Genomic DNA, 72,089 nt, shown 5'->3' on the forward strand with positions numbered 1-72,089 from the left:
TTCCCCAAACAGAGAGCCTGTTCAAAGGCTATGTATCTCTTAACTTAGTTTCCACTCTAAATGAACATTTAGTTCCAATTATGAAAATCTTGTGGAAAATAGCATGTTTTGGGTCAGGATCTGGACCCGGGGGGTTCCCCTCCCATAAAAGTTGCAGGGGTGCTCGTCGGAAAATTCGAGAACACCAAACTAAAAGGTACCAGAATCTTGTTTTATGGGCGTGTCCCAAATTCATTGCCACCCTCAAGAGGTACCACTTCAACAATAGGGACCTTTAGCATCAGGTTTTTCGTGGGAAACGGCAAACCGCAAACCGCAAAATGTCACGTGACCACGGCCTTGCGGTCACGTTTGCAGTTTGCAGTTCACGTTTGAACCGCAGGAAGGTCTTCCAACGGTAAGTGATTTACGGCAAGGTTTTTTGCCACAAAAAATTGTATAGCCTCGCGTTTAAAGGTATGAACTAGCTTTTTCTATCCGTTTGCGATGTGTTTGTTGGGTTTTGATCTTGAATCAATGAATTATTGCTGATTTTTGGGCGATTAAAGTGATGCACTTCGACTTGATGAAAACAACATGGCGGCCATAAACAATGAACGCGTAGTTCAAACCAATTTTATATTCCTTTCTGCCGTACTAACAATGGAAAGCATTCTGTTCCAATCCAGAGTTAAATTTTTTTTTTTATCTTGTTACTAAATTCATAACTTAACTCAGGCTCTGTCTGGTTCCCTTTTTTAACGTATCACTCCGCGAATATCATTTTATTTTGCTTATTTCTTTTAGACTGGGGAGCTCAGGCTTCATAAAGCCTCCTGGTTTCTTCTGGGCTCCCTTGAAACCTTACGATTCCTATATGTATTCTTGTATTGTATTTTGGCTAAATAAAAGTGAACTGAACTGAACTGAACAAATCGAACTGAACGCCTTGCTAAAGTTTGAAATCTCGGCAACGTGAAACTACAAACGCGTAACTGCGGTTTGCGGTTTGAGGTTTGCGGTTTACCTGATGCTAAAGGTCTCTAATAACAAATTTATAACTGACGCTGCAAATTTTAATCACGGTAGAAAAGATAACTTTTGAATAATTTCTTCTCAAGGACTTTTAGAAATTATTGTCATAAATCTTTATCCTAATAAAGCGTATCATCTCTGGTAGCAGTCATTTTAGGTTTTAGGACCCTAAGCGGTACCAATCCACAAATTTGTAAACCCTAAAAGGTGCGACGAGCACCCCGTCATTTAAAGGGGGAGTACCCCCCTCCTCCGGGACCTGGACAACCGGCCCACGAGCCAGGCGGCACATCCCCAAACAAGACGCTCTGTGAGCGTATATTTGCGCGTGGTCGTACTACGGGTATGATACTTTGAACATGCCTTATTGCAGCTAAAGAACTGTCATCATATCTTACCAGAGAAGACTAATCCTTTACTCCACTTGTTTGCTGAACCACACAGCTTATACAATATGTCCCAATCCACAACAAAAATAGTGTCACTTCACGACAATGTTTGAAAATATGCACATCTTCAATGCAGACATGCTTGGAGCCAAATTACAACATAGGACATAAGTGGTTACAGCCCAGAGAGTAAGGTTTATCTCAGCTCCACTGATACTGACAGATGTGTTTTCACACCCATCACTTTGTACAGTGTATTCCGGCTACTAACAAGGGCAAATAAAGTTCCTTAAGTCCAGTATCCACAAGGATTAATAAGAGAGTAACACATTGCATAAACTGCTATAGGGCAGCACTGTTTACAGGAACATTGGTAACTATTAACATTTGATATACTACAATTTTCAACATTGCTTGAGAAAAGATGAGGTTCAAAGGTGGCAATATGTACATCTTTAAGTTCATATATATCCTCATTCCTATGTAGAGTCTGAAAATATTGTACTAATTTATGCATGGATGGTATTTCCAACAATACACATGTCCCTTTCCTATGACTGTTATGATACATATCTCTAGCATGAGAATCAAATGCATTATATCCCCCAGCCTCAGTGCGGTGGATACCAATTAAGACCAATAATTGCCACCATTAAAATGAATGAGTTGTAGTTCAGTGCCAAGAGTGTTTCAAATGCTGTAACCTGTGAGTGGCATATACAGTAGTGATGGATGTTACAAGTATAACTGTCACTGTATTCAAGGTGGAAAAATTGCTCAAACACTGTAACCATTCCTGACAATTCTGTTAACATTGACATAGATTGTCTTGCAAGCAGTGACAGACAAGAATATAATTGAATACCAACAATCATTATTTGAGTCATATCATCAACTGAAGTAATCTTTGTTATCTTACTGTAAATTAAAGCGCACAGACTCATTGCGACACATTGTTGTCCACGATTTTCCCCAAATTCTGTAACATTTCCTTGACAGTATGGAGCATTAATTTTTTTTGCAGCATCTACATAAACTGAAGGTCCTGGATTCTTCTCTATATCAGTACAAAGCTTAAATTGGCAAAAAATTAACCCGGTGATTCAAACTGTTTTAAGTAGTATAAAATGGATAATTACATGTACAGAGGGGCAAATTCTTACTTAGAAGCCTATTTGGATATCTCATTCCACCTAAATCGCCTGTGCTCTGATGCTTGGACGACAGATACACCTTCCCTCGTTTACGAACTAGTTTCGGAGTTGCCCCTTAAGTAAAAACCCCACTCTGTTACAGTTACTTCTGTACCTGTTTAAGTGTAAACCTTTTGTACTTTTAACGTAACAATGAATTTCAGACGACAATGGTGTATTTTTCCGAATACTCTTCCATACAAAAAGTGTCACTTTCCGTGTTTTCTGTAACAAAGATTTTAATTTGTTCATTGGTAGTCTGCTAGGGGCATGACGGTAACCGGTCATTTCGTTCCATGGTGAGATCGTTGACATCGTTCTAGGTCAGATCGTTCCAATCGATAGTCAGTTCGTTCTACAGAAAAAGTCAGTTCGTTCCACATATAAAAAGTCAAGTAAATCTTTCTAACTTTGTTGAGTGAACTTTATCGAGAAGAAAAACGTTTCGTTCATACCAGAAGCTGATAAAATAATAATCGATCCAAAGTCGATTCGATCCATCCTAAATCGTTTAAAAACAAACAAGACTGAAGAGACGATTTCAACCAGCCACGGGCTTTAACATTTAAACCGCTGCTTTGAGAGTTTTGAGCTAGAATCGATCGATAGTTTTGAAAGATATAGCACAACAAGTAGAAGCTATGCCGTTCTGAAGGTACAGTATTTCGAAGCGCTTGTAACCTAAATATTTCTTTGCAGCGCCCGATTTATGCAAATTTTGAAAACAACGCGAGTTTCGAATTACAATTTCGAATTTATGGTAATTTGTCATGCCGAAAATATAATGGACTAACCTGATTTAAACCAATGAAATCGTAAGTTTTGTTATAAATCAATTTCCCACGACGAGAACTCAATTCAACTTCTTTTATTTCCTCCACAACACAATTTTCCTTCTGTACAACTAGCTCATTACCTTCTCTTGTCGTCACCTCGCTGCCATCAAAACACTCTAACACAAAACTTGCTGATAATGCAAAATCCCGACGCACAGCATCGTATGAAAAAACACAACACGCAATACAAAAACAAGTACATTAACCGTCACCCTGCTAAACAAAATTGAAGAAGACTTGTTGCAGTTATCACAGTAGTTCCAAAAGAAGCCTCAGTCCCTTTTAGTTTCAATTGTTGACAATCGTCTCTTCCTTCATCGGAACAGATTTTTATCACAGGCAACTGGCTGTGTTCCGCAATGCAAAATCAAAATCACTATTGTCACACTGATAACCAGCTACACAAATCTTGCGACTCTCAAACTTGTTCAACATTCCTCTATTCAAACTCTTATCCATTTTACACGTACACGCCTGATATTCCGATTTGTTATTATACGTCTATGGGGTCCATGAGTCTTTGATGTCATTGAATGTCTCGATAATTTCCTTTGTTTTTCCTTGAGTTCGCGGACCAGCCCATTCCGAAAATACTCAGTGTTATTTTTTAGTGCGGGCCTACCGCGAACAGTGTGTGCGTTTGTAAGTTTAACCCGGAATAACATGATTGAACAACGTATTAACACGTTCCTCGAAACGCCGCGGCCAAATGTTATCTAAACTGCTTCTCACTGCTGCTTCGAAAAATTTCAGATCAAACGATATCCAAATCGTCCCTCATTGGATTATCCACTTGACCTAATAAAATCGACCAATCACAAAAAATGGACATAAAATAAAGAAAAGAGCAAATTCAGATGACCTCTTAGGAAACATGCAATTAAAACCGTCTTTCGATGATTGGTGCATTTCGATCCTCTCGTCAAAAAAATGTCAGACGTCAATCATCTTGGCCGACCTCTTAGGAAACGAAGGTTTTCTTCAACGGGTTCAAAAGGTCATTGTTTATGGTTTGTGATTGGTGGATTTCGATCCTTTTTTTTGAGTTTCTGTGTTTCAAGGTTCGTTGCTTGTGATCTTATTGTGACCAAAACCCGACGTTAATGTTCCAAATATTTTTGATAGAATTCATCCCTGGACTTCAGACTTCCAAATTTCGATGAGGCAAAAATACTGAAGATTCAGATTAAATTTTGAGATCGTAAAAGGGCGATTAAGTGCTGTGTGCAAGCAGAGCTTTCTTTCGCACATGCCTCTTATCTTGTACAAGACGTTCGCATGACAGACATTCGCCTCACTTCGCTTGTTTACTTACCTTGTTTACGTTAGCACGTATTGCGTGCCTATTGCACATTTGCGACAAAACAAGCCGTTTCCATTACTCTATTTGGGCCACGCCCAAATAACAACAACGACGACGAGCTTCATCTTGACCATACAAGTTCATACAGTATCCGGAAGAAAAGAATTGTACTCTCTTGGGGGCGCCCACGAGTAAGTCACGTGGATATGTAAACAACTAAAGATCCGACTGTGGTATTACAAAAACGAATAATTTTCTTGAACCCTTTGCTTCTCTAGAATCAAATTCTTCGTTTTGCTTTCGAGCTGGTTTTATGACCTTCGCCCCTTCTGGAAAAAACAAAGTTTCCTGAGAATCTCGTGACCCGTGTTTCGTCATAAGATATGGCATATTCGCCATGGTCTGACAGCAATCTACCAATCAGAAATCAGCTTTAATGGACTGACTCATCAATGCATTAGCATATATAGAGGGCTCACAACTCGTGATCTTCTTTCCTCTTACCGGATTTGACCGTGGTCTAGTGTTGTATTTTACAAGGATTTGCCGCTAACAGATAAGAAGAGAGGGCTATTCGAAAAAAAATTCTAAGCAGTTACCGTTAAAGTCTACGTTGTCGGAAAGAAAATAAGAAGTATGGCTCTATCAATGTTGATTCTTCGCTCGATCGTGGCTGTGTTTATGATCACCGTACTCGCGATTCAGGTGGGTCTCTTCACAGGCAGCCCAAGCTCACGTCACGTGAAAGGATTAGATTAATTATATGCTGTGTGGTTATTTTCCCGATCCGGTGCGATTTTAGCGATTTTTTTCATTTCTGAGATCGCTAAAATCGCACCGGATCGGGAAAATAACCACACAGCAAGCAAGAACACACCATGTAAATAAGGTAAGACGTTTTTTATTGAGAATTTCTACGAGTATTTATCTTCCTAAATCTATAACGTGGATTCCCATACAAATCCTTTATAAATTCACGGCCGCCATGTAACCCAATACCGCTTTCGTTGAACAGTCACGTCCCGGCTCGCACACCGCTAATAATTAATCTAATCCTTTCACGTGACGTGAGCTTGGGCTGCCTGTGGTCTCTTCATTGCATAACTGTCATGTTTCCGAGAAATATTGGGTAAGAACAGCAATTTTTTCTGGAGCAACAATGATGATAACAAATAGAATTCCCCCTCCTAATATTAAAGGTCTTTACGTTTAGTTTACAGCAGTGTAAATTCAGTTTTCAACAGGATGTGTGCAGTGACATTATGGTCGTGGGTTCTATGTTAGGTGTGTTTCCATCGTCTGGGGCTTGTACTCGGAAGCGGCAGGTACAAAACGCAGGTCACAGGTCACAGGTCACAGGGCACAGGGCACAGGTCACAGGGCACAGGGCACAGGGCACAGGTTACAGGGCACAGGGCACAGGGCACAGGTCATAGGGCACAGAAAACGCAGTAAAAACAGTTAAGACACTCCATTAGGCTTTTTTGTTTTATTTCCGGTTACGCCACAATCAGGCATATGCTTGCCATCGACCATGCAAAGCCGTTTATTTTCGATAGCAAGCTTAAAAAGCTAAATGAAAACCTACCAAAGTATATCCCAGCAAAGATGAGGGAAATCTCCAAGAAGATCCTTGTGAGGCGAGCTCGGCTTCTTTGTAATCTGTTTCCTGTAGAATTAAAAAAAAGTAATGAAAACAGAAATGATCAAAGCCACATTGCATATCCTATACATCTTCTTTCATTCGCGTAATAAAATGGAACAAAGCTCGGTCCTGATGCATGGACTGCTAACAGCGATACCGAACAAGTACGTTAGGTTTTGAAGATTATAGTTATATAAAAAACTTTCAAATTATGCAAACGGTCTTGGTCTAAAAGGTGTCACTATTCGTAACTACGGCTAGAATCATACCATGTTTCCATTGCTCAACTTAATGACAACTTAAGTCTTAAACATCAATGTACGCAGCAACAAACCGAAATCGGCAATTCACGATTGCAGCACAGTCGATAGTTAGCGAAGTAGACGTGTGTTGATAATTCACTAAGTTATTTTTCAGTTCTTCAGTGGTACTGAGGCCAAAATAACTTGTCAGCAAGTGCTGTTTTCTTACCTCGAAACTCTGGTCTTCCGCCATGTTGCTTTCTGCACAGACGAGGCTATTTTCCGTTCCATTCTCCTCTCAGAGCCTCGTTCCAAGTCCGCTCGCGTGGAGCGAAGAAAAAGCCTCGTTTCGAGATCTCCAGAGAAGGAACTCCTCAAGTTCCAATACAATATGTAACTTTAGCCATTTACTTGTTCAACCCTCAGTACAAAACCGGAAAGCATGGTCGATGGCAAGCATATGCCTGATTGTGGCGTAACCGGAAATAAAACAAAAAAGCCTAATGGAGTGTCTTAACTGTTTTTACTGCGTTTTCTGTGCCCTATGACCTGTGCCCTGTGCCCTGTGCCCTGTAACCTGTGCCCTGTGCCCTGTGCCCTGTGCCCTGTGCCCTGTGCCCTGACCTGTGACCTGTGCCCTGTGACCTGTGCCCTGACCTGTGACCTGTGACCTGCGTTTTGTACCTGCCGACTCGGAAGTAGCGCTGTTAGATTGGACACATTTTTTTTTTTAATTCTTGTGTTTGTAAACAAAAAATGCACTTTTTGGTGCAAACTTTTTCATCGTTAGAGGTATAACTTGAGGAGAGCTACGCAATTTTCGATGACAAGTAATCACGCACGAAAGTTTAGCTATACAAGCTGCATGCATGTAGTTGATGCACGTTGTCCTTCTTAGGCAACAAAATAACCTGCAAGCTGAGAGGATTTTTTTTTGTAAGACATGCATCATTCTTATAGAGAGATCTAAAAAAACGTTGAGTTCTTTGTTTCTGATAAATGACACTTGACGTAAGTTTAATTAAAACGTGTACAAGTCGGTGAACTCTAGCTACTTTTGAAATAGTCTTTGGATGAGAGTTCCATAACCAGGGCCAAGTTCACATCTTAACTAAGCAAAAAATCTGGGCACATGCTATAATATAACTTTTTGAAGTGTTATTAATTTGAAGTGTTGCTACAGCTCTAAAATAATAGCACCCTTGCAAAAAGTAGACAGTCAGTGGAGGGTTCAAGAGGGTATAGGCCCTCTCCCCCTTCATGTGGTCAAAAAGAACCTGGTTGCTGACTACTCTTACACAAGCAACCTGTAGCAGGGCTCGACATTGCAACTGTATCGGTCACATTTGGGACTAAGTTTTTTCCCTTTGCAACTAAAACTTCTTCAGCAGTCGCAACTTTGCGATCAGTTTTCACCTAAATTAATAAAGAAATAAAACTTTGAAAATTTTATGCCCTACTTGTTGTGGAGATTTGAAAATGGAAAAGTAAAATCCTGCTCAAGTTCCAAACAATACAACATATGAACAATGTTTCGAGACCTCATTACAGCAGTTCTGTTATAAACTGGTAGTATGTCATGTATGGGAACCAATTTCTACAACACAAAAATACTTTTTTGGGGAAAGAATTATAGCTATAGTACTGTGCAACAAAATTGTGAGCCCAGAAACTAGATAGATAACAATTATAAAGAGTGTCAGAAATTTAAGATGTTTGGCAGGAACTGTGCACGAACACCACGTTTGATCACTGTGAATCGCTAAAACAAACATGGCGGCTTTTTGTTGGCACGTGTGTTCGTTCCAAAGACTTTATGAGGATTCTGATAATAATTATCTTTCTGTTTTGGCCTGATTCAGACTTCTTTAAAGATATAACTCACAGTCAAACATAGACTTTGCAGTGTTGAGGTACAAGTGGAACAGAAGGGTAAATGTGCTGAAAATGTCAATGTATACACAAGCTTCGCACTATTTCTGTAAGCATGTGTGATAATTAAGAGCTTGGTGTATTTAGGAAGGGGAAACATTACAGAGATTTCACATTATTAAGAGACGATAAGATTAATGATTGTTTCATTTATTGAATTTTAACTTGAGTACAAATTATCATTTAACAGGATTATTTATATGGATTATATGTTTTTGAGATCGATCGAATGTTGTAATTTACAATCTTGATTGTGCTGTCAAAGTAATTCAGAAACTGTTTTTCAGACATCATTAGAAATGAATAAAAGCTGCTGAAATCAAGTGGTTATTAATTTATTAGTCAAAGGACTTATTAAAAATAATAGCTTGTGCTTTGCGACTTGATTTTGAGAATTTGCAACTAACTTTTCTTAACTGGTCACAAAAATGAGACTTAACTTTTTTTAAATTTCGAGCCCTGTGTATTATGAAATTGTATGTTCACTTGATGCAGTCTAGGCCTTTGCTTTGGTATCTAAGCAAGTTCACTATTGCATCTTGTTTTCAACAGTTTGCTCTAGTGATTTCTATTTTCGGTTAATTAAGTATAGTGGTGCAATGCGCTGGAATAATCTTTCTTATGAGGCAAAAACAGCACAATTGCTTTCCAAATTTAAAGCAAACTTGCCTCTTTGTCTTCTGCTGGATCACTCTGATTCATTAATTTGTTTCTGTGTATGTTTTAAACTTATATTAATTATTACTCTTCAAAACTCGCGCTAACATAGTTATATTGAAAAACTAGTTATATTGTATACATTTTTACATAATTAATTTTTCTCTGAAATTTTGTAACTTTTGTGATCACCATACTGCTTAGAAGTTGTTTGTAATGCGTGTTTGCTTACACCGAACCTCGAAATCAGCTTTTGTTGTGTGTGGTTAACGTAGTGAAATAAACAAGTTGATTGATTGATTGATTGATTTAATTAATGCAAAGATCTTCCCTTTAGGTTATACTGACTGACTAATCTTGATGGAATAAGAAGTGGAAAGATAAATGTTTGGTTGCCTTCCATGTAATCCATTACCACGCAAAAAGATCACTCTCCCTCCTTCCCCCCCACACACAAACGCACACACACACACACACATTTTCTAAGTTGTTTGTTGGAAGACTATTTTAGTGGTAACATTTTTACGATAAAACGTGATCTGTTCATTGCACAAGTGTTTTTTACTGATTATACAACAAGAAAAGCTAATGAGATGGCATCCGAGTGGAGTTGCAAGAACCAGAATTCAGGTTTTCGGGGTAATTGTCATCAAGGGAAAGGACATTTTGGTTCAAGTTAGCAGAGAATTCAAGGTGTCCAAGTTCGAGTTAACCGAGTAAAAATGACTGATAAAGTGGTGGTGAAATCCAAGGGAAATGGGACTTAGTTTGAGTTATCCGAGTTTGAGTTACAGTACATTTGTATTAGGGTTCTAATGTAACAGCATTAGTGTAGAAGCTATTCTGTAAGACATGTGCAAAACTGCTAATTTGTGGCTGTGCTCTAGCTCCATCTGGTGGCCCCTGGCACCTTTCTTTTGCTCTTGGGTGATCAGGAAATCTTAGCTTACATGTATTTGTTACAGGTCAAAGTTAAATTCAGGTTAAAATTTTTTAATAAAGATTGAAAAACCTGCGCAGCGTAGTACTTAATGTTACTGTAATTTAAAAATTGTAAAACTGACGCTGTTATTATAAGAATCTTAACGGATGTTTCGGCAATGCTGCCTTCTTCAGGGTATACAAGACTATAACTACCGTTAAAAAGTTCGTTAAAATTAGCTCACGTGCTTGATGGCATACTCGTGCGCGTGCCACATGAAATAGCGCACTACGGCGTGCGAGTAAGCAAAAAAAAAAAAGAGGGGGGGTGATTCACATGAAACTAAAGTCTTGGAAAGTATAAATTTTTTAACCTAGGTACCTAGGTTGAATCTCAACTTCCTTTGTCTCCTAGCCCTAATTCATGAATAATAAGGGCTACATGTAGAGAACAAAGAAAATTGAGATTCAACCGAGGTTAAAACATTTTAACCTGAATTTACTTTTGACCTCTAACATATTCATATAAATCCTATGCTGGGCAACCTGGATCTCCCTTCAGTTTTTCTTAGAGCACGGCCTTGAACCTACCAAGGCACTCATATCTGTTTTTGGTATAATTTTCTTTTCAGGTAAATTCACAGGATATGATTAAAAATCATACCAAGGGATATTGTGTTTGGTATGGTCAGTGTACACATGGGCAGAAACCCAAGAACTGTCTATACAATGAGCCAGCCAAGTATCTTAATGACACTCATGGCCAGCAAATTCTTAGTGACAGATGCCCAGAATTTCGAGGCCGTCCCACTTGTTGCACAACCAATCAGCTTGAGGCACTAACCTCTAATTTGCAAACTATGGAGCAGTTAACATCGCGCTGTCCAGCTTGCTGGAACAACATGAGGAGATTATATTGTGAATTGACCTGCAGCCAAGACCAATCACTTTTCATGGATGTGACAGCAGAGGAGTATGAGAACAAAACAAACGTAATAACCGCAGTGGATTACTATGTATCTCCTGAATTTAAGGAAGGCCTGTTCAACTCTTGCAAAGATGTCATTTTTCCAGGAAACAATCAGAAAATTCTTAGTCTGCTGTGTGGAACTTCTGCTGCGAAATGTACACCTCAAAAATTGCTTACTTTCATGGGAAACACAACAAATGGTTATGCTCCATTCGATATTAACTACAGGACTAAACTTGCAGCAAACCTTACTTGGATGAATGAGACCATTTTCAAGTGTAACCAAAAATTTATTGATCCTCGGAATAACAGAACAGCAAATCCATGCAGCTGTCAGGACTGTACTGCATCTTGCCCTGTCCCACCCCCTCCCCTGCCCAAGCCAAAGCCTGAGACAATTTTTGGATTAAGCATTCTTTCTTTTAGTCTGCTAGTTGCCTATGTTGTCTTTGTAGTCGTGTTCTTTCCACTCAGCATATTTTGCTCAATGAGGAAAAAGAACAACAGCCATGCTGTGGTTGCAGATAGTTCAAAGTATGGTGGAGTGTATCCTCCAGTTTCCAGCACTCAGTCAACATCCACCGATTCATCTCCAGGAATGTGTGAGCAACTTGGAGGCACGTTAGAAACTGTTTTGCGTCACTTCTTTACTAAATGGGGTGTGTGGTGTAGCTCTCATCCATTTGTTGTCATGGGGGGGTGTGCTATTATCATCATCGCACTCGCTTGTGGCCTTGTTTTCTTCACAGTTACAACAGATCCTGTAGAGTTGTGGTCTGCTCCCAACAGTGAGGCCCGCAGAGAGAAGGAGATTTATGACTCCAAGTTTGCTCCATTTTATCGCACTGAACAGCTTATTATTGGACCAACAAGAAATGTACCAGGTGGATATAAGCAATCTCCTTATGGTAATTTTGTTCCATTTGGGCCTATCTTCCATCTAGATTTACTAAATCAGGTAAGTTTATACTGTTCATGTGCATTGTGACACTGTTACATTTCCTCTAATATAAGTGAAAGCTTCCCTGTATGGTCGACATGTACATGTAATATTCTTTAGCATTCTTACGAGTACATGTACGTTAGTAATAATCCTGGTTAGAAGGGAAGCAATATTTTTTTTGTTATGGCACAATATGCTTTCCTCACATAAGAATGTTTCATTTTCACACGGAGAATGTGGAAACCTACAAAAAGGCAGTCCATGAAATAAAACGTATTATTTTATACTCCATTTTTAAAGGGTGACGTCGTAAGAGTTGAAAACAATAGCCAAAAAAAGTTTACAATTAAATTTATTTTTACAATGCACATGTTCCACACATAGGATTTCTGCATTACTTAGACTCAGGGGAGATTTTATTGTAAGGAAGTTTGGTTAAAAAACAAGGGATTAATAATTATGCTGCTTTGTGAGGATTTCTTAAAATTTGATGTTTAAACCAATCAGAAGTGAAGTTGAGACAATAGTAAAGGTAGCACCTTTTTGCATTCTGACATGTTTATTGCGTTTGGTTCTTTCCTTCTTATCTTGTCTATTTCTTAAAAAAAGTTAATGTGTCGTTCCAGAAAATATCCATACCCCCCCGCCTCACGGAAGGGATTTGCTGTATGACCCCCCTCCCCTCTGGATTTTCCAAAATCAGCCCCCAAAATTTACCCCCTCCTCCCCTTCGGAATTTTCAAAATTTTCGCACACCCCCTGGAAATTTTGCTATCTCTAATTGAAGTGAACAAAGAAGTAGTTTTGTTCACTAGAATGCCAAATTTTGTGAGTTTCATGTATTTTCCGTTGGATTGTATAACAGATAAGCGAATTCCTTATGCGAACTACTTATGTGCTCAAGTCACAGACAAATTGTGTGCGTTTCATGTAATTTCTGTTGAATTCTACAATTCTGCAAATGAAATGCAAGGTTGCATAGCAAACATAACTGTACTTTTCTCTCACTGCGTCAAGAAGAAAGCAACACTTGAAGAAGTATGATTAAAGAGATTAGGACCTTGTCGCGCGATAAGACAGCGTGAGTATCGAATTTTGTTATACCAAATTTGCATATTTGAGTTTGCGGTAAAATTGCGCGTCGCCGATTTCATTGATAGGAACATTGTCACGCAAAGTTTAACGTGCTGGAAAAGACTCGTGTAACTTCTATGTGATAGAGAAACAGTCAAGAGAAGAAGAAATGCAACCAATTAAAAAAATTTATTTTTGTGTTCTCGACATGCAAGGAAAATGAAGTTTAGTTCCACTGGCTCATAAACTACAAAAGCGTAAAAGATGAAAAATATTATTTTCAGGAAACTTGTTGAAAAAAACACTTAAGTATGGACTAAAACGAATGTCGAGACTGTCGACAATCGATTGATAATATGAAAGTGAAGATGGTTACAAAGGAGCAGAGATACGTAACTATTCATATATGATGCATTTGGAAACAAAATTCTTAACGTACATGACCTGGAGAATAACAGATCGTTTGGCACAAGTGGCTAGCCACAAAATGGGTTTTGGGACGGAAACTCGGCTAAAATTTATCTTTGAACAGATAGCTTCAGTCGCTCTAAGGGTCAACAAATTCTTTTTCGAACGGATGACAACTTTTTTCAAACGGACAGCCCAAGCCGTTCGAGCGGATGACAACTTTTTTCAAACAGATACCCCAAGCCGTTCGAATGGATGACAACTTTTTCCAAACGGATAACCCAAGTCGTTCGAACGGATGACAATTTTTTTTTTAACAGATACCCAGAGCCATTCAAAGCGATACCAAATCCGTTTGAAAACAGCAAACCGTAAGGAACGTTTTCGCCTGAGAGGTCACGCCAAGGGACTGACAAAATATGTTCGTTACGTCCATTAATCCATAGGTTTAGTGGCTCTTTAGCTTTCGTCATGTTTTATATCTTCGCAAATAAAATTGTCGTGATAAATTTGTCTTTTTTCTTTGTTACTCTCTTACGCATCACGAGAACCCTCTAGAAATATTTCCCTTTGGTGACCCCCCCCCCCTCCCCACTGGAAAAGTAGGCAAATTGACCCCCCCCCCCCTCTCCCCCCTGGAAAATCCGATCCCTTCTGTGGGAGGGGTATGGATATTTCGTGGAACCACACAATAAGTACACGTACCCTCCCTCTTGCATTCTTGCAATTGAGTTCAGTTGCTTTACTCAAGCACTATTGTTAGATGAGCCACATCTTAGATATCCCGTGTGTTATCCCATCATAAATTATTATAATATTGGTGAATCTTTGTTTACACTTTTTGCCTTATTAACATATGCTTATCACTATATGATGACACTTATGAAATAAAAACTCTGAATATTGAAAGGGCATAACAGTTTCAGTTATGTCTGAAAATTTGAGCCCAATACACCAAATACTTTCTGAGAAATTCTCTTCTAAAAACTTGAAATTTTACAAAGAATGTATGGCTCATTAACTTTTTTGCCACACAGCAATTTCGCAGCTTTTGATGGCTGATATTTCCATCAGTATTGCTTGCAAAGAGCTGGAAATTGTACAAACTGCTCAACTTAATCAGCTCTTTGAACTTTTGCATTAATTTTGGTTCATATTTACGACCACGGATTCTATGAGTTAGGTCATAAAATGTAAACGATGACGTCAGCAAAAATTCGCCTATAGGGATAATCTCATGATCCTCCTTCGGGTGTCATGCACCTGTAATGGCTACGAGGCCCTCCCAGGGTAAATTCCGACAAGCGACATGGCCCAAAAAGTAGCGACAGCGCGTAAAATGAAATCGCGACAAGAGACAACCTCCCTCTGCCAAATTGCAACAGTGACGGCAAAGCCGACAATAAGTGACAAGCATTTAGACGGCGACATGGGAACCCCCCTGGCAGGGCCTCGGCTACCTGTAAACAGTGTATGTCTATGGTGGTGCCTATCCCTCTGAGCTAACCAGGCAGTTTTTTAGAGCATTGCTGTTTTAATATTGTAAATATGTATTTTCTACAGGCTCTTGATTTGCAAAATTACATTGCCAGCATGACTGTAAAAACAGAAGATAATGAAACAGTTCAGCTTCGGGATATCTGCTTTCAGCCACTAGCACCACAGAAACAAGAGTGTGCAATCCAGAGCTTCTTTCAGTACTTCCAGAACAACAAGACCAGACTGAACAAAATAATGTATCTCACTCTTTGGCCATGACTGCGATAAAAAACCATCCTATGACGTTAATGCATATGACTATCATGACCATGTGTTATTTTGCACATGGTAAGCTTCTTGTGTTTTTTAGAGGCTACTGTAGGGTGCATTTTGATTGATCTTGTGTTCTGGAATAGGAATGAAATGAACGTTTGTAGGCTTTTGGGCAACTGACAAACTGTATAATCTAGTAAAACTCAGTTCATTAGGGTTAGCATCAAAGAATGTGTCTTATCCTTGCATTGACCGTGGTTAGTATTTATGCAGGTACCTAGAATTCTTTGTGCTCTTGGATAAAAATATATAAGACCTTTAGATTCTAAGATGAGAATGACTACAAGGACAAGATATTTTTCAATACTTAAAAGTGTGCGTGTTTCAGCCAGCGTCATTTTTGCGGGAAAACGTGATAGCCGTTGTCATTATTCTACTACACGTATTTGCAAAAATGTTGTGGTGGTGGAAACAGGTTATCAAATGTTAGAGGCTTTGTCATTTTGTGACTAGGAGAGGGTTTTACCTCCTTCAATAAAGGTAACAGCACTAACTTTTCTGGTGAAAAAAAGTTCAATGAAGCTTTCCAGGGTGTCTATTTTTTGAGAATACGCAGAAAAACTTTAAGTCAAATCTCGTCCTGGTAGTCTCCCTCATCTTAGAATCTAAAGCTCTCTATTATTCTACCAAGAACAGTGTGTGTTTCTTATTGCCTACCCTCTTTAATTCCTCCTTTCCCTCCCCTTCTCATGCCCCCCCCCCCTTTCTTCCCAAGAAACACCCATTAGTGGTAGGCTTGCAACCCCTCAATAATCAGCCTGCCAATCAAAATGAAGCTTATAGGCGGGAAAACTCCATTAACTCTTCTCAATATTCTAGTAAACTCAAAGTAACACATTTTACATTATTTCTTGATAGTATTGTAGTTTGAGATCTTGAAAAAAAATTAAAATTCTGACCCGAATGGTATCTCTCTTTTTTTTCAGTTCCCCAACATCAGAGGATTCGAAATTAAAGGAACCTTGCCTTTCTGCATACGGAGGACCTATGGGCCCCAACCTTGCATTTGGTGGCTTTGAGGGTACAGCATACCAAAATGCTTCTACTTTAATTATCACTTTTGTTGTGAAAAACCATAAGAATACAACCAAGCTCAAGAAGGCTATGGCGTGGGAAAAGGCGTTCATTGAATTCATGAAAGATTACACAAAGGATCCCAAGAATGGAAACTTGACCATAAGCTTCACTGCAGAGCGTGCCATTCAAGATGAGTTGAATCGAGAGAGTGCCACGGACATTAATTTTACACTATCCTTGTCAGTTATCTCATAATGTTTGCGTACATCACAGTGGCATTAGGGCAATTTGATTGTAAAGATTGCAGTAGACTTCTGGTATGTTATTCAAGATATTAAGTTTCTATATAAGATGAGTAGGACAATGAGTATGACATTAAAGTACTAAGTACTGTGTGCGGGTGAACCAGCGTCATTTTGGTGAGAAACATGTTAGCTGTTGTCATTCTACGACAAGTTTTAGCAAGATTGTCTTAGTGGCAGAAAGAAATTTTCAAAATAAAAATGTTTGAAGTTTTATCATCAAACTTTTTGTGATTGGGAGAGGGCCTCCAGAAAAGATACGTTGTAACAGTGCTAGCTTTTCTGGTGAAAAAAAGTACGTTGAAGCATTCCAGAGTGTCTGTTTTTTGACAAAACGTAAAAAAAACCTTAAATCAAATTTCTTATTCATAGTCATTTTCGTCGTTCTGTAAGAGCTTTCCGGGACGAGTCTAGTTTTCGACAATACACAAAAAAAACTCAAATCAAATTTTGTACTCATAGTTGTTCTTGTCCTCTAATTTGAAAGTCTGTATTATCCCCACTTTAGCCTGTAAGGAAGTTCTCTGGGGCACTCTGGCAGGGTCGAGGGTACGGGAAAAGGAAGGATAGCTTGCAACTACCTCTCTAAAATTTGAATTCCACCTCCAATTCCCCCATGGCTCCCAGCTGACTGAGCTATCAGATTTCCACTAATCACTGCGAAGTGGAAACGAGCAAGAATGTGAGCAAACATTGAAAAACATGTGCCAAGGGTAATGACGTCATTACTAATGTCACCTCGCGCCAATCAGCATTGCGCATCGACTTTTTCCCTGCAGATATTCAAATTCCAGAGACGTAGTTGCAAGCTCGCTCTCCTTATTTTTTCTGCGCCTTCACCAGAGCTCGCCGGAGAGCAGGCTTACAGGCTATCCCCTATTCCTGTAACCGGACATTCCTATAATAATGATAATAATAATAATGATAATAACAATAATAATTTTAACAATGATAACATTTACTTTTATAGCATCATTTCCATTACTGTCCAATGGTGCTATGCAAAAACAATTTAATGTTGTTAAAAAAGAAATTAATAGTAATTTGCTGTTTAAAAAATTAATATGAATGAAAAGAAGCTGATAAAAATCAAATATAAAGAAAATCTAGGGAATATGTTCCTAGGATGAGCATTAATGAAAAATTTAAAAAATAAGTTTTAACTGAATGATTAAATTAGCGGGTAAGCGGAAAAAGATGCTTTACCTCTTGAAATGTAGTGGTGTGAAAATGTTCATTATTTCTGTTCACTTATGAATTTATGTGTGGTCAAAATGACTGGCAAACCAACATTTGTCTGGACGAATTAATGGTCCTTTTGGCCAGTCATTGTCCATTGACCAACCATTATATTGGGTACTGTCCCTAATTTTTGCTATCATTATTATCATTTAGATTGACTCCAAGGTTACACTGGGACTTGGTGGCATCTTCATAGTTCTTTTCTCCGTTGTTGCCTCGCTTGGTTTCTGGAGCTATATTGGTGAACCAGCAACTCTCATCATCATTGAAGTGATTCCATTTCTTGTTTTGGCTGTGGGCGTGGATAACATCTTCATCTTAGTCCAGACTTACCAGCGTTACAGTATATACGCTGAGGAGGATATTCCCCATAAAGTTGGACGTGTCCTGGGAGAAGTAGCACCAAGCATGTTGTTAACATCTCTGTCTGAGTCGATTGCATTTGCTCTTGGTAAGCTGTGTAATGAACTGCTCTTAATTGTAAAACCAGCTGTTGCTAATAATGCACTCTGTTTTAGTCTTAGTAAGTTTTTCCCTTTACATTGTAGTGCTCAGTTCTGGCTACCGTAAATTACTTCTTACTATAAGCTCCTCTCCTGTCCACCTGTAAACAAAAAAATACATCCAAATGTGACCCCTTCTATAATGAATTCAATTTATTATGATGTTTTGAACCTTGATTTAATATTAGTAATTCTCAAAGTCACAAATAATTCATAAAGAAAATACTAAGGAAATCAGATAAAAAAACTGCTCATTTTTACATGCTCAATTTCTCCATCTAACATCCTTTTATTTGAGAAGACAGACATGTGAGACAGACGTATTTCATCACCAGATGAAACACCTTGAAGTTTATCAAAAATACTTCACTGCACGTCATATTTTCAACTCTCTTCTCAGTGTTTCAGCTGGTGATGAAGCACTGCATTTAACCCTTTAAGCCCCAATATCCACATACAAATTCTCCAAACTGATCTCTATACATTTCCTTTAACAATTAGTTAAGAGAATTTGATAAAAGATCAAAGTATTTTCTCTTAGGTGATCATTTTATCAATTCTCATAACCTCATCTCATGACAATGTATTGATATCGTTAGGAGAAAATTGCTCTTAGTCACTAACTTAAAGGGTTAAGGCTAGTTGATGTATTATGTGCAAAATGTGTTTTGATCAGCACTGCTATACATCTAGCTAGCTTGTTTCAAAGTGCTTTTTCCTTGTTATAAGCCTCCGTGGATATACATGTTAGCCCTTCTAAAACTGCTTACAAAGATGTATGAGCTCAGGGCTTATAAGACGCAGTTTACAGTATGTTTGTGTTCCGCTTGTGCCCTTGTGCAGGTTGAGAAGCTATTTTGATTTATAAAATAACTAAGATAGTACGCGCGCTCTGATTGGCCGAGAGGAGTGTTTGCATCAGAGTATGTAAACATGGTTGTGGCGTCAAGTTGTTTGGCTTTTCGCGCGCTAATCACGCAAGCACAAATTTGAAAAAGTTTTCGAGTTCCAAATTCGACAAGTTTACTTTATTTACTCATTCCTTCGTCGGCTGAAACATGGAAAATCGTTACAAAGAAGGCGAGTCAATTTTTCTTCGCTTAAGGTGACATTTTAAGCGAGAAAAATCCGTATTTTGCAAAGCATCTTTTTGCAAAACAAGAACTGATTACGCGTGCAAGACTTCGTGGACCAGATTTTGCGACTGGTAAGAATTTCTCTTTTAATCAGATCCATACAAAACGGTTTTGCGTTTTTTTCTCGGGAAAGTTATTTTATAAAAGCAATAGACACTCGAGGCGTTGGGAGAATTCTCGACAGTTATGCAAACCCTCGACTTCGTCTCGGGTTTGCATAGCTGTCTCGAATTCTCCCAACCCCTCTCGTGTTTATATCAGGCTATGCAAACATGGAAAACGTTTTCTATTGCTTAAATTTAAGTTGATTATTTGATTGCTTGCAAGAGCTGAAATTGCCTACAACAGCATTAGCAGCTTGCCCGAAGGGGCATTTGCGGAACTGTCTTTCTTTGCAGCCTGAGGAGGTACACTGTATGGACTCCCAGGGTGATTTCTGTTCAACAAACATTCCAGTTTGAAACTTCGGAAATTCCACGACTGCCAGTGAATTGCTCGTGTTGGCTACACAGACTTGACTCAAGCCACCGCCCATTCGTTTATTGTACTTGTAAATTTTAGGGTACAGAAGAGCATTACTAGGGACAACAATTTATTTTATTTTGTCAAATGGAAAAGGGACATTTCCGTTAAAGTGCACCCCCTTCAAGGTTGTCCCAAAAATAAAAATGATCCTTTCCAGTTGATTACTAACAAAAAGTTGAGACTGAATGGAAAGCACCAAGGCTACGCATTGGGAATTAAGACAGAATCCATCAGGAAATAGAGTAATTTTAATTTTCAGTGGACAAAAACCAAATGAAAAAAAATGAAATTTTCAGAATTTTGCGTGTGTTTTCATCATTCTTGTGAACTTTGACATTTATTTTCATGGCCTCCCATGAAAATTGGTCTTTGATGTCATAACAGATAACTTATTACATCTATAGCCCTTGAAAAATGTAAAAAAGAATGCGATATTGTTTGAACTATTCTGGCACAAGGTTTTTGTCCACTGAAAATTAAAATTACTCAATTTCGTGATGGATTCCATTTTAATTTCCTTTCTTTTCATCTTCTGTTTACAGGTGCACTATCAACCATGCCAGCGGTAAGAGTATTCTCCTTGTACGCTGCGGTTGCAGTCCTCTTTGACTTTTTACTTCAGATTACCGTGTTTGTGGCACTTTTGTCACTAGATTCCAAACGGCAAGAAAACAACAGGTACGACATCTTGTGCTGCATCAAAGAGCCCAAGTTGAGAGGTCCCTCTGAAGGGTGCAGTGTGTACTCTGTCATGAAGGTCTTTGCTGACGTTCTACTTTCTGAATTTATACGACCAGTTATAGTAAGTACTGAATGTCACTTGACAAATATTCCATAAATTAAATGCTAACTGATGATTAAAGGTGAGCATGGAATAAAACGACTCTTTACCCTTTAAGCCCCAAGTTCAACATACAAATTCTCCACACTGGCCTCCAAACATTTCTTGAAAAATTGGTTGAGAGAATTTGTTAAAAGATCAGAGCATTTTCTCTTAAGTTATCATTCGGTTAATTCTCCTACCCTTTTTTTGGTTATGTATTGATATTTTTAGGAGAAAACTGATGTTGGTCACTCTCAGACTAAAAGGGTTAAAGTAATGTTTAATTTTCCCTTTGTACCACACGTAATTACAATGCAACATGTAGTGAGATTCAAGCAGCTAATCATTCATTGAGTGTTTTTTGCACCTTTTCAATTATACCCAATTTAACAGAACTAAATATTCTTTGCTGCCTCTGAATAGAAGCACTGAAGACTCATTTATACAGGGTTAGCCTCCACTTAAGGTCAATATACAGAAATGTACCAGTCAGAAGTACAAGTACTAGTCAGAAGAAGACCAGTGGACATCTGTGTCTATTGTTTCTAACTCAAATTCAGGCACCTTCTCGCTCTTGTCTGTGAATAATTAACAACTATTGGACAAGGTTGAGCAAAATATCGTGATTTGTCAGTGTCTCGCAGATCAATTATTTGCCTCGGCCTTCGGCTTCGGCAAATAATTATTGATCTGCTCACCACAGGCAAATCACAATATTTTGCGATAACCGAGTTCAATAATTGTCTTATCATTGGATCCCCAAGTTTGTTTTTTTAATGAATATCCTCAGGAGGTAAAGCAATCTGCCATTTTCACGCAAGAGTGATAGCAAGAAAGAGAAAAGCACGGTTTCCTTTACACATGTGCAGAATATTATTTGCAGCCAAACACATTTTGAAGGCATTGTGCAGGCGCAGATCATTTTTTGTAGGCAGTTATTTGCAGGTCACATGGTGGGCTCTCGGCCAATGAAAAGAAAAAAATTTGCTTCGAATGATAATGTTATTTTACTTTAGGTTGAGGCTAACCCTGTATAAATGAGTTTTCATTGTGTCTGATTAGTGGTAGCAACAAATTCGAAACTGGATGATTCTCCTCACAAGATAGGGGCAACTCTCTCTGAGATGGACCCTTTTCAGGCACCAGCACTGTACATGTAGGATGTTTCTAACAGCCCAAGGGGGGTGTTTGTCTTATTGACAGGTGGCAAAATAAATGGAAAATGGCAGCAAACATCTGTCTGTGTCTGTTTTTAGGAGTTGTCCATTAAGAAGTTTACTACAGTTGTACAATTTAAAGCAATGTTAATGGTAAACTTTGTCACTTCCTCACGGTGTTTTCTTGTTGAATTTAGATCTGCCTTTTCACTGGTTTGTTGTTCCTCAGTATTTCTGCCACACCCAACATTGATGTGGGGCTTGATCAAGAGCTAGCACTACCCAAAGTAGGTTCATATTTCACAATCAGGTGTCAGTAAGCAAAAAAAATTGCTCTTTTGCCAGATAGAATCCTCCTAAACCGACAAGACGGAAACCAGTTACTTCTAAAAGGAGCACTATTAATTTTTTAAACCTCCAGCAATTTCTCCTTACCTCATCAGTAATTATTTCAAATATGCAGCCCATTTTAAGCAAATGAACTGATAAATTGATGATTAGAGCAGTAGAGGAGATTTGTAACATACATGTAACTTAAACATAATTATCTCATTCTGGAATAAGATCAATGGAATGCACCCTAAGTATTACACTCATGCAGGTGATCCTGTAATTTCAGCTACAGGTCTACTTATAAGAGAAGAGGAGATTTGTAACGAAACATTTGCATATTCTTGTTCTGGAACACCAGTCAAACACACCCTAAGCATTACACTCATGCGTGTGATCCTGTTATTCCACCTACAGGCCTACTTATGACATGACTACTGGGCTCAAAATCATATAACTATATAACAAGATATTGTTAATTTACTTTTGTACATAGTTGAGTGAAATATAAATAGTTATTTTACTCTCATCTAGGATTCCTATCTTCTCAACTGGTTCAGCGACATGAAGCAGTACCTAAATGTTGGGCCTCCTGTGTACTTTGTCGTAAATGAAGCCTATGACTATGAGCATCCAAAAGGTCAGAACATGATCTGTGGTTCAGCTGGTTGCAATCCCAATTCGCTAGTGCAGCAGATCTTTTTGGCATCTGAAAGGCCTCAAGAGTGAGTATGCTGTGACAGCTCCCACTAGTAATTTCTAGTTTTGGGCAAAAATACCTTTAAAGTGCCCCTAACCTGTCAATTTGTTTTTTTTGGAGATTTCCACATCTTTCAAGAACTCATTTTCGAAAAAAAATTTCAGAAATATTGAATCCTTTTTTTTCACGAGCTCTAAAAGTTACTGAAATTTTTAAATTTTTGCGCGCTATAAACCCCGCTGGACAAATTTTTGTCTCGGGGGCTCACTAGGAACGAGCCAATGAGATGCGTCCGATATTTGACACTTTTTAGCTGTGACGTAAGAAAAGGACACCATTCCAAAGCACAAAGTATGGTGTGATTGAAGATTATTTGTTAAGCTTACAATTGGTATGAAAATATGTCCTCTTCCTCCAAAAAACCACACATTTTTCAACCATTTTCTCTGTTTAACAATAAAGCATTACCGCGAATCTTTGCATATTTTTGCACGATGTCCTTTTCTTACGTCACGCTCCATATTTGGACACATTTGGCCGAGTGGGGAACTAATGTGAACGAAAGGTGAAAACCTTGACAAGACTGCCTTCACATTTAGAGCTCGTAACAAAAAAAAGGATTCAATATTGCTGAAAATATTTTTCGATAATGAGTTCTTGAAAGATATGCAAATCTACCAAAAGAAAACAAATTGAAGGGTTAGGGGCACTTTAACATGTATGTAAAATTATTATTAACGTCAAGGTCTCCAAGTACATTTTGTATATGGGTTGTGACATTTATTAGCAAAAATATTTTATAAAATAGTACAAACAAATATGTGAAACCGTCAGTTGAGTTTTATCTTCATTTTCAGTGTGAAACTTTGTCACTTGTAAGGGGCTTCCGCTTTTACCAAAGCCAGCCCCTAGACAGAGTCCATCCCCCACCAGACTGGTAAATCCACCCCTTTCAGCCATAAGCCCCCAGGCCTGTGGAACCAGGCACCTTTCACACTGATCATCAGTGGAAAAATAAAAGGGAGGGAGGGTTGGGTGGGGGGAAATGCAAGAACCATAGGCCAACCAAAGCAAGTGGCAAGTGGGAAATGCTGTAATAATTAATAATAATAATAATTTATTACATTTAATATAGCGCTTTAACTATTAAAATATTCTAAAGCGCTTTACAATATGTACAAGAAAATAAATATATATATATACAATAAATGGACAGAAATATAAGATAAGTCTTCAACTGTACTTTAAAAGAGTTAATGTTCATACCGTTTCTAAGGCTAGATGGCAGAAATAATAATAGTAATAAGAATATAAAATTACAAATTAAAAGCTTTCTTAAAAAGATAAGTCTTCAACTGTACTTTAAAAGAGTTAATGTTCCTACAGTTTCCAAGGCTAGATGGCAGAAATAATAATAGTAATAAGAATATAAAATTACAAATTAAAAGCTTTCTTAAAAAGATAAGTCTTCAACTGTACTTTAAAAGAGTCAATGTTCCTACAGTTTCCAAGGCTAGATGGCAGAAATAATAATAGTAATAAGAATATAAAATTACAACGTCACGTCACGCTCCATATTTGAACACATTTGGCCGAGTGGGGAACTAATGTGAACGAAAGGTGAAAACCTTGACAAGACTGCCTTCACTTTTAGAGCTCGTAACAAAAAAAAGGATTCAATATTGCTGAAAATATTTTTCGATAATGAGTTCTTGAAAGATATGCAAATCTACCAAAAGAAAACAAATTGAAGGGTTAGGGGCACTTTAACATGTATGTAAAATTATTATTAACGTCAAGGTCTCCAAGTACATTTTGTATATGGGTTGTGACATTTATTAGCAAAAATATTTTATAAAATAGTACAAACAAATATGTGAAACCGTCAGTTGAGTTTTATCTTCATTTTCAGTGTGAAACTTTGTCACTTGTAAGGGGCTTCCGCTTTTACCAAAGCCAGCCCCTAGACAGAGTCCATCCCCCACCAGACTGGTAAATCCACCCCTTTCAGCCATAAGCCCCCAGGCCTGTGGAACCAGGCACCTTTCACACTGATCATCAGTGGAAAAATAAAAGGGAGGGAGGGTTGGGTGGGGGGAAATGCAAGAACCATAGGCCAACCAAAGCAAGTGGCAAGTGGGAAATGCTGTAATAATTAATAATAATAATAATTTATTACATTTAATATAGCGCTTTAACTATTAAAATATTCTAAAGCGCTTTACAATATGTACAAGAAAATAAATATATATATACAATAAATGGACAGAAATATAAGATAAGTCTTCAACTGTACTTTAAAAGAGTTAATGTTCATACCGTTTCTAAGGCTAGATGGCAGAAATAATAATAGTAATAAGAATATAAAATTACAAATTAAAAGCTTTCTTAAAAAGATAAGTCTTCAACTGTACTTTAAAAGAGTTAATGTTCCTACAGTTTCCAAGGCTAGATGGCAGAAATAATAATAGTAATAAGAATATAAAATTACAAATTAAAAGCTTTCTTAAAAAGATAAGTCTTCAACTGTACTTTAAAAGAGTCAATGTTCCTACAGTTTCCAAGGCTAGATGGCAGAAATAATAATAGTAATAAGAATATAAAATTACAAATTAAAAGCTTTCTTAAAAAGATAAGTCTTCAACTGTACTTTAAAAGAGTCAATGTTCCTACAGTTTCCAAGGCTTGATGGCAAAGCATTCCATACTGTTGGTCCAGCATGGAAAAAGGCTCGACCAACAGTATGGAATATGGAGCTGGTGCAAGAAAAACTGATTACTTCTGAGATACCAAACTGATTTCCTGTGTACAGTGGCCCCATTTCCTCAGAAAAGGGGAGGGAGCGGTCTTACACATGCTACCAAACTTACTGCCGAACATCAGCAAGAGTTCTTGCTCCTTGTTGTTACAAGGTTTAGACGAATGATCTAAAAATGCCACAATTTTTTTGGGTTTAGCATATTAGACTGCCGATGATATTGATTAACTCAATAAAATATTATTACCATTGGTTGGGTACCAGACTTAAAGGCAATCAGAATAATCATTGTTCAAGAAATTGAAACCTTCGTAGAGGTCATTTCAATAGATGTTTTGATAGTGTAATTTACAAGATAATGCAAGAGTCAAAGAACACGACAACGTTGTCTTTGTTGGAAAATATTATTTTTATTGCCTTGAAAGAGTGTGTCTTGTTTTTTTTTTTAATAAAGTAATTATAATAATTACGTATACTTTGAATTTATCTTGTAGAACTAAAATAGCAGAGACAGCTTCGTCTTGGTTAGATGACTATTTTAGCTGGATTGACCCCAATGGTGAAAACTCGTGCTGCCGTATGTTGTACACGCATGATCAGAACAGAACAATGCCAGTCTTTCCACCCACCTTCTGCAACGCTACAGGTAAGTGATTTGCATCTGTTGCTTGGATTGTCTAGGATCTTTACAATGATCACTGAGAAAGTTTCAGCATAATCATATGATAATGTAGCCTGCCAAGGGCAGACGTTTCTTCTCGCTTATCGCCGTTGAGGAACGCTTCACGAGGAGGAACGTCTGCGACTCAGCGACAGAAATTCCACTGTTGACGTAAATCAATGCGTACATAATAACTCCGGTAGTCATGGGGCTCCAAATGCAAAATTTGTTCAATTTTACGTTTTTCGTGGTCGATTTTGGTAAAAGTGTTGTGTTCATCTGCAAATGAGCTCCAGCAAAATTCAAATGAAAACAAAGACCTCTCTTAGTTTTCGTTATGACGAAAACTAAGACCCCCTAAAAAAAAAACAATCCGTAAAATATATATGAAGTCGAATTACGACGGTTCAAAGACTATAATCCGTAAAAAACCAAAAACTATCATCCGCGTGCTGACGATCCGCTTCTTCTAATTATTTGCAGAAAACAGAGCATGAAAGCCATTACCTGTGTATAGTTGTACACTGAAAATACGCCTACCCCGCCGATTGGTCTCTAATTTTAGTTGTTTATCCGTAAAAATCGTAAAATTGGCTTTCCACTAGAGATGGATTTTTGCCTTCCTTGCCGGCTGACATGTTGCTGCGACCCTGATGGCGTTACCTAAATCATAATCGGTTCCGATTGTCAAGTGGTTAATTATCGGTTAAACATAACACAAAAGTACTGGGTTTTTCTCTTTTTGGCCAGCCCATAGCCACAAAAATGCTTTCTTGAAAAGGGCGAATAAAAGAGTACGTCCTGCATTGCGTTTTTTAAGAGTTTAATTTTATCGCTGCCTCCCTAGAGGTCACCGGAAACAAGGTGAAAAGTTACAATGAAAGGGGTAGTTGAGGGGTAGGTTGGAGGAAGGAGAAATAGTCTGTGAGGGATACTGGCTAAAAACACTTATTCACCTAAAACTCGGTGAATCGGAGAGAAGATAATTTGACAGATTAGACCTATTTCGATTACAGTTTGACTTCATGTTTCGACGGATTTGATTTTAGGGGGTCTTAGTTTTCGTAATCTCGAAAACTAAGACGGGTCTTAGGTCTTAGGTCTTAGGTCTTAGTTTTCGAGGGTCTTAGTTTTCGTAACACCCCTAAAGAAGTTTCGTTTGAATGGTCACAATGTAGGATTTCATCCACAAACTAAAACGTTAGAGCTATATTCTAAGTAAATAATAACTTATCATAGGAAAGAACTGTTGAAGGGGCCTCATACGATTTTATCCACAGGCTAAAACGCTAGAACTGCATACTAAATAAACAGTACCATATGAAAGTACTCGTATTTGAATGGTCACAACACAAATTTATCCACAGAATCATAAGTGAGAACTACATCCTAATTAACATTCGTACCACGTGAAAGTACTGCTGAAGAGGTTTTATTTGAATGGTAACACCATAGGATTTCATCTACAGACTAAAATGTTGGACCACCATCGTTTACTATTTTCCTCCCAGTTGATTATAATTATAACAAACCTTATGCTTGGCTTTCTCGCTGCCCACATTGAATTTCTTTAACCCTTTAAGTCCCAATAGTGACCAACATCAATTTGCTCCTAACAATATTCATAGATTGTCAAGTGCAACATCTATGAGAGTTAATCAAACGATCACAAAGAGAAAAGTCTCTGATCTTTTATCAATTTCTCCCAACCAATTCTGTAAGGAAATGTATAGAGATCAGTTTGGAGAATTTGTTTGTGGATATTGGGGCTTAAAGGGTTAAGGGCTGTCCCTTAATTCATTCATTTGCAGCAACTTCAAATGCATTCTTCTCATTATACAAAAGTTACAGAGGAAGTAAAACTTAGTCTTAACCTGTGTATGTTAGGAGGTCACACAATTGTAAATTTATGCCCCTCTCAGCTTCAGTTAATGGATATAAATATTCGTTCTTCCCTAGAACAATCCCAGTTTAGAATGTCTTCCTTCTTCAGTGGTACATGCGTCATCTGTCAACCTTTTCAAAGCTAGTATTGTGCATAGTTACTGTTATTTTGTTAGTTTTCTGTTCTTGTCAGCTCTTTGTGCAATTTGTTACTCTAGTCGACAGTACATTCAGTTCAGTGTAAATTGTATTTGTTAAGCTTGCCGTTGACCAACCATTGCCAGATTAGTGCTCTAATGGCAATTATCACAATTTTTTTGTTGCAGTTAATGATAGTTTATGTTTGCCATGTCTGAATGCTAGTCAAAAGGGACTGAGACCAACTCCTGCCCAGTTTGATAAATATCTACGTTTTTACCTCAGTGACAACCCGGAAACAAAGTGCACTAAAGGGTAAGGAGTATTTTTTTAACTAACCACTCGCCACCTACATGACTTTTTCGCTACTTGTCAAAAAAAATTCAGGACTTCAACGGGGTTTGAACCCGTGACTTCGCGATTACCGGTGCGATGCTCTATCAACTGAGCTATGAAGCCACTGACGTTAGGAGCAGGTCAATTGTGGGTTCATATGTTCCCGTGAAAGAAATAAGTGTTAATGATATATGAAATAAATCATATATGAACTGCGGAAATGATATGAAAATGAAGAAATAGACAGCGAATTTGTTGCCAACTGGAACGTAACAAAAGCGGTCGTTGTTACCACAAAGGTTTACTTTCAAGTCGCCCAAAAGTTAGCCTCCCACGAAGGCGTTTTTAGGGGATGAAAAACGAGCTCCCCTAAAAACGCCTGCGTGGGAGGCTACCGAAAAGTCGTCTCGCCCAAAGTTATGTCGCCCAAAATCAGAGTCATGTCTCCCATTTACCATTTGCCGCTCTCGTTTCGTCTCATCGAAGATCATAGAACGAGAAATATTATTCATTTGTCGCGCTTGTTTTCGCTGTTAATCCATGGTTAAAGATCGAGATATATACCGCTTATACCGCTTGTTTCCTCTCATCACCGGCTTAAAGAACGAGGTATGTTACACATTCATTCCGCTTGTTTCGTCTCATGATAGTTAAAAGAACGAGATACACACACACTCTTTATTGCGTTCCACGTTAGGAGAACGCAACACATAATCCTGTGGTACTCAAGTGTGACCTTTTGTAGTACTCATTTCATCCTAGGTGTGCATTTTCTGCACCATCTTGAATAATTTATCTCGTGAGCACAATTAATTTGAATTAATTTGGTTGCCTGGCGCAATGGATAATACGTTGCCCTTACGCGTTGAAGGTCTTAAGTTCGACTCCAGCCGGGTGAGACTTTTTCTTTTTTTTCGTAGTCTTTTTGTTTTGTTTTGTTTTGTTTCTTTTTAAAAAAAACACATGTAGGAAGCGTTTTGCAGCATCAATTTGTTAGGAAATAACGTCACGTTTGACAGTAAACCTAAAAAAGCTCGAACGCACTTCCTCATCTGAGACTACTACTAGTCAAAGTAAAATTAACTTTGTTTCTATGTGCCCTTCACCTGATAAAATTTAGGCGACATGACTCTGCACTTCGGGCGACATAACTGACCGTTTACCTCTGGAAATGACGTCTGAGGAACGAGCGTAGAAATTCTATTTTAATGACATGTCATTACACAGATCTGGATGGTGCCTCTGATTGGTCGTGCTGTGAGGAAAATTTGCTTCAACCAATCTGAACCCTTGGGGGTACTCCGCTGCATGTGGGTCTTAAACAGGGTATACGGTTCACTATTTTTTACCGTTTTGAACGGGTGCCTTTTTGACCTGAAGCCTTTAAAAGAGGTGAAGGTTGGCGATAGGGATGTATATATGGTTCCAGCCCTTTTTCTTCTAAAAAAATCTTATAATGTCAGTTTAAAAACTAACTTAATTCTGCAGGCAAAACAAAACCAATCAGGTCATAAAGTAACGTCACTTTTCTTAGGGAAATCCAGGGGAAACAGATTTTGGTTCGAGTTAGCGCGAGTTTCGAGTTAGCGAGGGTTCGAGTTTTTGGGAGTCAACTGTATATCATTATACATGATAACACTTACCTCGACCTTGATTATTCCGCGGGATATCACAAAAACCTCATCCAATAACTGTTTATAATTGCATTGTTTTCACTGTCTCCTTTTTAGTGGTCATGCTGCATATGGTGATGCTGTCAAGCTGGGTAACCTGACAACTGACAAATATTATGTCCAAGGTAACACAGGTCTTGTAATAAAGATAGTAGTGAACTTACGCAACAGGACGAGAGAGGAAGACAGCAATTTTGTGTGACAGGCGTGACAATAAGTTTGTTTGAAACAGCTTTTCGCCAAAGTTCACTTTCCTTTAAACAGTTTTTTGTAAAGGACCAGAAAACATTGGTGTCAAGTGACGATCACGGCAAAATACGCAAGTAATAGCCCTGTCACGTTTGTCACACACAAGCTGTGTATTGCCGTCCTCTTCTTCCCGCCATCCTGTTGCGTGAACTCACTATTTTCGAGCGCGGACCCACGTCACTCAACCAGAAGAGAGGCCTTTTCTCCTTTGATATTCCTTGACGCTACCAGATTCGATTTGCTCAGAGTGTCAGAGTCTTTGCTCCTATAGATACGGTGTTCCTCAAAACAACTTCCCAAGAATGCGAAATCTTCAACTTCTGGTTCACGTGTGTCGCTTAAAAACGTCTTTGCTTGAACTCCCTAATATCGTTAAGCCAATGCCAGTCAGGATTGTAATGGGTAGAACATTCTGGTTTTCCTGGCTGTCTGCTTGTCTGGAATAGCATTGCTTGTGACTTCATGATTGCCTGCTTGCTGCTTGTTTATGTTCATAATGCCATGGCCGTCATCTTTGATTTTATCACTGATGCGGATTGGAGAGAGTAGAAATATCAACCCTTGGTATTGGCGTAAGAGCGAAAGAATGAGACGGTGAATGGAGTGTCTCAACCTTTTTTCAGAATTCAGCATTGCGGTTGCGCGATTAATTAACAAACATTGGCACACTGTGTGCGCGGTGCGCAGTGCAAATTCTAGTGTCTGAAAAGCAATGTTGTTTGTAGTAATTATTTATACTAGTTGTTCATGTTAAAAACCCCGTATCAGTCACACAGATTTCTTTCCTTTGTCTTTATTTAGCATCTTACTTCATGTCATACCATACAGTTCTGCGGACGTCATCTAACTACACTGCCGCTCTGAAGCATTCAAGAGTGATGTCAAAGAACATCTCAAAGACAATAGGAAAACACGTTTTTGCTTACAGTGTGTTTTATGTATTCTATGAGCAGTATCTGACAATAGTGAAGGACACATGGGAAAATCTTCTCTATTGTGCTGGTCAGTATAATTTTTCTCTTTTAGATTAAAAGAGGCTTCGTCACGACGATAATTATGCACCACTTGCACATCTCCCATAATGCACCTTATTTACCCCCAAAATTTTGCGTAACCTTTGTTTGTCAGTTCTACTGGGTATTACAGCCGTCCCAAGGGAAATTGGAAACAATGCTTATGCAAAATTTTGGGGGGCAGTTAAGGTGCATTATAGGAGATGTGCAAGTGGCGAATTGCTGTTGTTTCATCATTCCTGTGCCAAAGGCATTATGGATCATTATATCTTCTGAAAAACTGCCCACCTACCCCTCCCCTAAGCCACCATTAACACTTCTTACTTAGGGCGAAATGTTGGCTTCGGGGAGGGGTAGGTGGGCAGTTTCCCAGAAACGTAAAATATCCGGCACAGTAGACATTGAACAATTTCATTGCCTAAATAAAGTCTTACACAACAACACTGAACCATTTTTAATTAATGTGAAGACTTGTTTTAGCTTTTAGAAAGGTAGCCAACAGTCTGACAAAGCCACTTAATAGAACGTTCCCGCATTCCTGTTAACAAAGGCACCAACTCGAGGCTCAGGTAGACAAAATACAGTCACCTCACCTCCCCTATCCTCTTCGTTCCTCGTGACACTTAAAGCCTTCGCAGAGTCCCTCCACTTAGCTTGGTTAGCCGCAACGGTCTTCACTTCCATTGGTCAATTCAGCTTAGGGACCTCCTGTTGGCTTTGGCCAATGCTCCTCATAGAGTCACTCCTGTTGTGAGGACCGGCCACAGTATTTCTTTGATAAAGTGAATTTCTCTGCTTCTGGCTTCGGTAAGAATAGGGTTTTACGGGAGGAGGTTATCAGCCCTAGGCCCAACCTCTAACCGGGAGGACCAGGGGACCACACTTAGTCTGGTCTCTATCCTTCGTCCTGTTCAGCATGGGTGGCCCTACCAGGATTTAAAGACTCCAGCCGACATACCGTAAAATTCCGAAAATAAGCCTCGGGGCTTATATTTTTCAAAGGTCCTTTTTGATGGGCTTTTTATTGGAGGGGCTTATCTACGGAGGGAAATTTGCGTTTCGAAATCGATTGAGCTAGCCTTATAGTTGGAAGTAAATTTACCGTTTTTACTTTGTTTTTCTTCGTATTTGAGGGCAATTTTCCAAGTACAAGCCCCCGGGGGGCTTATATTTGGAGGTGCGATTTAACAGAGGGTCTTTTGCGTTACCGGTTTGGGGGGCTTATATTTGAAGGGGCTTATACATAGAGGGGCTTATTTTCGGAATTTTACTGTAGCTCTACGGGTCATTGAGACACACAAACTATTCCACCACGGTAAGGTGGTGATCCCTTTGGAGTGGAAATGAAAATTAATACAGTGATTTGTATGAAATTGTCCACCTAAGTCTTGACCTCCTTTCTTCTTGTTTGCTCCCTGAAGCAGAATGCAGGAAAGGTCAACTAACTCTTTCATTCTGACATCGAGTTACAATGAGACGAGTTGTCATTCTAATTTTGAATCTGTGGTCGAAATGCTGTGGTATTTCCATTCAAATTACAGTAGCTCCTCGATAACTCAAACTCGGATTAGGATAACTCGAATTCTCCATTAACTCGACCAAAATTTCCTTTTTCTTGAACAAAATTTCACTAAAATTTATTTCCATAACTCGAATCAACTCGAACCCCTCGAGTTCGAGTTACCGGGGGTTTACTGTAGTTAAAGGAACGAATCTTTGGGATAGGTGTTAAGATCGAAAAAAATAATCGTTACTCTAATGACCTTTTCTGTTTTTTTCTTTCAGCGGCCATATTTGTAGTTACTTTCCTTCTCCTGGGATTTAACTTGAGTATTGCATTGATTGTAACTTTTACCGTTGCTGTAATCATTGTTAACTTGCTTGGTCTGATGTACATCTGGGATATATCGTTAAATGCAGTGTCATTGGTCAACTTAGTCATGGTATGTTGCAATTCAGATTCAGATTTTTTATTCTTCTGCATTATTTCAAGAGGTTGCTTCAAAAATTACAATGCATTACAAAAGTAAGAAAAGATAAAACAACAAATTACATAAATCATCAACAGTGAAATGTGTGCATTGACCAAAGGAGCTTAGGCTTTCCAGTTAGTCACTGCCAAGTGCATTAGCTAACTGGGCTAGACATCAAACAGACACGCCACACCGCCATCATTATGCAAATTAAAACGCTAGATGTAGTAGACTTACTGGTGAGGAAAAGCTTAAACAGGAAATTTCCTCAAGTTGCTTAATTTCGTGTGAGTAAAAATTCAGCGCCAGTATGTTTTGTGAGGAGATGGCTGGCACCTCAGAGGAAAATAGCGTTTCAATATTTTTAGTTATCTCTTTTGCTCTAAATGCTTTTCTCTAGGCCCCCCTTTATCAAATCCAACAATTCCAGATTCCTATTCGTTGTGAATTGCACGGACACATTCATTTAACATGTTCTTAAGAACTCACAAGGTTTTGTGGGTAAAGGGATTGTAGTACAATTCCAGTTTATGTAAAAATCTCGTTTCTACTTTGAACTTAGTATTCAGTTAAATATAGACTGCTAGCAGTCTCTCTTTTTCTTCAGAATTAGTGACCATTTCCGTTTGTCCGCGCGTTTCACTCGACGAAAGGAAGAAAAAAAGATAGACTGCTTGTAGTCTAAGTTAGATCATGTTTTTTATTTCAATAGGCCGTTGGAATATCTGTGGAATTTTGTTCACATATTGCTCGCGCTTTCACTGTGAACAGACAGCCAACCCGTGTAGAACGAGCAAAAGAAGCCTTGGCTAAGATGGGTAGCTCTGTAAGTTTGCAGTTGAATTCAGAGTCTTAATTCTTTACTCCTAAAGGTGCCTCACCCCCCACCCCCCACCCCCCCCCCCCCCCCCATTTGATTTCATTCCCAGAGTAAAAAGGTTAGAAAAACACACTAAATAAAAAGCACCATGTGAAAACACTGCTGCTGATTTTTCAGTTGATTGGTCGAATCATAGTGGAGGAAAGATTTTGTACGCGACCTCTGAGGAACATAAATGTCTTAAATTGCCGTTTCAAATTAGTTGTGAGGGACGTAGAAAAAATGAGACACATTTGGACAACAGTCGATGTACTAGATGGTATAAGAACCCAAATAAAATATTGTGTTATCTCTTCTTGTCTTGAGACATGTTAGTTTTCAGTTTACCTGATAGGTACAATCCATTTGAAGCACTGTCAACAAAATAGTAGGGTTCTGTAATCTGTGGTTAAAACTGACCAATATTATTTTGTTGCTATTACTTCTTGTAGGTATTGAGTGGAATAACGCTTACCAAATTTTCAGGAATACTGGTACTTTACTTCGCAAAATCTCAAATATTTGAGGTATGTACTTGGTAGTATTTTGTCATTGACATAACAAAAGACTTTACGAAGTCGGTATCAGGTACGAGTATGCGATGTACCAGCGGTCTTGAACTACATTATTTCATGTGGCATGACCTGACAGGAATTTCGTAACAAGAGAACATTCAAAACAACAACAGCCATTTATAGACTCTCAAACCATTGATTTTATATATATATATATATAATCTGTGACCAATAGTTCAACAAATTTTCCTTATTTTAATTTTGAAATATTAAGATTTGCCTCAAATTTATAAGGTACGAGTACAAACACCCTTTTTAAATAATTTTTGCAGGCCTTGTGACAAAAATCGTTTGCTTAAATGTCAATCAAACTTGTACAAAATCACGAGTACATTCAACAAAATTTCTGTGTGGTTAGCCGTGAGCTTATTTCCTTAAACAGGAAACTCTGCTCCAGTTAAGCTCTTTTCACCCAGCTGTGTAACCTGCATCCTCGGAGACCCAGGGGCGGTCAGTGGGGCCGGGAGAAAAGGCTCGACGAAAGTTTTCAAGCACAGGCGGAAAAGCCCCTGGGTACCGACTCTCCCGGGCCATTTCCAAACGGTCAAGCGAATGCTGGCTCCTGATTGGACGCAAAAAAATTCTTTATATTATGGTGCCCAATCGGCGAAAAGCATCTCCTAGGGGTACCCAGGGGCTTTTCCGCCCATGATTGAAAACTTTCGTCGCGCCTGTTCTCCCGGCCCGACTGACTGCCCCTGGGTCTCCGAGGATGTGTAAGCTATTCTTGGCGACGCATTAGGAAGCGCTCCAATCGGCGCCAAAATTGTGAAAGCGGAGTTTTTGCATTCTGGGCATTGTTTTGGCCCAAATATTCAGGCAAATTAGCGCGCAAGGATAATAGTGTCCGATAGCCCGGGGCTAGTGGATTTTGCTTTTGAGCAAGTGAATTCTGTTCTTAACTTACCCGATGGGCAAGTTAATTTTATTTTTGAAATTCAAATTACTGAAGAACTGTAATAAATCCTGCTCATCAAAATTTATTTTCGGGCTAGTTGAAATGACGTTTGGGCTAGTACATAATAACTGATTTTCTTTGCACCCTGCAAATCGTGTTTGTAAGAGAAAAGACACTTCGCAAGCTATTGCAGTGAAAGCCGTATGGCTCGTGTTCGCCATAACACTTCAACTTTCTTATTCATCCTCTTTTTGTTTCTTGTTTTGTCGTGTTTTAATTAACACCCTTGTTTTGCCAATACCCATACGTGTAATATTATTGAAAGGAACGTGGATTACAAATTCGTACGTGTAAATAGCTTTGACCCTTTCCGTATGAAACAGCACATGTCGGGGATCCAAAACAACAGCTCGGTCAGTAGAGATGAAATTTTGTTAAATTGTGCTTCCATGATTCCCTTAATTTTTTTTTTTAATTTAAAGGGGAAACTCTGTTTTGGTTTCAGTTGTTCAAAACAGGGATAGTGCTGTATTTATCTAGTGGAAATTGCAATTAGTTTTCTTAACACTTCCACAATCACTATCCAGTTTGAAGTACTATCAAGCGTTTGAACAAGGTGGGCGTGTGTATGCGGTGTAGCTTCTCCAGTTAATCAAGTTCTGGATTTCACAAAATTAAATGAACTCATAGACTCTTTCATGCCTCATGCTATGGTATACTTGCAGTTTTAGGGTATTAAGACGTGTACATGTGCGTTGATCAGAAAATCTTTAAAAGCAAGTTCTCTCCAAACTTAATTTTGTTGTCAAAGTGTGAAAAATGAATTTTACTCTTCCCGACCAATAATGCGTGGATGGTTTTTTTTTTTTCCCCTTCCGTTTTGGATATTCTGAAGGGGAAAATTTTAATATGGAAAGGGTCAAAGCCAGCCTTAAACTGGCCAATTTTTTTATTTTTATTTTTGTAGGTATTCTACTTCCGTATGTATGTTGGCATAGTTATTTTAGGGGCTCTACACGGCCTTTTTTTTCTGCCAGTATTTTTGAGTTACGTCGGTCCACCGCCCAACAAGACAGTCCGCTCATCTTCAGGCAAAAACATCGTTCACTCAACGTCTGAGAGAGCACCTTTATTACACAGTTAACTTGACGCCAATAAATTATCCAAAAAATAACATTAACAGGATTAATTACCCCTTTCACTCCCTGAGTCCTATGCAAAGAATTTGAACTTTTGATTCTGTTGGTAAAATCTTAAAACGCTTTTCTCCTCCGCAGAGGCCAGCCGGCAAGGCCCTGAGCGCGAGGACCAGAAACTCTGGTCTGAAGTCCTAGATTTTAGGACTTCCGGTCGTTTCCTGATTTTCTACGACGTTTAACCCCTCTCCTCAGCCTCGCTAACACACAACAAGGCATTCTCGTCCCCAGGGCCTCCTGGTCCTCGTGCTCAGGCCTCGCCGGCTAAGGGAACAGGAGGCTCTGGGGACGAGAATCCCCTGTTGTGTGTTAAAGAAGCTGGGGAGAGTGGTTAAAGGTTGATCTTCCACCGTGCGCTTCCTGTTTTTTAATTATTCCTATTTTATTGGAATAATAATAATAATAATAATAATAATAATAATAATAATAATAATAATAATAATAATAATAATAATGGAATTTATATATTCTAAGCGCTTTACAATGTAAAAAAGGATATAAGAATATCATTAATCGTTAATAATTGGAATACCCGGCGGGGGCCGCTGCGGAGAAGATAGCTAACATATCATCATCTTTCCAATCAAAGCTACTGAGCAGTACCTTCCTTTGTGTCTGAACAAAATCCTGTGGTTTAACCAGTCAAATAAAACTTCGCCAATAGCACTATCACATGGTGCTGTTTGTTTTTCACTATTGTGCAAAAAAAGACTCTCTAACTGTGATTTAGGCTCTTGGGAGTGAAAGGACTAACGTAATCGTTGAGGTCTCTAACCATAACGATCTTTTGGCTTAGGTATTCTACTTTCGCATGTATCTCGGTGTTGTGTTGATTGGAGCGTTTCATGGACTCATTTTCTTACCCGTTCTATTGAGCTACATTGGGCCAATGTCATCACGCACATTGAAGCTTCCGGACCATTCGTCTCTGAGAACGCCCTTTTATGACGGTACAGAGGAACGGCGGCCGCTTCTCAACGAGCGCACCTCTATACAATGACCTCAAGGGACTTGTATTAAGATGATGTAATTACATTTTGCTCTTTGTGCCTGCTGTGCATGGCTTTGTCTTCAACTTCCAAAAAAAAAAAAGAAAACATAAGAGAAAAAATGGAAAACTTGCTATTACTGTGTCCCCATATAATTTAATCATCTCTCTTGGTCTCTTAACCTCGTAAGTCTAATATATCGAATTGAAAAAAAAGGCTCTTTGTTGAACATGAATTGAAATAGGAATTTCTCAATTTATTTCCCGAGCTGAAAATAGCATATGTTAGTTGGACTTGTCACAATAAAACAGCCTTGTTCTTATAGGCGTTTCTTATTCTTAACTAGCGGGATTCGCTATATGCACATCTCCCGTAATGCACCTAGATTTCCCCTAAAATTCTGCATAAGCATAGTCTAAAAATTTCTCTTTAGACGACTGCAATAGGCGAATCTTTGCTGACGTCATTGTTTCCATTTTTCCTCATTAGCATACGACTTAACTCACAGAAGCCGTGGCCAGATATATGAACTAAATGCTCAAGTTAAGAGAGCTGATTAAGTTGAGCAATTTGAACAATTTTCAGCTCTTTGCAAGCAATATTGAAGGAAATATCAGCCACCAAACACTGCGAAATAGCTGTGTGGCAAAAAACTTAATGAGCCACACATTCTCTGTAAAATTTCGAGTTTTAGAAGAGAATTTCTCCGAAACCATTCGGTGTATTGGGCTCAAATTTTCAGAGATAATGTAAACAAAGATTCGCCTACATCCAGAAGAAATTAAAAGCAAAGGTTGTGCAAACCTTTGGGGGCAAACAAGTTGGAGTATGAGAGAGGTGCAAATGACGAATGAGTGAATTATCTCATTTTAACTCCCATGGGCCATAAAAGAGTACAACAGTAGGGAAGTGGTGCTATTAAGGTTTTTGTTACCACGTGATGACGATGTTAGTCACATGGTGTTACCAATAGACTGAACACAGCCCTCTGTCTTTCCCGTAATATCGTCGAGATCGAAGACTTTGCGCAACGGGCGGCCATCTTAGTTTCAAATGTGCCGCGTTTTTCCTGGGGTGATTGTCAAATGTACTTAGGGGCCGAATGATGGTAAAGAACCCCGACGCCCACCCCTTCGGTACATATAAAACCAAGATGGCTGCCCGTCGCTCGATACGAAAAAAAGGGAGACTGTAAACAGTCTATGTTGCCATGCAAATGATAGTCTCCTTTCCAGCCGCTCGGGCTGGAGTCAAGCAATGCTCCCTGCGCCCAAGCCAAGCCAAGGCACAGGGTGAAAAGGATAGTGGAAGCTGTGTTACGCGCCGCAACGCTTTTCCCGTTGACTAGAAGAAAACGAAAACCATTGCTGCGGAGGTTATTAGTGTGAGCTACAAATTATTGATGTAACCCTTTCTATTTTTCCCCCTTTTCCCGCTTCCCTTCCCCCCCCTAAAAAAAATGGGAGGGCAATGGTGCTCCTTTTTTTCCTTTCTCGGATAGAGGGTGTGGCTACACGTAGGCTAGTGGAACGGCAGCGAAAACGTCACTTTTGAAATGGATTCGCGTTTTTTCTATTTTAAACTTTGTCGCCTTTATAACAATGGGCCCTTGCAGCTAGCCATTCCCGTGATGCAAAACCGACGTACTGAAGAGCAAAAGTGGCACCGGGACATGACAAACAGAGGAAATTGGGATTCAAAATTTTGTATGTCTTATGTTTTTCTTGTCCCATTGCGACTTACGCTCTCCAGCAGGGAGGGTTTGTACCACGGGTTAGGGTAGCCTGAGTATCAGGCCTTCCTAAGGGGCTAGGGGAGAGGAGAGGAGATCAGGTTAGGGTTAGGGTTAGCTGCAACAGGCCTATTTGCTCAAAATGTCAGTTGAAGGCGATTTTCCCTGGAGTTTTCTTTGAAAAAAATATTGAATTTTGGATCCAAAAATCTACACGAACCCTGAACGTGCGAAAACGAGTTTAACTGCAAATCGTTTATTTGGAGTGAGTTTGATGTGAGTGCGAAAAAATGGTTTTCATATCAAAGGCGTCGCACCTAGACCTGCTAGACTCGTATTAAAACGGAGGATAGGGACAAATTATTGCGTTCTTATTTAAATTTGTCAGTCTCGCTGAGGTTTTAAAGACAATAGCCTTAATTAATTTGCAAAGATAACAACAAACTGAAGCATTGACCACTCCAGATAATGCCTGTGCAAAATTTTGGGGTGACAAACAAAGAACATTATGCTATGTTATGGTATTTTCTGGAGTGGTCAATTCTGGTTGTAGTAGTAATATGACATTATCAAACAATTGTCCTATTGTTATTATTATTATTATTATTGATCTGGCTAGAACAAATTGAGTAATATCGTACAATTTCTACTACACATCACTACTTCGTTATTATAATGGGAACTTTAAAGGTCTGACGACGGCTAAGGCAACGAGAAGGTCAAAAACGTATTAATTTGTAGGTTTGAGCAAAACAACAACTTTGCACGTGCAACTTTGTACATTTCTTTGCCCTTACTGCACGATCTACGTTGAAGTCTTATGTTCGCGTTTTATGGAGGAGGCAAAAAAGCGACGACCAATTTTTCTTTCCCTCTCTAATCTTGGATGTGGTTTTTAGGAATTCAACTCCAGGAGAGTTCGCCTACATTTGACAAAGTAAGTGAGTTTTATATTATCGCAATGTAGCTTGTAACAAGACGGCTTTAAAGGCGTCAAGTCGAGCTTGAAAGATAGAAGAAATGAGGAGGCGATTTATTCTACACAAAACACAGCCGGCCCAGACGTAGTGTGTGTCGATGGGATGAGTCGTCGAATCTCCCATGAACTAAAATAGTCGAGAAGTCAAAATATTACAAAACAAAGTCAACATACTTTTAACTGAACGCCTCCTCGTGTTTCCTGGCCGGTTAGAGTGGCATTTTATCGAGTTTTGCAATTGTTATTGACACACATTGCGTCTGGGCCGCCTGTGCACAAAACGGGATTGCCTCGCTAAACATTTACACGCCCTACCTTATCGACGGTTAAGTATTATTCAGGATAGTAACTCTTTATGCTTTTTATAACGTATACCACTGTATTGATGGAGTTTGCGAGTATAAATACGCGAAAATCAAGGGCCTCGATTCGAGAGAAATTATTTCATTGCCTTCATGCCTCTCACAAGACTCATTTACATACAATAAATGTTTAACACCCGATCACTTCTCCTCCCCATCAAAATTTTTCTCCTAAAGATTCTTTGTTTTTTCGACGACTGAAATATTCTCTTGTTTCAAAGTAATCAACGCTTTCAATTCGTGGACCGACACCTTCATGAAAAGCTCGACGTTTTCTTACATAACATACATAGCGCTCTGGAAAATTTTTGTACACCTTTTTAAATAAAGGTAGCTCCCTGGACTTGCCCACAAGTCGACTGCGTGAGCGCCGAAGGCGCGAGGGACGCTTGCGAAGCGAGCGACGCATGTTCCGTCTGCAGAAGATTGATTAAAATTTGCATAATGTTGGCGCGAAATAATGGCTCGTGATAGGACTAGAAACAAATGTCCCAAAAAATGCTCGAAAAATCTGTCCCGACCGGAAATTCCCAGTTTTTTTCCCCTAAAATCCCTCCAAACATCTCTAAATATCCAGAAAAATTTCTAAAAATCTATTTATCTCACAATTTTTTTTTTCAACTAAAACCCTTAAAAAAAATAAAAAGGCATACACATTTTGTACGCTAGATAGCGCTTTTATGCTCCACCTAATTAGAGTGGAGCCAGTGGAATGATGGGATGCATTAGAAAAAGAAAACGTCGCTGCCCAGTTGGATTGCAGTCACCAATAAATTAGTAAACAATGCGACAAACGTATCATTTCATAGGAGTTTTAAATAAAGCGGCAAAGAAAATGGGACAATTTTTCTTCAAAATCATTATAAAATCCCCCACAAATGCTAAAAGTCTCCTGATGCTCTAAAACTCCGGCTTTTGTGTTTAGGCCTTGCTCGCGACTTAAGTTTGACAGCCCGGTGAAATAAACACTCCTCAAACGTCTCGATGACCTAAGCTCAAAGAAAACCGTCTCCCGCTTCCTCCAAAATCGAAAGAAGCGACTTGTGAAATGTTTGTAGAAAGCCCCTGACAAGTGCGTAGCCACCTTTTCGTCAAGTTGTAGGCCCGACTGACGTGACTCCTGAAAATTGCACGCATGACTAGTACGGACTGAACTCACCAACACCCCAACAATGCATAATTTATTACAAGCGGAAGAGTGGTCAAACCAAAAAATAAGTAGACTCGGGCCTACAGCTCTCTGGGATGGCTACGCCTGTCAGGTTTTATTTTAGATTTATCGTTTGGGGAGCGAGTAGCTAAAAGGCCACGAGTTTCCCTGGGTGGTCCGGAGGTATCCCCCCAGAATTTTTTTGAAATGAATATGCGCTGAGATGCAATCGGTGCATTTTGACACAACTTTGAGTTGTGTGACGGTGGTATTTTATATTATTTTTTAGACATGATCACGTTCTGAGAGTGTTACAATACACCATGTTCTTTGTCATAGAGTGTCCTTGGACAGGGAATACCTACTTCATGTGCACTGACCTCCTCGCTTCTGGATGATTTTTGCGATATGCTTTCTTATATACTGTAATGTTAACAAGTTTTGGGGAGGAAGCTTCTACCCCTCAGATACCCTTGATAGAACATTGCCTGTCTGAGGTTTCGCAGAAGGCTTAAAGTCTGCGTGAGCTATGAAATCCTTGTCGGCGCGAGGCTGGGCAAAGAAAGCTGTTCGACTGAAAATACTTCTGGAAACTTTGGTGAAAAAGGTCTTTTTAATATGGAAGCAATTTCCCTTGTCAAAAGAGGAGAGAGGCTGGCAGCGGACTGTATCCTAGTTCCAGAGATTCGTTCTTGAAATACCTTATCATGAGAAATATTAAAACCACTGACTGTTGTTTCCCTATGTGGCTCAACCAAATCGGTCAAAAGGCAAACTAAAGACTTTTAAATTAGCGATCAGTTTCGCAACAAACGAAAAACCCCTTCTATTCGACGAAATCAGCATCACTGCTCAACCTATTCCTTTCTTGAAATCAACTAAAAAGTCCACCCAAACATTTTTATAACCTGACGTTTCTGCTGTGTATGTTTTCGAACGGCGCGATGTTTTTTTTTATGTTAGGCTATTCCCTGAACCTGTTGGCGCAGCCATCATCAAGAAATCTCGATCACTACCGTGCCCTTCTACCAGTATCCTTCTTTGAAGCCAAGTTTCCTTAGACAGGCGTTAATCGCTTCATGTAGTTCCAATCGATAAAATAATGGAGACAAAGAGCATCTGTTTGAAAGCACTAACAAACAAGAAGAAAGCAGTGAAAAGGCGTTTTTATCGCGCCTCCTTTTTACCCACTGTTGTCAACCTTTCAGCCCTAAAAATATAAATTAAACTCGTTATACAAAGTTTTTGTTATTATTGTTCACAAGCAGTAGTATTAATCATCCTACGCTGTCCAAAAACAAGCACTGCTACTTCTGTAACTGGCACTGCTACTTATTATTATTATTGTTGTTAGTAGTAGTAGTAGTAGTAGTAGTAGTAGTAGTAGTAGTAGTAGTAGTAGTAGTAGTAGTAGTAGTAGTAGTAGTAGTAGTAGTAGTAGTAGTAGTAGTAGTAGTAGTAGTAGTAGTAGTAGTAGTAGTAGTAGTAGTAGTAGTAGTAGTAGTAGTAGTAGTAGTAGTAGTAGTAGTAGTAGTAGTAGTAGTAGTAGTAGTAGTAGTAGTAGTAGTAGTAGTAGTAGTAGTAGTAGTAGTAGTAGTAGTAGTAGTAGTAGTAGTAGTAGTAGTAGTAGTAGTAGTAGTAGTAGTAGTAGTAGTAGTAGTAGTAGTAGTAGTAGTAGTAGTAGTAGTAGTAGTAGTAGTAGTAGTAGTAGTAGTAGTAGTAGTAGTAGTAGTAGTAGTAGTAGTAGTAGTAGTAGTAGTAGTAGTAGTAGTAGTAGTAGTAGTAGTAGTAGTAGTAGTAGTAGTAGTAGTAGTAGTAGTAGTAGTAGTAGTAGTAGTAGTAGTAGTAGTAGTAGTAGTAGTAGTAGTAGTAGTAGTAGTAGTAGTAGTAGTAGTAGTAGTAGTAGTAGTAGTAGTAGTAGTAGTAGTAGTAGTAGTAGTAGTAGTAGTAGTAGTAGTAGTAGTAGTAGTAGTAGTAGTAGTAGTAGTAGTAGTAGTAGTAGTAGTAGTAGTAGTAGTAGTAGTAGTAGTAGTAGTAGTAGTAGTAGTAGTAGTAGTAGTAGTAGTAGTAGTAGTAGTAGTAGTAGTAGTAGTAGTAGTAGTAGTAGTAGTAGTAGTAGTAGTAGTAGTAGTAGTAGTAGTAGTAGTAGTAGTAGTAGTAGTAGTAGTAGTAGTAGTAGTAGTAGTAGTAGTAGTAGTAGTAGTAGTAGTAGTAGTAGTAGTAGTAGTAGTAGTAGTAGTAGTAGTAGTAGTAGTAGTAGTAGTAGTAGTAGTAGTAGTAGTAGTAGTAGTAGTAGTAGTAGTAGTAGTAGTAGTAGTAGTAGTAGTAGTAGTAGTAGTAGTAGTAGTAGTAGTAGTAGTAGTAGTAGTAGTAGTAGTAGTAGTAGTAGTAGTAGTAGTAGTAGTAGTAGTAGTAGTAGTAGTAGTAGTAGTAGTAGTAGTAGTAGTAGTAGTAGTAGTAGTAGTAGTAGTAGTAGTAGTAGTAGTAGTAGTAGTAGTAGTAGTAGTAGTAGTAGTAGTAGTAGTAGTAGTAGTAGTAGTAGTAGTAGTAGTAGTAGTAGTAGTAGTAGTAGTAGTAGTAGTAGTAGTAGTAGTAGTAGTAGTAGTAGTAGTAGTAGTAGTAGTAGTAGTAGTAGTAGTAGTAGTAGTAGTAGTAGTAGTAGTAGTAGTAGTAGTAGTAGTAGTAGTAGTAGTAGTAGTAGTAGTAGTAGTAGTAGTAGTAGTAGTAGTAGTAGTAGTAGTAGTAGTAGTAGTAGTAGTAGTAGTAGTAGTAGTAGTAGTAGTAGTAGTAGTAGTAGTAGTAGTAGTAGTAGTAGTAGTAGTAGTAGTAGTAGTAGTAGTAGTAGTAGTAGTAGTAGTAGTAGTAGTAGTAGTAGTAGTAGTAGTAGTAGTAGTAGTAGTAGTAGTAGTAGTAGTAGTAGTAGTAGTAGTAGTAGTAGTAGTAGTAGTAGTAGTAGTAGTAGTAGTAGTAGTAGTAGTAGTAGTAGTAGTAGTAGTAGTAGTAGTAGTAGTAGTAGTAGTAGTAGTAGTAGTAGTAGTAGTAGTAGTAGTAGTAGTAGTAGTAGTAGTAGTAGTAGTAGTAGTAGTAGTAGTAGTAGTAGTAGTAGTAGTAGTAGTAGTAGTAGTAGTAGTAGTAGTAGTAGTAGTAGTAGTAGTAGTAGTAGTAGTAGTAGTAGTAGTAGTAGTAGTAGTAGTAGTAGTAGTAGTAGTAGTAGTAGTAGTAGTAGTAGTAGTAGTAGTAGTAGTAGTAGTAGTAGTAGTAGTAGTAGTAGTAGTAGTAGTAGTAGTAGTAGTAGTAGTAGTAGTAGTAGTAGTAGTAGTAGTAGTAGTAGTAGTAGTAGTAGTAGTAGTAGTAGTAGTAGTAGTAGTAGTAGTAGTAGTAGTAGTAGTAGTAGTAGTAGTAGTAGTAGTAGTGGTAACCGCACGCTAACTCAAAGACGAAACATGACGTTGATTGCCGTTGACGTGAGCAAAAGTGGCGCTCTTGTGGACTGTTTTTTTACATGCCACATTGCGTTATCCCCAGATTCCCGGGTCTCTGCTTGGAACGCCTAGGACTATGACCTCCTTTTGGAGAGGACAAAGAAAAAAAGAAACGCTTGCATTTTTAGAGTCTCGCTGCTAAGGAAACTCGACTGAAAACGCCAATTTAGTTTTAAAATGGACGGACAGGATGTTCCTCGCACCTCATCTCTTCGTCATTGTACTGGATATGTGAAAACTCCCACGGGGAGGCCAGGGGGGTACTCTGGATTTCAATTGACGAGGATGATCGAATGGTTGCAAAAATCAAAACCTCAAAAATTCCCTAGGGCTTCCAACGAAACTCAAGAAAATCCCTGAACCAAAATTAACCCCCAAAAAATCGCATACCGGATTTCCAAGCCTGAAAAATTTCCAGAAAGCATCTTTAATAAATAATAATAGTGCGTTTGCAGCCGGAATAACGGGCACCACCAACAAACTTGAGATTGTTTTGAATACCCCAAAAATTCCCTTCTTAAATCAGGCCACCGAATAAAACACCAAAAAAGATCGTCACTTGAAATCCGGAGTACCGTACCCCTCTGGATCAAAACCACCCTGACTACGGTAACTAAAACAATCTAAATCACATTCGCAGGCCCAAAAGTCTGAGTCAATTTGAAAACGGTTCTCCTCAAGGACTTGACTGACATTCGCAAGGAATAATGTTGCAGAAATGGAATTTGTTCATCTACTACCAAGGTAATTTCGGACTCATACTCTTTTTCCCTACTGCAGACCCGAGTAGAAGAAGTATCAATATTACCACCTTCTGCCTCTTTTATGGCCTCTAGCCCTAAGTGTAATCACCATCAAAAACCTCCCCAGTGGCGGATCTAGGGGGGGGGGGCCTGAGGGGCCCAAACTGAGGCCTGAAGGGCTGAAAAAAAAATTTGCCCCCCCCCCCCCCTTATCTCAAGGTCTGGATCCGGCACTGCTCCCTGTCATAACAGCGCTTTATAAAACAGGAAGTCTGGGCATTTAAAAAAATGAATTTAATTGATGTACTATAATGTGTAGTTCCAGAAAATAATCATACCCCACCACTAGAAAAACTCATCCATGTTGCTGATTCCAATCCTGATTATGGCCCCTAGCCAGGTGGCTGCCCGTAACGCAAAGCGCACGATCTCGCAAATCTTACGGGGTGAATAGTCTAGTATTCCTGTAGGCCTACTAGGGCAAGCCGTTTGTGACTTATGTAGCGAAATCCAATCAAGCCAAACAACTATTCAATCCACAACCTCGTTCCCAAGGTTCTCTCCTACCCGGAGCGAGTAGGAGAGAACCCTGGGAACGAGGTTGTTCAATCCAATCATTTTAGCAAAATGCCATTTAATTGAATCTTCCAAATATGTTTAAAGAATCTCGGCCAAGAAAGCAGTTAATTTAAAGCTACGTTTATCCGTTCAATTTAATCATGACTAAATATTCATTAAATCCAATCTCTGAAATATTGATTCAATTTAATATCCGAAATATTTATTCAGTCAAATCTCTGAAATATTTATTCAATCCAATCACCGAAATATTTCTTCAATTCAATCACTTAACTATCGGAGTGCATGTAAAATTTTGTTCTTTCAACACACTCCGATCGTGTATGGTCGGTAATACATTTACTGTTATTGAAATTTAAGAACATCCGTAAGAACATTTCCAGGTTGAAACTGCCTAGAAAATAAGAACGGTCCAAGCTTAATGCAACTAGAAAAATGGACGTCAGTTCTTTACGGCTCAGTCAATTCCAAGCGTGCCCATTCCCCCCGGGCATTGGTCATTTTTTTCGGAAAAGCTGCAAATCCCCCACGGTGGGGTCGGGCGTTGATAGAAAAAAAACCCAGAGGGGCTTAAAATAGGGTGAAAATTCCCCACCCAGGGACAAAACCATTTTTGTAAAATCTGCAATAATCTGATCAGACTCGCGCGTACAGCACCCTACGCAAATCGCTCCTAGCCGCTAGTTCAGTTATAATTATTGCAAAAAAGAACACATTGTTCTGCTTAATCTCAATAACAAAACTATAAATTAGAATTTTAGTGATACCTTTCTCATTTTCAAAGATGTTTAATATTGTGAATAATTCACAAACAACCGACGCGCTTTACATGAGAATTTTCTCATCACGATGAAACCGCATTGATCGCACAATACACGAAGTTTGTATTGGCTTTTAAATATCTCGCAGAGTTTTTCTAGGCCTTTCTGCCTCGACAATTCACGCCCAAAGAAAGACCCTTTTATTTTAAATTTGTTGATTTTTCCTCCATGTTTGAGCTAATCAGGATGGCGGGAAGCAATTTCTTAGACGAATGCAAAAATTAATGGGGAGTAGGGAAGTACTGGAGCGAAAACCACACATATCGTTGTAAAGCATAGGTATTACAAATATTCTTTATAAAGCTATCTAAATAGGAATATATTTTTACTGAAACATTGAAAAGAAACGACTTTAACCGCTTCAAGAAGAATATACAAATGCCCCACCCCGGGGCAACCCTAATCCTGACAAATCCCCAGCCCCGAAACCGACAAGATGGCAAATGCCCGGGAAGATGGGTAAGCTTGGAGTTCACTGAGCCATTAGAAAAATAGACTGTATGGCTGTCCTTTGAGAGTTTTCGTCGTCCCTGCTAGCTTCTGCTGTTGTGTTGGAACATATTTTGTTTCCTACGGATATGGTTGTTAACGCTCAAAAAAGTCAAAAATTATCATGATTGGCTCCTGCATGAAGTTTTTACCTCAGCGGCATTTTAAGCATCTCACAAGCAGATGCCGATGTTAAGTGTTGTCAAGAGCTTGGTGTTGTTTGTTTCCTCTTATCGGCCATTTTGGGTTTTTGTCGAGGTTACCGCTAAGTACTCGTTCCCAGACTTCCCTTCCACGATCCCTGTTCCCCGCTTCCCGTTCCTCGTTTTAGTAAACATCCCATGTTTGAGATTTTGTCACTTTTTCGTTTTATCCAAAACACATCAAGAAAAAGTATTTGGTGACGTTCCAGATAATAGAAACATGGATTTAAAAAGACCGCAAAATTAGCATTTTTCCAAATTGTTTAGTCCAAGATTTTGGTCCAAATGTTGAAGTTTTTTCATATTTTCGTTTTTATTAAAAGTAGATCAAGAAAAAGTGTTTGCTAACGTTCTAGATAGAAAAGTCGCCTTTCAAGACTATTAGAACATCTATTTATGAAAAAAAGCAAAATTTGCCTTTTTCCAAAGGAGTAAGTCCATCGTTTTTGTCAAAAATTTGACATTTATTCCACTTTTATTTTTATGCAAAATACACCAAAAAAAAAAGGTTTTTTTGTAACACCTTGTAAGCCCTTGTAACCCCCTGTAACCCGTTGTCACCCAATTTAACCCCCTTAAACCCCTTCTAACCCCTTCTCACCCCCAGTACCCCAATGTAAAAGATCGTGAAAATGAATCGTGAAAAAGCGATTTTTGACGTTTTATATAGAAAACAAGCCTTTCTCGAGTATGAAAACATCAGTTTAAAAAAAACACCGAACCCTAACCCTAACCCTAACCCTAGTCCATGATTCTGGTCAAAAAGCTGAAGTTTTATCATCTTTTCAGTTTATCAAAAACAGATCGAGAAAAAGTGTTTGGTAACGTTCTGGAAAAAAAGAAGAAAAAAGAAGCCTTTAAAGACTATTAGAACATGTGTTTATGAAGAACGCAAAATTAACTTTTTTTCAAACGTTTTCATCACGTTCATCGTTTTTGTCAAAAATTTAAGATTTATTCAACGTTCATTTTTATGCAAAATAGACCAAGAAAAACTATCTGGGGACGTTCTAGTTAGAAAAACTCTTTTCTGTCACCCGCGGTAAGCCCTTGTAACCCCACGCAACCCTTGTAACCCCACGTAACGCCTGTAACCCCTTATATCCCCATGTGATAGATCGTGAAAATAGATCCTGATAAAAGGATTTTTGACGTGTTATATAGAAAACACGCCTTTCTGGACTATGAAAATATTGGTTTAAAGGAAATGCAGAATTTACATGTTTCCAAAGGGGTTAGACCATGATTTTAATAAAAAAAATTGAGATTTTGTCAACTTTTCGTTTTAAGCAAAATACACCAAGAAAAAGTATTTGGTAACGTTCTCTTTAGTAAATAAGCCTTTCAAGACAATAGAAACAGAGATTCAAGAAAACCGCCAAAATGGCATCTTTCCCAAGAGGTTAGTCCATGATTTTGGTCAAAAAGTTGAAGTTTTTTCGTCCTTTGTGTTCATCACAAAAAGATGGAGGAAAACATTTTGCTGACATTCTGAATGAAACAGAAGCCTTTCGAGACTATTAGAACATCTGTTTATGAAGAACGCAAAATTTGCTTTTTTTCAAAAGAAGTAAGTCCATCATTTACGTCCACTTTGATTTTTATACAAAATAGACCAAGAAAAAGTATCTCGGGACGTTCTAGTTAGAAAAATGTTTTTCTCTAAGACCCTCTAAGCTTTTGTAACCCCTTGTAACCTCATGTAACCCCCTATAACCCCCTGTAACCCTTTGTAACACACTGTAACGTCTTGTATCCCCATATAATAAATCGTAAAAATAGATCGTGAAAAAACGATTTTCGACGTTTTTTATAGAAAACAAACCTTTCTCAACTATGAAAACATCGCTTTAAACAACCCACAAAATTTCCATTTTTCCAAAGGAGTTGGTCCATAGTTTTGGTTGACGTTTTGTTTTATGCAAAATACACAACGAAAAAACGTTTGGTGACGTTCTCGTTTAAAAACAACCCTGTCGAGACAATAGAAACATGGATTTAAAAAAAAGCAACCTTGACATTTTTTGAAAGGGGATAGTCCATGATTTCGTCAAAAAGTTAATTTTTTTTTCTCTTTCGTTTTTATCAAAAATAGATCGAGGAAAAGTGTTTCTTGATGTTCTACATAGAAAAGAAGCCTTCAAAGACAAGAAGAAGAGATCTTCATGAAAAACGCAAAATTAGAATTTTTCCAAAGGAGTAGGTCCATCGTTTTCGTCAAAAGTTTCAGATTTCTTCAACTTTGTTTTTATGCGAAATGAACAAAAAAAATGGTTTCGTAACGTTCTCGTTAAAAAACAAGCCTGTCTAGACAATAGAAACATTGATTTAAAAAAAGGCAACCTTGACATTTTTTGAAAGGGGATAGTCCATGATTTGGGAAAAAAGTCAAATTTGTTTTTCTTTCGTTTTATCAAAAATAGATCGAGAAAAAGTGTTTGTTGACGTTCTAGATAGAAACCAAGTCTTAAAAGACAATAAGAACAGATCTTTAGGAAAAACGCAAACTTAAGATTTTTCCCTGGAGTTAAGTCCATCGTTTTCGTCTAAAGTTTGAGATTTCTTCACCTATGTTTTTTATGCAAAATAGACCAAGAGAAAGTATCTAAGGATGTTCTACTTAGAAAAAAACTTTTCTCTAACCCCTTGTAACCCCCTATAACCCGATGTAGCCCCCTCTGACCCCCTGTAACCCCTTGTGACCCCTTGTAACCCCTTGTAACCGCCGATAACCCCTTTTAACCCCCTGTATCCCGATGTAATAGATGGTAAAAATAAATCGTGAAAAACGATTTTCGACGCTTTGTATAGAAAATAAGCCTTTATGGACAATGAAAAAATCGATTTCAAAAACCCACAGAATTCCCATTTCTCCAAACGGGTTGGTCCATGGTTTTTGTCAAAAATTTGAAATTTTCTTAACGTTTCGTTTTATGCAAAAAACACCGCGAAGAAGTGTTTGGTGACGTTTTGGTTAATTACAAGCCTGTATAGACAATAGAAACTTGGATTTCAAAAAAAGGCAACCTTGACATTTTTTCAAAGGGGATAGTCCATGATTTGGTGAAAAAGTTAATTTTTTTTCTTTCGTTTTTATCAAAAATAGATCGAGAAAAAAGTGTTTATTGACGGTTTAGATAGAAAAGAAGCCTTAAAAGACAATAAGAACAGATCTCTATAAAAAACAAAAACTTAGGGTTTTTCCAAGGGGGTAAGTCCATCGTTTTCGTCAAAAGTTTGAGATTTCTTCGACTTTGTTTTTTATGCAAAATAGACCAAGAAAAAGTATCTGGTGATGTTCTACTTACAAAAAAAAATTTCTGTAACCCATTATACACCCCAATAACATGATGTAACCCCCTCTGACCCCTTTTGACCCTTTGTGACCCCTTGTAATCTTTTTTAACCCAGTGTAACCCTTGTAACCCCCTGTAACCCCCTGTCACACCTTTTAACCCCCTGTATCCCAACGTAATAGATAATGAAAATAAATCGTGGAAAACGATTTTCGACGCTTTATATAGAAAATAAGCCTTTATGGACAATGAAAAAATCGATTTCAAAACCCACAGAATTCCCATTTCTCCAAACGGGTTGGTCCATGGTTTTTGTCAAAAATTTGAAATTTTCTTAACGTTACGTTTTATGCAAAAAAACACCGCGAAAAAGTGTTTGGTCACATTTTGGTTAAAAAACAAGCCTGTCTAGACAATAGAAACATGGATTTCAAAAAAAGGCAGCCTTGACATTTTTTTAAAGGGGATAGTCCATGATTTGGTCAAAAGGTTAATTTTTTTCTCTTTCATTTTTATCAAAAATAGATCGAGGAAAAGTGTTTGTTGATGTTCTAGATAGAAAGAAGCCTTCAAAGACAAGAAGAACAGATCTTCATGAAAAACGCAACATTAGAATTTTTCCAAAGGGGTAGGTCCATCGTTTTCGTCAAAAGTTTCAGATTTCTTCAACTTTGTTTTTATGCGAAATGAACAAAAAAACGGTGTTTCGTAACGTTCTCGTTAAAAAACAAGCCTGTCTAGACAATAGGAACATTGATTTCAAAAAAGGCAACCTTGACATTTTTTCAAAGGACAGAGTCCATGATTTGGTCAAAAAGTTAATTCTTTTTTTCTCTTTCGTTTTTATAGAAAATAGATCGAGGAAAAGTGTTTGTTGACGTTCTAGATAGAAAACAAGCCTTTAAAGACACGAAGAACAGATTTTTATAAAAAGACGCAAATTAGAATTTTTCTAAAGGGGTAAGTCCATCGTTTTCGTCAAAAGTTTCGGATTTCTCCAACTTTGTTTTTTATGCAAAATAAACAAAAGAAAAGTGTTTCGTAACGTTCTCGTTAAAAAACAAGCCTGTCTACACAATAGAAACATGGATTTCAAAAAAAGGCATGCAACCTTGACATTTTTTCAAAAGGGATAGTCCATGATTTGGTGAAAAAGTTAATTTATTTTTTTTCGTTTTTATCAAAAATAGATCGAAAAAAAGTGTTTATTGACGGTTTAGATAGAAAAAAAGCCTTAAAAGACAATAAGAACAGATCTCTATGAAAAACACAAACTTAGGATTTTTCCAAGAGGGTAAGTCCATCGTTTTCGTCAAAAGTTTAAGATTTCTTCAACTTTGTTTCTTATGCAAAATAGACCAAGAAAAAGTATCTGGTGATGTTCTACTTACAAAAAAAGTTTTTTGTAACCCCTTGTAAACCCCTATAACACGATGTGACCTTCTCTAATCCCCTGTAACCCCTTGTGACCCCTTGTGACCCCTTGTTTTCTTTTCGTAACTCCGTGTAACCTCTTGTAACCCCCTGTAACCCCCTGTCACCCCTTTTAACCCCCTGCATCTCAATGTAATAGATAGTGAAAATAAATCGTGGAAAACGATTTTCGACGCTTTATATAGAAAATAAGCCTTTATGGACAATAAAAAAATCGATTTCAAAAACCCACAGAATTCCCCTTTCTCCAAACGGGTTGGTCCATGGTTTTTGTCAAAAATTTGAAATTTTCTTAACGTTTCGTTTTATGCAAAAAACACCGCGAAAAAGTGTTTGTTGACGTTTTGGTTAAAAAACAAGCCTAGACAATAGAAACATGGATTTCAGATTTCTTCAACTTCGTTTTTATGCAAAATAAACAAAAAAAAGGTGTTTCGTAACATTCTCGTTAAAAAACAAGCCTGTCTAGACAATAGAAGCATGGATTTCAAAAAAGGCAACCTTTATATTTTTTCTAAGGGGCTAGTCCATGATTGGGTCAAAAAATAATTTCCTTTTCTCTTTCGTTTTTATCCAAAAAAAAAATCGGGAAAAAGTGTTTGTTGACGTTCTAGATAGAAAACAAGCCTTTAAAGACAAGAAGAACAGATTTTTATAAAAAAAAAAAAAACGCGAAATTAGAATTTTTCTACAGGGGCAAGTCCATCGTTTTCGTCAAAAGTTTCAGATTTCTTCAACTTTGTTTTTTATGCAAAATAAACAAAAGAAAAGTATTTCGTAACGTTCTCGTTAAAAAACAAGCCTGTCTAGACAATAGAAGCATGGATTTAAAAAAAGGCAACCTTGACATTTTTTGAAAGAAGACAGTCCATGATTTCGTTAAAAAGTTAATTTTTTTTGTCCTTCGTTTTTATCAAAAATAGATCGAGAAAAAGTGTTTATTGATGTTCTAGATAGAAAAGAAGTCTTTAAAGACAATAAGAACAGATCTCTATGAAAAACGCAAACTTAGGATTTTTCCATGGGGGTAAGTCCATCGTTTTCGTCAAAAGTTTGAGATTTTTTCAACTTTGTTTTTTATGCAAAATAGACCCACAAAAAGTACCTGGGGATGTTCTACTTAGAAAAAAAGTTTTATGTAACCCCATGGAACCCCCTATAACCCGATGTAACCCCCTCTAACCCCCTGTATCCCCTCTTGATTCGTTGTAACCCTTTGTAACCTCCTGTAACCTCTTGTAATCCCCTGTAACCCCCTATAACCCCCTATCATCCCTTGTAACCGCCTGTATCCCAATGTAATAGATCGTGAAAATAAATCGTGAAAAAACGATTTAACTATAAAGAAAATACGTCTTAAGGACAATGAAAACATCGATTTCAAAAACGCAAAGAATTCCCATTTTCTCGAAGGGGTTGATCCATGGTTTTGGTCAAAAATTTGAAATTTTGTTAACGTTTTGTTTTATACAAAAAACACCACGAAAAAGTATTTTTGACATTCTTTTTAGAAAACAAGCCTTTCTAAACAATAGAAACATGGGTCTAAAAAAAGGCAAACTTTGATTTTTATTAAAGGGGATAGTCCATTATTTTTTGTCAGAATGTCAAAATCGAGAAAAAGTGTTTGTTCACGTTCTAGATAGAAAAGACGTAAGCCACTAGCACGTGACGTACGCCACTAGCACGTGCTCAAAACATCATGCATCAACATCATGCGACCTTGTTTTTTTTTCTTACCTGATAGTTTCTAAAGGCTGCTATCTTAGCTTTAGGAGCAATGCAGAAAGTCCGATCAGAGAAATAAATATATAGTATGTTTTGCAATGAGACGGAAAATTACTACTACTTTTTTGTAGCGGAAAGTGTTCGCAAAGATTCGTACTCGCCATAAACCAGCTTAACGTTCGTCGGCTCAAATACCTATAAAATAATTTTTTTGTGTGTCCGTTGATTAGGTTATTCAACAAATTTAAACGACTCAACGTGAATTTTGGAGTTTTGAATGTACTTTTAGAACTGTTAATGACTTCAAGAATTCGTTATTTACTATCTACTTTTTTGACGGGGATGTCTTCAATTCTCTGATTCAATATTCGGGCAAAAAAAATTCCGTGCTTCTGATTGGACGGCTGAAAAACCCAAGCATGGTTCTATCTAAACAAATAAGGGGAAATTTGACTCTTCGGGGTCATATACTTGTGTCTCTGCCTAATATTTAAAACATGGCAATCATGAAAGATTTGTTTATTATTTTAGTGTATTCATCCTTTGATTCTTGTGTTATTTTCTTTTCAGCCACTGGAACGGGATAAGAAGGCATAAAAGGTTGGGCGTGAAATTTAATAATATATAGATTTTGCCTAGACCAAAACCGAAGCTCTCGTAAGATCTTACTAGAAAAGTCTTTCTTCAGTACTTCAAATGTCACCATAGCAAGAAGTAGATTGTATTCCTTCTAAAAATCTACCTGAGCCTGCGATCAATTGAAAGGGGAGGGGGAGGGGCCCGGCGGGCCTGGCCCCCCTTTAATTTTAGACCAAACTGAGGCTCGAAGGGCCGAAAAAGTTTTTTCTGAGACTGACCCCCCTTTTCTCAGGGTCTGGATGACTGAGCCTTCCCCACCCCACCCCCCCCCCCCCACCCCGCCCCTTATCTGAAGGTCTGGATCCGCGACTGATTTTTATAACACTGGTCAGTGGATACCCTATTTTTAAAATGGTCAGTTAACTATAAAGTGATTGGGGCTATTGGAATGCCTTTATGTCAGACGTCTGATTGATTTTTCATGTCTGATGTTTGTTGTTTGATATCAGACATCTGATCTCTTATGTCTGATGTCAGACATCTAATGTTGCATCTGTCATGTCTGTTGTATGATGTCAGCTGTAACTCCTTTAGCTTTTCATCAACCTGAGCCATAAATGCTGAAGTGTTTTGACCTAGCTCATTAAGCTTGTTCACTGTAGCAGAATTAAAGTCATGGTGAATAGATTTCCCAGGAGAAAGGCACCTACCACTCTTATCAAAAAGGCCTTGATCCATGGGTACCACTTCCTTTTTGAGCTTGTTTACTTCAGTTTTCAAGCTAGTGAGCTGATCCAAATGTTTAGACAAAACAGCTACATCACTGGCTCTTGGAATATATGAAGTGGTAAAATACTTTCCACATGCAGCTGGATTGTCTCCTTTTTTGAAATCCAGTTTCTGTTGCAGTGTCCCCACCTTTATGTTGGTTTCGTATTGTCGGCTTCTCTCTGTCATGAACTGGTTTCTGAAATAGCTATCTGAATTGCAATAAGGCCAGACTGCCTTATAAAACTTGGGTAGAAGTTCCATATATGCTATTGATCTTTCACCTTTTGGAAAGAGAATAAAGCCCAGTGATTTCTTTTTCCATGGTTCTCCAAGGGCTTTGTCGGTCCAAGATAAAAAAATTTGGCTAGCTTTGGGTTTATCCCCGACTGCAGTGTTATTACTTTTCCCCTGCTTTTCCTTTGCCTTTCGAACTGCTAATGCAACTTTCTTCCTCTGCCCAAGTAGGGGAATCTCTGTTGAAAATTCTACTGAGAGCACATCTTCAGTGATTGTTTCAATAACTACTTCTAGATCATCATAACCCTTGTTGATGAATGCATTAAAATAACTTGAAATGTCATTTTCTTGAAACCAGTCGTACATGCTGATCGTCGATGGAGGAAGCCTAAAATGGGAGTACTATGAACAATACTATGGCCTTGAGGAAGAAGATTTAAAGAGAATGTCAGCAAAAGAGCTAGAAGATTTAGAGAATGACCAAATGAAGAAAAATGCATGGCGAGTTGCAGAAGAAGTGCGATTGAGGATAGATGGTGAGCCTGCACCAAACGGTTTTCTTGGTACAATTGTTTCAGAAAAGCCTGGTGAAGAATTTTTTTACAATAAGGAATATCTATCTAAGTATAACAACACTTCAAAGTCAAAGCGACATGTAATACCTGGACATGCCTATTTTAATAGAGTTGAATCCTTTTTTGAGTCACATTACGAAAGGGGAGAGCTCTATTTTGAATTTCTAAAAGGAGATTGTTCAAGAAAGGGAGAACTGTGTGAGACATGTAAGGAAAATGGGTGGATAGGTCCCGACTCACTGAAGCGCACACCACGTCCTTACCCAGATGTCACACAACTCCCTTCCTATCACTACCTCTCAGTAGGTAATATCCCTGTTCACAACAGAGTACCAGATGATTTCCAACCCCGTGCGCAGTTACGCAAGCTTTTCGTCGAAGGGAACATTAAATGTGGCGATAATGACAAAATTGAAGCATTTTCTAAAAAAATACATTGTCAGCCCTGATCTGGTGAAAGAACATCTTGAGCACCTTACGAATATTGAAGTGAGAAAAAATATGCGCCAAGACGAAAAGCGTCAGGCAAAGAAAGATGAAGAAACAAAAGGTTACGCTGACTATAACTGGGAGGAACTCTACAAATCAGGAAACCTAAAAAAGCTGAACGTTGCTGAGCTCAATAAATATATTTTTCGCCAGAACTTAGAAAGAAAGAAAAATGTCCAAATCAGAAAAACTTAACCTTCTGTCAGCTCACATCAGCAAAGGTTTATGTGAAAGGATCTTGACATTGAGTGCTGCTGAAACTGCACTAGCAACGGAAGACTCGGACACCCAGTCAGAAGATGATGATGTCAGTGTCAGCGAGGACTCAGAAAGTGAAGATGAACTACTACTGGAATTTGGGGATGCAAGCAACTCAGACGAAAATGATTCAAAGGACAGCGAAAGTGAAGAGGAAGATGAGTTGCCTGAAGGGGCCAGGGTAAACCGTTATGGCAGAAAAGTAGGCAATAAATTGGCGGTTGCGTTATTCTAGCTAACAGGTGCGTCTGTGTGAAGGACCACGGGATCGTTGCACAATCCAGCCACAAACCATGTTTGTCAGGAGGAAGGGGTGGGTCACTATAAATTTTACTGCTTCCCGGGGAGGGTCACATTTTTTAACAGACAATATAAAGGGAGGGCTGGGAGATTTTACATTCATGCTCATAGGGATTCCTCCGGCCCACCCCCCCTTCTAAAAAATGAATGCTCCCTAATTAAAGGCCAAAAAGAGAAGCAATTATGATGACAGGTACTAGCTATACATAGAAAAAAACAGTCCTAGGTTAATATTTTTTTAAAGTCTGGCCATGACTTTGTCATTATCTATATAGCTAGCTTCGGTTTTCAGTATAGCTAATAAAGCTTTTTTAAATACCCAGGAAAGCGATGAAATCTTGCTCGTCGGTCTGGTAAAGAGAATTTTTTGCTAAACATGTGACATGAAAAAAGGGTGAAAATCAGCGGGAAAAAGTTTCATTAAAACGACGACAGTGAGAAAGTTTGTATTTGTGTGTGTGTAGAAACTGTGCCTTCTGAATTTCTGATCATCAGTTACAATGACAAAGTTGCCACTCATAAATTGAAAACGCTAGAATTCTACAAACGTGCATGCTAAAACAAAGTAATTATGAAGTTTCCACAGAACACCTTAAATATTTTTTAGCATCTAGGAATGCAGTGGCTCAGGTTCCGGCAAGAGAGGAGGGACTGTGAATCCACAATTAAAGTGCCTTTACTGGTCAAGCTTCCAAAACAGTTGTTTAAATCAGGGTTCCAGAGTTAAAAAAGTTTGACTAGAACTAAGCACTAACCAATATTCGCAGTGTATCTAATTTTTCATAACAACAACACTACCTGATCAAACGTACAGGTCATGAAAACCAACAAGTGACTGATCGCCGCAGATGAATTTTGATGTTTGAATATCAGTTCCATAAAAAATGAATGATATGTTTGATATGTTGATATTGGGATCTAACGGAGAAAAATTGACGTTTACTTTAGTTGACGTGACAGGCGATCTAAGAGTCATGGTCGAAACTTGCCTTCATTTCAGTTAATTTGAAGAGGGGTGCTTATATCCTGAGGTTCTTTAAATCAGAGTTTTTTTCTTCAACAGGTGGAAAAGCCTTTAACTGTGGGCTCTTTGTTTAAGAGCCATCATCATAGCTGTTATTATTATCTTTAGCAATCATTCTTTTTAGCTGTTCAAGCTCTTCTGTCAATGCATCTTTTTCTGTCTTGAGCTGTTTAATTTTGTTCTCAAGTTTCTTGTTTTTCTCTCTCAACCTTTTAACTTCTGAAAACTTTTAAGAGTAAAAGCAAAGTCAGGGTGTCCAGTTCCTATTTTTTCCTATTTTTTCCTATTTTTTGAGCCTGTTCCTATTTTCTCCTATTTTTAAACTAAAACCTCCTATTTTTCCTATTTTTTTGCTGGTGAAGCCAAAATGTGTAACAAAATTGAAAATGGAATATAAATTATTTCATTTGTATATGTGTTTTAGAGTGAGATTTATCATAAAGCAAGTAGTATGTTGACTTTGATGTTCTACTGTTAGCAGAAATAATAGTTACATTTGTGCTTTCCATGACCTCTATTGCTGATTAGAGTTCTGTTGACAACTCTGTTATATTGTTACTTTTTGTATAATTTTTTAGTACACCCTCATGTATTGTATGTAGTGTCATATAGTTCTCATGGCTATTGTAAAATATTGTGCCTAGCCCACTGAAACTGCATTTCAGTATCTGTACATGTTGTATTTTTTTTTGAAGTCTTGCTCGCTTTTATGTCCATCTTTGAATCGAAACTGAAAACAGGATCAAGTTGCCCTCTCATAACACAGGTCAGATAAGTCATCAATCAGCTTCTTGTTTAAAAAACCAATCACTAGCTGGATTCTGGATGCTACATGAAAAGAACAGACTCAAGTTTAGTTTACGGCACTACCTCTCTTGGTGACCCTTGTTAACAGCTATACCTAAGCAACTGATGATGGATCCAATATTTTGGTTGCGGAACCAGTCTTGCATCCATAGCTAAGCAGAGAGTTCGTTCTTTTTAGAACTTAACGATGACACACTAACAATCTGGTACCAAATAGATCAGTGTCATTTTGCATTCACCGCGGAAAGCCTGGTTTCGTACTTAAAACTATGTGCTCTTTTGATTCAAACAAGCATATTCTCAACCAGCTACTGATTGCGGATTAATCAAAAGAAAGCTTTCCATAGGACGTTTTAGTCTTAGTTCGATATCCTTCAATGACAATGCAATCGTAAGAAATTTCTATCCTAAGAAATTTCACTCTTTGAAGCTCTTCAAAGATTGGCCGCCAACTTGAAGGGAATTTGCATATAATCACCTTTGATTAATATAGAACCACACTCGACCTGTAGTTAAGTATAATTATCATTCTGATTACAGGGTAACTGAGCCAATAAAGTGAACGTTACTGATCATTTTCACTCCTTTTAAGCCCTGAAAGTTGATCTAAATCCTGCAAACGTAGATGCGGAGGACTCGTAGTCTTTGTCATAACCCTGATGAGGTGCCAGGAGGCTCTCTTTGTCAACAGAAGTACTATTGATTTTCCTATTTTTCTCCTATTTTTTAATGCAAAGTTTCCTATTTTTCCTATTTTCTCAGTCCTGAGTTTCCTATTTTCCTATTTTTTTGAGCAACCATGCTGCTGGACACCCTGCAAAGTCAATACTGCCACACCGTAACGGAGAGTTAAGAGCAGTTGATAAATCGTCAATCCCCACAAACCGTCAATAGCTACTAACAGTCCGTATCCTTAGCACACACTGAAGCGTGTATCTCATTATTTATCAGTGCACACCACGTTACAAAATCGACAACAACAGAGTAACTGATAACCGACAACAACGCACCAGTGACATATAAGGGTCTTCATAGCCAAGAACCTCATGGCTTAACTGACAGAGGACCAATAACCTCCCTTCTTAATTGACCAATCACACTGGCTGTTCCTTTCAATCTCACGCGTTTCTCCGTGGAGTTGTTAGCACAATTATGACTCCCCCAGTAACGTTACACACATGGCAATCTGCAAACTCATTCATCATTTATGTCTCTTAAATAACCTCACCGTAGATCCTCTCATCGCAATAGGTTGCATGACAGCCAAGATAATTGGGAGTGGGTTGCTGGTCATATACATTCCCCAAAAAGTAATGATAGCAACATTTCAGGTTAAAACATCGTAGTTTTCAAGTGCATTTTTGTCCTAAGTATTGTCAGGCCATTTTTTACATGAGGAAACTTTCAAAGTTTGATTTTAAGTGACGCGACACGAAGAAACATCTCTTTTTCAAAAAGGTAGTGTTCCGCGTGTTTTTGCTTTTTGTTCCTTTAATTGCTTTAGGAACAACCTAGGAACGCACAATAAAGGAACTTAATTTGCACAATAGGAACAAAGGTTGGCAAATTTCGGAACAATCTGGTCCGTTAGCAGCAAATTGGAACACAAAGTTCCTTTTCGTTTTAGTCTAAAGGGACAACTGGTTCCTCTTTTATCCTTTCAGGAAAAAAAAGTTCCTCTTTCAACAGTTCCGATTTCCCTTCATGTTCCTTTCGAAGTGATTGGGGAACAAATGTTCCCAATCTAATTTCTCGCTCTACACAGTAAGGAACAGATTGTTCCTATTTACTGGCATATCCACTGCTTTTCGGAACGCCTTGTTCCCTTTCGGTTCAAATTGTTCCTATTCATGACCAAGAGGAACGGAATTGTTCCTAATCAAGGTGGTTTTTTGTTCCTCAAGACGAGTGTTCCGCTTATAAATGGGAACAGGTTCCGAATTTGTGACAAAGGAACTAGCGTTCCATTTTGCGCAAAGTGTAAAAAGGAATAGGGAACAATAGTTCCTATTTATCGTAGGCTATCTGAAACTACTGTCCTTCACCTCCGCTATACAAATTTATCAAAACATGTATCCGTCAACAATCAAGTTAAGTACGAGACTTGCCCGCTGCAGGCTTAATCTCGTTTGGGCTTGCCCGCGCAAGTTCAGGCTTGTGTCTTTGTTCCTTTGATTAATTGTGTACCAAATACGGACAAGAAAACAATGGGACAAGGGCAAGAATGACCAAGTGTGGGCAGAGATGGGCTAACAAATATCTCATTGGCGAATAGGATGATCTCATGGGGACCCTTTAGCTAGTATAAGTGCATGCATACTTTAGAAAGATATCGATTTCAAGCTAATGCTTAAGATGAACAAACGAGGCAAGGATGTCAACTGGTCAAAGTTAGCAAATGCATCGCCTAAACTGAAGAGACTTCACTTAGAAGAGGATGATTGTGATGGTCTTTTTCACTGCCCAGTGCAAATTTGTAACCACGATGGATTCACTACGCAAAGAGGTTGTAGAAAACACGTAAAGAACAAACACAGTTGGTACTATTACTTTGACGAGAAGCCAGACAGTGCTCAAATCGATACCCTTAATGTCCATGAAACCAAAAAATGTGAAGCCAGTGATCAGAAGATAATACCGCGTAAAAACAGGGCAATTGCCTCTTTTGATCCTACAAACAACATTGCCAGGAACTTTTTTTCGTGGCTAACTGGCAATGGTGGGGGCTGTAAAAGTGATTGACAAGCACAACAGATCGTAAGCAAGTACTTAAAGTTTTGTTGCGAAGACGAAGAGGAGCTCACATTTGACATTGTGGACTTTAGTTTATGTTCACCGAATCTCCTTTTCAAGTTTGTTGATACGATGCAGGATGATTGGAATCTGGGACACGCGGGACGCATAGGCTACTTGGATGCTATTGCAGAATTGGTGGATTATCGAAAAGTGAATGGGGAATCGGAATCAGTATTGAGAGGGCTGGCTTCAACAGAAATTTCCTTCAAAAAAGTGCGCAAAACCGTTTCCAAAATGATGCGCTTGCAGTGGACCAGCGAACTGGACATCGATGCCTTAGAAGCCAAGGGGCACTGGGCCACATTAGAAGAACTGTTGGAAGTCGTGGGGCGCTACTTGCCGCGCTAGGAGAGTGTACTGAAATCATGCAAGGAGAAACCGGGTGCTGTTTTGCCAATAGATTTATCTTTTGCTACCAAATTTTTGGCCGTCTATTTATTTATCAAGGTTAAGGGCTCGCGCCCCGTGACATATCAGTACTTAACGGTGGAGAGGGTGAACAAAGCCAAGACTAACGGTGGATTTATAGACCAGAAAATGTTCAAAGCGGCTGGAAAATTTGGCTTCGATTCTCTTTACCTGACTGAGACGAGCATGCAAGTGTTGGATGGCTACATCAACCACATTCGCCCCCTACTCAAACCGACCTGCGACTTTGTATTGGTGACAAGAAATGGAGGGCAGCACAATAAGCTGGGAGAGCTAATCAGTAAACTGGTCTTCAATGCAACGGGCAGATACGTTCACCCGACTCGCTATCGACAGATTGTGGAGACCGCAAGTGGCAGGCAGCTGAGCAGCAGCGCGCAGAGCACAATCTTCGAGGACGAGAAAAATAGCTCCGTTGTTGCAAGGGTTCACTATCAGAAGCAGCGATTGCGCGAGGTGGCGAGCAAAGCACATGGATATTTGGAACGATTGCACGGGAAAAAGGGATCAGAGCTAGAAATAGACGTGCGCTCGAGGCTTTCAGGCAATTCTGCGTCATCTGAAGATCAAAATGGCAGGAAAACCGATACTTCCTCTAACGACGAGGGAGAAAAGATCAGAGAAACACAACCCAAGCGTCTTTCAGGTGTCCCGAGACTAAAGCTAGAAAATGCGTTTATAGTGACAGATTTCCCGGCAAGAAGAAAGAGTTTGATGTTCACCCCTGAAGAAGACAATTATCTAAAAGCAGGCATTGAGCGACACGGCTACGGTCAATGGAAAGCGATTCTCAGGGATTGCGAATTTCATTTTCAAGAGGGAAGGACAGCTAACTCACTGCTGAGCCATGCAGCGCGAAGATTCGGATCACTTTCTAAGTTATCCTAGAACTTTACATTTACCCCAGAATAAAAAGATATCCTTGAAATATAAAGAACGACAAAGGCAATCAGCGATATGGTTCAGTACATGGCAAGCAACATTTTATTGTTGTTGGAAGAAGAAATAAATTACTGTTGACTTGAGAAATACATGTTTATTTTGTTGCTTTGGCAATGTTTTTTCGTAACTCGCTGGCTTGAGGAGGAATGCTTGCGCTTACTGGCTTCAGTGGTCATGGTTTGGACTGACATTGCTCTGCTAGGGACAGGAGTCATGAAAAATGTCGCTTCATCATTGTCGCTGTCATCGTCAGATCCAGTAACGTAACTGAACGTGCACGGCGACTGCGTGTCATATTGTTCCAGGGTTGTCTTGGGGCACGTAATTCGGCGTTCTGGGTTTTTCTTGCTCTAATACCTCTTCCATTTCTTCTCTCTGGCTCGAGCTCGGGACTGGCAGTGCTTCGAAGAGGGTTTTCACCATGTGTTGGTCTTCCTTTCTCATCAGTTCGAGCTCCACGCATACCCTTTTCCTCTCCGCAAGGGCTTCCTGGCATCCAAGAGTTCCTAAGTTGTTGTGGTGGTCCTTGAGCTTTTCTTCTAGGATTTCACGCAGGGCATCCATTGAGTCTCTCATGTCAGGCGTAATACTTGATTCCAGGGTGACCATGTATTCGTTTAACTCCCTCTCTCCTTGTATTCCTCAACCATGGTGACTGGAATGCTTCCCTTGCCCTCTTCTTCTTCTCTTTTCGATCCGCCCTGGCTGTCATCTGTTCGTGAATGGCCAGATCATTTCTTATCGGTGTGGGAAGGGGTTCGTTTGGATCATGGGGTAGCAAACGTACATTTTCTTCGGAGACGCCCTTCGATCTGAGACGCTGTTGGTGTCTCTCGTGCCGTTGTATCTCCCGCCACATCCTCTCTTTGTTTTGCTGTAAACGCTTTTCCAATAAGAGGCTGAGGTGACGGTTATCCAAAGACCCCGGTAAAGTTTGTGCGAGCGAGTTCTTTAACATGTGTGTGGTTTCATCGTCATCATCGGCATCCACGATTTGGTCCCCGTTATCGTCTCCTGCAGTGTCCTCTTCGTCTCGGGGATTTGCGCGTAAATCAGCTAAGAGGTTGGTCAACTGCACATTTCTTAAAACCTCTTTCTCAGTCTCCAGCAGTGCGCCTTCGTCGTTTGGTGTGTTTCTCTCCGCGTCTTCGTCGTCGTCATCAGAACTTTCTTCTTCATCTGTATCTACCCTCGCTTTCGATGCAGCCCACGCAACACATTCCATAGGATGCTTGCGCAGTCACTGGGCGGCCTTTTTTTTCGGACTTGACAGGCGTTTGAAGAAGTAATAGCCTTCGGTCCATAGCCTGCTGATCTTCCTCCTTGAACTGAAGTTTTTGCTGTGCAGTCATGAACATGGGACATCGATTGAAAAATGACTTGGCCGTTTTGTACTTGACATCGGAGGCTGTGTATCCCCTTTGAGTGAGTATCTTCCAGTTGTCCACATCGAGAGTCAACAGAGTGGCCTTGTCAATGAATATCACCTCGGTGTTCTTGCCAATCATTGCTTTGTTCAACACTTTTTGCTTGGTTACAGTTGCTTCTTTCCTATGATGAATCAGCCCCAGTATTGGGTAAAACAGGCTTGTCTTTCCGCTGTCGGGCTCACCGAAAAGGCATGGCACTCTCTCTTTGTGCTTCTTTTGGTTGAAATTCACAAATCTCAAGAAATCGTCGCAAAACAAACCAATCTCGTTTTCTGTCAGGCTGTTTTCCAAAACGTCTTGGAAGTATTTAGGCTGCAGGACTTTGGAAGGATCATAACGCGAGAAAGCCCTGGGAGTCACAAGGCCCATTTTCTCTGCTGGAATTGCGTTGTTCAAGAACCGTCTTTCTGAGACAGACCAACATTTCCCTTCGTTCACCTCTATGAGGTTGTAGTCGACAACAATGGGACGAATTACTTCACAATCAGGGCCAGCCAGGATATCGATAACTTTTTTCATGTCCCTCAGCAGTCTTGCCTTAAATGACTCATTTGCAGCTAGACTGTACACAAACGCCTTCACATCGCACTTGTAGGAGTAGGTGTAAGTGGCACCTTCACACTTTTTATAAACAGTGCCCCTGTAAAGGGCGTATTCCAGCCTCCTCATTGCAATTGAGATATCATTTATGAGGACTGTAAGCTTGTCACCTAGTCGGGGTTCCATGCTGTCACTTGTTCTTTCTTCTTGGGCTTCTTGGCTGCTACCATCCACTCCATAACGATCAATCACTAACTTCGCTCCCATCATTTTATCTATTGCTTCAGAAACAATAGACTTAAACGAGGCTTGGATGACGCGGATGCTGACTACGTTTTCCGTTCCACATTCCTCCACATCCATTGATTCAGAATTGCTCAAAAACCCTTCCGCCACAGTCAGAAAACACTGGTGGTAGGAAGCTGTTACTAAGTCCTGCATAAACTTGTTGTGATCCTTTAATACTTTGAATAGCTCCTTCATCGCAAGAGATTCTTTTCCTTGTCGACAGGGAACCTTATTTTGAAAATCAATCAATCAATCAATCAATCATTTATTTTAACACGTTTCGTCAAAGAGCTAAAAAACTCGTTCAAAATACGAACGTGTATAAATAAAATCTATAATAACTACAGCTATATAATATTATTCAATTTTAAAAACAACTCAATAAATATATACATATAAAAAACTTGGTAATAAAAACATAAAATATAAAAAGCTAAAACCGACTAAAAAGTCACATACTAAAAACGTGACTAGGAAAACTATAATACTCGTTCTAAAACAGTTAAAGGCTACAATCCTGCACTATAAGACGCGTTCTAAAAAGGTACAGTCGTGCAATTTACTTCTGAAGTCATTAGCATCTCTTGAAAGACGCACTTGAGAAGGCAAACTGTTCCTTAACTTAGCTAATGAATAAGTGAAAGAATTCTTCTTAAATTTAAGATTAAAGTTAGGTAATTCCAAATTCAAGCCCTCGCCTCTTAGCCTATACGGTGTATGCCTGTATTTAAAAAGGCTTCCAATATAAGTAGGTCCCGTACCATTTAAGCAGTTAAAAAGAAGTATTAACGCCTGGTGTAAGCGCCTACAATATAAGGATTTCATGCTAGCCGTAGTGAGCAGTTCGTCGTATGACATTGACTTGTTGTGCCCGATTAATGTTCTCAAAATATAACAGTTGCCATCTTCGAGACGGTTGCATTGACCCGTACCTATGCCTACAAACAAAGGACTGCAGTATTCGAGATGAGGTAATATAAATGCTTTATAAAGTTTTATCATTGCATCATGAGGAAGAAAACGCCTTATTCTTCTCAGTGCAGAGGCCTTCGCGTAGACTTTCTTTAGTTGATCTGATATGTGTTCTTTAAAGGAAAAAAAGAAATAGAACGTTTGCTTGAGTGAATTAAAATAAAAACAAAAACAAAGTTAAGGCTATAAACGCTTTATTTTGCTATAACAAAATACTTTGACATGATGAGGAGCCAAGCATTAGAAAATAATTTCATTCAGAATCTTGTGAAAAATTTACCTTGATATATACTGCAAAGACTAACCGTAAAAAGACAGTATGTTAACTATACTGCAGACTGTTAGTAATAGTTTAGACTAGGGCAGGGCTAGACATATTTTGCATCCAGCAGGGATACAATTATACTTAAATAAAATCCTACAAATGAACAATCCTAGAAGTATTCCCTGTAAAACTCCTATAATCACCAACTTGTGAGGAAAACAGAAACCCTTAAAAACGCTTATCAAATGTTGTTTTATCTTAAATGTTTGTACAACAAAACTCTAGGGCAAATGCTATAAAAACACTGATTTTGAAATAACATAAAGTTGTTGTTCTCGTTTTTAAAAGATCCGCACGTTTGTAAAAACGATTAATTTATGGTGCACGAAGGGAAAACGTACCGTGTTTGTGATTGCATGAACGCCACATTCAAGCAAGGCGAGGTGAATAGTAATGGGATTTGCTGGTGCTCCATTTGGTGTATTCAGCGCAATCCAATAATTTATGGCGGGAAGAAGCTTTTTGTTAACCAAAGCTGAGTGGCTAGAAATCCAGCTTTGGGTCGAAGAACTTGACAGTTGAGTGGTGAAATGCTCGCTATCGCTTTCCTCTCCGTTATCCTCTAGGTTTTTTTTATTTTTCTTCGGCGTTGTTTTGGCCCTTGTGTGCCGATAGAACTGAAGAAAAAGGCCACACTTTGTACTCCTGCAAAAAATGATATCGAAATCAGGTTTCCTTATTCAACCGATCGATTCGTAATAAGGATTCATAATTGACATTTCAATTCATTTTGAATACAAACCTTGCAACGCCTTGTCGCAAGCGTCTCCCATCCTACACACCTCATTCCATGCTTTCTGCAGGCCTTCATCCATATTGCATTACACTTACCAGTCACTACACTACATTTGTCGACAACTATTGGACTTAAATAACACAAAGCGGCGCCTTTGATTTTCTCGCTATTCAGTTGGCGACAAGGAAAATCTGCTCTTCGCTCGCTCATGGTGAAGCGAAGACTGATGTATCATCAACAACGTAATACGCTTTTATAGGAGTAAGCATGTCACTTCACTGTGAATAATATTAATTATACAATGAAATTTTCCCAGTAGACAAATTCTGACACCCTTATCCATCGCCCAACCTTAGTCACACAGAGTTATTACGTAATCCAAAAATGTGATACTTGACAACTATTACTGAAGACTATTTGACCTAAATTAGCGACATGATCCTGTTTCCGTGAAATCCGTGAAATCCGCAAAATCCTATGACAGAAAAACCTTCTTTGTGATGAATTCCAGCTACTGAAATCGACATGAACTGCCAGTTTTACCCTATTCAAAGATTGTGTCGAGTAAGGAAACAACGCTTTCTGCGAAATTAACGGAGAACTGAATACTAAATGAGACCTTGCTAAAGACTTTCCTGAGAAGAGGTGGATTTACGGATTTTACGGAAAAAAGAAATGAAAATAAAAACAATAATAATAATAGTAATAATAATTATTATTATTTTATTATTTTAATATAATAATAATAATTATTATTATTATTATTATTATTATTGTTTTTATTATGATTGTTATTATATATCTTCTCCGTCTTTTCCGTGAAATCCGTTGTATCCACCCTAAAAGTAGAGTTTCTTCTTTGATACCTTCATTAAAATTCTTATTTCCATTAAGTCCAAGAAATCGGTATTATCCACTCTTATGGAATACAACTCTGGTGTCCGTGAATGTCAATTATATCTTATTCCGTTGGAAGGATTTTCCAGATTTGGAGGATTTAGTTGATTTTTTTCTCTATTTTACCCAGTGTGTTTTAGCAACAGGAGAGTGATGTATGTGTTTGTTTTGATTTAGCCCTCAAATTCTCAATGAACGATACAAGCAGTATCATGAAGTAAGATCGCCCTGGGTAAACCTTTGTTTGCTGATATATATTTAAGGCTAACATCTCTTCATACAGTATAGGAACAAGCGTTCCTTTCAGTGGCCGTTCCTCTCACAAGGAACGCTTTTGCGGAAAAACATCCAGATTTATTTGCAGTTTTTAGCAAAAGATCTGAGAATGTGCTTTTTAGCTTTTTCCTGCATAAAACTACTAAGAGATATAGTTTTAGAAAGATCTTCGCAGTACTTAGTATTATTTTAAGGCTTCAAAAAAAGGGAACTGAATTTTTGGGAAACGATCATATACATTCCCCAAAAGTAATGATAGCAACATTTTAGGTTAAAACACCGTAGTTTTCAATTGCATTTTTGTCCTCAGTATTGTCAGGCCGTTTTTTACATGAGGAAACTTTCAAAGTTTGATTTTAAGTGACGCGACACAAGGAAACATCTCTTTTTCAAAAACGTACTGTTCCGCGCGTTTTTGATTTTTGTTCCTTTAATTGCTTTAGGAACAACCTAGGAACGCACAATAAAGGAACTTTATTTGCACAATAGGAACAAAGGTCGGCAAATTTCGGAACAATCTGGTCCGTTAGCAGCAAATTGGAACACAAAGTTCCTTTTCATTATAGTCAGAAGGAACAACTGGTTCCTCTTTTATCCTTTCAGGAACAAAAGTTCCTCTTTCAACAGTTCCGATTTCCCTTCATGTTCCTTTGGAAGTGATTGGGGAACAAATGTTCCCAATCTAATTTCTCGCTCTACACAGTAAGGAACAAATTGTTCCTATTTACTGGCATATCCACTGCTTTTCGGAACGCCTTGTTCCCTTTCGGTTCAAATTGTTCCTCTTCATACCCAACAGGAACGGAATTGTTCCTAATCGAGGTGGTTTTTTGTTCCTCAAGAAGAGTGTTATGTTCCGCTTATAAATGGGAACAGGTTCCGAATTTGTGACAAAGGAACTAGCGTTCCATCTTGCGCAAAGTGTAAAAAGGAATAGGGAACAATAGTTCCTATTTATCGTAGGCTATCTGAAACTACTGTCCTTCACCTCCGCTATACAAATTTGTCAAAACATATATCCTTCAACAATCAAGTTAAGTACGAGACTTGCCCGCTACATGCTCAATCTCGTTCGGGCTTGCCCGCGCAAGTTCAGGCTTGTGTCTTTGTTTCTTTTGATTAATTGTGTACCAAATACGGACAAGAAAACAATGGGACAAGGGGCAAGAATAACCAAGTGTGGGCAGAGATGGGCTAACAAATATATCATTGACGAATAGGATGATCTCTTGGGGACCCTTTTGCTAGTATAAGTGCATGCATACTTTAGAAAGATATCGATTTCAAGCTAATGCTTAAGATGAACAAACGAGGCAAGGATGTCAACTGGTCAAAGTTAGCGAATGCATCGCCTAAACCAAAGAGACTTCACTTAGAAGAGGATGACTGTGATGGTCTTTTTCACTGCCCAGTGCAAATTTGTAAGCACGATGGATGCACTACGCAAAGAGGCTGTAGAAAACACGTAAAGAACAAACACAGTTGGTACTATTACTTCGACGAGAAGCCAGACAGTGCTCAAATCGATACGCTAAAAGTGGATGAAACCAGCAAATGTGAAGCCAGTGATCAGAAGATTACACCGCGTAAAAGCAGGGCAATTGCCTCTTTTGATCCCACGAACAAAATTGCCAAGAACTTTTTTGCGTGGCTCACTGGCAGTGGTGGGGGCTGTAAAAGTGATCGACAAGCACAACAGATCGTTAGCAAGTGCTTGAAGTTTCTCAAATTTTGTTGCGAGGACGAAGAGGAGGTCACATTTGACATTGTGGACTTTAGTTTATGTTCACCTAATCTCCTTTTTAAGTTTGTTGATACGATGCAGGATGATTGGAACCTCGGACACGCCGGACGCATAGGCTACTTGGATGCCATTGCAGAATTGGTGGATTATCGAAAAGTGAATGGAGCATCGGAATCGGTATTGAGGGGGCTGACTTCAACAGAAATTTACTTGAAAAAAGTGCGCAAAACCGTTTCCAAAATGATGCGGTTGCAGTGGACCAGTGAGCTCGACATCGATGCCTTAGAAGCCAAAGGGCACTGGGCCACATTAGAAGAACTGTTGGAAGTCGTGGGTCGCTACCTGCCGCGCTACGAGAGCGTGCTGAAATCATGCAAAGAGAAACCTGGTGCTGTTTTGC

At 38.7% G+C, this 72,089-nt stretch overlaps 3 pseudogenes; all 3 read left to right on the plus strand.

Annotated features, from left to right (window-relative positions):
• The first annotated feature begins 5,265 nt into the window (after positions 1 to 5,265).
• LOC140946846 (NPC intracellular cholesterol transporter 1-like) lies at positions 5,266 to 38,598 on the plus strand (annotated as a pseudogene).
• Positions 38,599 to 62,669: 24,071 nt separating this feature from the next.
• On the plus strand, positions 62,670 to 64,427 carry LOC140945281 (uncharacterized; annotated as a pseudogene).
• Positions 64,428 to 71,245: 6,818 nt separating this feature from the next.
• Positions 71,246 to 72,089, plus strand: part of LOC140945282 (uncharacterized) — a 1,749-nt pseudogene continuing 905 nt past the window's right edge.

This window comes from Porites lutea, chromosome 8, assembly GCF_958299795.1.
Source record: "Porites lutea chromosome 8, jaPorLute2.1, whole genome shotgun sequence".
Taxonomy (NCBI): domain Eukaryota; kingdom Metazoa; phylum Cnidaria; class Anthozoa; order Scleractinia; family Poritidae; genus Porites; species Porites lutea.